This window comes from Phocoena sinus, chromosome X, assembly GCF_008692025.1.
Source record: "Phocoena sinus isolate mPhoSin1 chromosome X, mPhoSin1.pri, whole genome shotgun sequence".
NCBI classification, from domain to species: Eukaryota; Metazoa; Chordata; class Mammalia; order Artiodactyla; family Phocoenidae; genus Phocoena; species Phocoena sinus.
Genome location: NC_045784.1, coordinates 79,876,727 through 79,948,815, shown reverse-complemented (window position 1 = coordinate 79,948,815; position 72,089 = coordinate 79,876,727). Strand labels below are relative to the sequence as shown.

General features: G+C 36.0%; 1 pseudogene; it reads left to right on the top strand.

Moving 5' to 3' along the window:
• The first annotated feature begins 49,795 nt into the window (after positions 1-49,795).
• On the top strand, positions 49,796-58,786 carry LOC116748049 (annotated as a pseudogene).
• The last annotated feature ends 13,303 nt before the right edge of the window (positions 58,787-72,089 follow it).

Genomic DNA, 72,089 nt, shown 5'->3' with positions numbered 1-72,089 from the left:
TCCTTTTTAAATAGATAATTTCATTTTGGGACCCTGTATCTTCCTCCTGTCTACTGAATCAGTTGATAACTAAGCCTGCAGCACTTTCCTGGATTAAATATACTAATTTCTGAATTCTTATATACTCCTTTCTTGGTTTACTTCCTTGATTTACTTTCTTGATAGTTCAGAAACATCCTGAAGTCTCTTGTCAAGAAGTTTGCAAGTGGTAAGTCTTCTAGTTCTGACATGACTTTATTCTGCTATTTTCATTGATATTTTGAGTTATAGCAATGTAAGATAAAAAATAAGAATTCCTCAGATCTTTGAAGGAACTCCTTCACATTCTTCTAACATCCAGTGTTGCTTATGCAAAGTAGAAAAATAAACCTCTTTGGAGGTGAGTTTTTCTCTCTTCTCTTTTTCTCCCTATCTCTTCTGTCATTTTAGAATGATATGTCTAATTATGCATATTGTTTATGGAGGAGAAAGTGAAGGGCACTGAGTGGAAAGCTATTCAAAAATTAGATTGCTGGAAAAAAAGGAATATGCTTTTTTAAAATTAAATTTTATTAGAGTACAGTTGATTCACAGTGTTGTGCTAGTTTCTGCTGTACAGCAAAGTGAATCAGTTATACATGTACATATATCCACCTTTTATAGATTCTGTTCCCATATAGGATATTGCAGTATACCGAGTAGAGTTCCCTGTGCTGCTATACAGTAGGTTCTTATTAGTTATCTATTTTATATATTAGTAGTGTGTATATGTCAATACCCATCTCCCAATTTATCTCTCACCCTCCTTTCCCCCTTGGTAACCAAAAGATTGTTTCTACATCTGTAACTCTATTTCTGTTTTGTAAATAAGTTCATTTGTACCAGTACTTTAGATTCAACATGTAAGTGATATCACATGATATTTGTCTTTCTATGTCTGACTTACTTCACTCAGTATGACAGTCTCTAGGTCCATCCATGTCACTACAAATGACATTATTTCATTTGTTTTTATGGCTGAGTAATATTCCATTGTATATATATACTACATATTCTTTAACCATTTCTCTGTTGATAGACATTTAGGTTGCTTTCATGACATGGCTATTGTAAATAGTGCTGCAATGAATATTGCGGTGCATATATTTTTTTGAATTATGGTTTTCTCTGGATATATGCCCAGGAGTGGGATCGCAGGGTCATATGGTAGTTTTATTTTTAGTCTTTTTCAGGAAACTCCATATGGTTCTTCACACTGGCTGTACCAATTTACATTCCCACCAACAGTGTAGGAGGGTTCCCTTTTCTCCACACCTTCTCCAGCATTTATTGTTTGTAGATTTTTTGATCATGACCATTCTGACCAGTGTGAGGTAATACTTCACTGTAGTTTTGACTTGTATTTCTCTAGTAATTAGTGATGAGCATCTTTTCATATGTTTGTTGGCCATCTGTATGTCTTCTTTGGAGAAATGTCTATTTAGAAATTTCACCCATTTTTTAATTGGGTTGTTTGCTTTTTTGATATTCAGCTGCATGAGTTGTTTGTATATTTTGGAGATTAATCATTTGTTGATTGCTTTGTTTGCAAATATTCCCTCCCATTCTGTGGGTTGTCTTTTCATTTTGTTTATGGTTTCCTTTGCCGAGCAAAAGCTTTTAAGTTTAATTTGGTCCCATTTGTTTATTTTTGTTTTTGTTTTCATTACTCTAGGTGGTGAATCAAAAAAGATCTGGCTGTGATATATGTCAGAAAGTGTTCTGCTTATGTTTTCCTCTAAACGTTTTATAGTATCTGGACTTCCATTTAGGTCTTTAATCCTTTTTGAATTTACTTTTGTGTATGGTGTTAGAGAATGTTCTAATTTCATCTTTTTTACATGTTTTCCCAGGATGACTTATTGAAAAGGCTGTCTTTTCTTCATTGTAAATTCTTGCCTCCTTTGTCATAGATTAGATGACCACAGGTGCATGGGTTTATCTCTGGACTTTCTATCCTGTTTCACTGATCTATACTTCTGTTTCTGTGCCAGTACAATAGAGTTTTGATGACTGTCACTTTCTGGTATAGTCTGAAGTCAGGGAGCCTGATTCCTGCACCTCTGTTTTTTTTTCTCAAGATTGCTTTTGCTATTCGGGGTCTTTTCTGTTTCCATACAGATTGTAAACGTTTTGTTCTAATTCTGTGAAAAATGCGATTGGTAATTTTATGGGGATTGCATTGAATCTGTAGATTGCTTTGGATAATATAATCATTTTGACAATATTGATTCTTCCAATCCAAGAACATGGTATACCTCTCCATCTGTTTGTGTCTTCTATGATTTCTTTCATTAGTATCATATAGTTATCTGAATACAGTTCTTTCGCCTCCTTAGGTAGGTTTATTCCTAGGTATTTTATTGTTTCTCATGCAATGGTAAATGAAATTGTTTCCTTAATTTCTCTTTCTGACCTTTCATTGTTAGTGTATAGGAAAGCAAGAGATTTCTGTGTATTAATTTTGTATCCTGCAATATTACCAAATTCATTGATGAGCTCTAGTAGTTTTCTGGTAGCATCCTTAGGATTTTCTGTGTATAGAATCATGGCATCTGCAAACAGTGATCACTTTATTACTTCTTTTCCAAATTGGATTCATTTTATTTCTTTTTCTTCTCTGATTGCCATGGCTAGGACTTCCAAAACTATGTTGAATAATAGTGCCGAGAGTGGTCATCCTTGTCTTGTTCCTGATCTTAGAGGAAATGCCGTCAGTTTTTCACCATTTAGAATAATGTTTGCTGTGGGTTTCTCATATATGACCTTTATTATATTGAGGTCTGTTCCCTCTATGCCCACATTCTAGAGAGTTTTTATCATAAATAGGTGTTGAATTTTGTCAAAAGCTTTTTCTGCATCTATTGAGATGATCATACAGTTTTTATTCTTCAGTTTGATAATGTGGTGTATCACATTGATTGATTTGAGTCTATTGAAGAAACCTTGCATCTCTGGGATAAATCCCACTTGATCATGGTGTATGATCCTTTTAATGTGCTGTTGGATTCGGTTTGCTAGTATTCTGTTGTGGATTTTGGCATCTATGTTCATCGGTAATATTGGCCTGTAATTTTCCTTTTTGTGATATCTTTGTCTGGTTTTGGTATCAGGGTGATGGTGGCCTCATAGAATGAGCTTGGGAGTGTTCCTCCCTCTGCAAATTTTTGGAAGTATTTGAGAAAGATAGGTGTTAATTCTTCTTTAAAGGTTGAACAGAATTTGCCTCTGAAGCCATCTGGTCCTGGACTTTTGCTTGTTGGAAGATTTTTAATCACAGTTTTGATTTCATTCCTTGCAATAGGTCTGTTCATATTTCTTCCTGGTTCAATCTTGGAATATTGTAATTTTCCATAAATTTCTCCATTTCTTCCAAGTTGTCCATTTTATTGGCATATAATTGCTTGCAGTAGTCTCTTATGATCCTTTGTATTTCTGCAGTATCAGTTGTAACTTCCCCTTTTTCATTTTTTGTTTTTTTTTTTCACTGCTGGTGTTGAGATCTTTAACAGTGGAGAACTCCATTTTCTTTCTTTTTTTATTTTAACATCTTTATTGCAGTATAATTTCTTTACAATGGTGTGTTAGTTTCTGCTTTATAACAAAGTGAATCAGTTATACATGTACATATGTTCCCATATCTATTCCCTCTTCGTATCCCTCCCTCCCACCCTCCCTATCCCACCCCTCTAGGTGGTCACAAACCACAGAGCAGTCCTCCCTGAGCTATGTGGCTGCTTTGCACTAGCTATCTATTTTATATTTGGTAGTGTATATAAGTCCAGGCCACTCTCTAACTTTGTCACAACTTACCCTTCCCCCTCCCCATATCCTCATGTCCATTCTCTAGTAGGTCTGTGTCTTTATTCCCATCTTGCCTAAGGTTATTCATGATCTTTTCAAAATATTTTTCTTAGATTCCATATATATGTGTTAGCATATGGTATTTGTTTTTCTTTTTCTGACTTACTTCACTCTGTATGACACAGCCTAGGTCCATCTACCTCACTACAAATAACTCAATTTTGCTTCTTTTTATGGCTGAGTAATATTACATTGTATATATGTGCCATATCTTCTTTATCCATTCATCTGTTGGTGGACACGTAGGTTGCTTCCATGTTCTGGCTATTGTAAATAGAGCTGCAATGAACATTATGGTACATGACTCTTTCTGAGTTATGGTTTTCTCAGGGTAAATGTCCAGTAGTGGGATTGCTGTGTCATATGGTAGTTCCATTTTTAGTTTTTTAAGGAACTTCCATAATGTTCTCCATAGTGGCTGTATCAATTTACATTCCCACCAACAGTGCAAGAATGTTACATTTTCTCCACACCCTCTCCAGCATTTATGGTTTCCAGATTTTTTGATGATGACCATTCTGACTGGTCTGAGATGGTATCTCATTGTAGTTTTGACTTGCATTTCTCTAATGATTACTGATGTTGAGCAATCTTTCATGTGTTTGTTGGCAATCTGTTTATCTTCTTTGAACAAATGTCTATTTAGGTCTTCTACCCATTTTTGGATTAGGTTGTTTTTTTGTTATTGAGCTGCATGAGCTGCTTGTAAATTTTGGAGATTAATCCTTTGTCAGTTGCTTCATTTGCAAATATTTTCTCTCATTCTGAAGGTTGTCCTTGGGCCTTGTTTATGGTTTCCCATGCTGTGCAAAAGCTTTTAAGTTCATTAGGTGCCATTTGTTTAATTTTGTTTTTATTTCCTTTTCTCTAGAAGGTAGGTCTCAAAGGATCTTGCTGTGATTTATGTCATACAGTGTTCTGCCTATGTTTTCCTCTAAGAGTTTGATAGTGACTGACCTTACATTTAGGTCTTTAATCCATTTTGAGTTTATTTTTGTGTATGGTGTTACGGAGTGTCCTAATTTCATACCTTTACATGTACCTGTCCAGTTTTCCCAGCACCACTTATTGAAGAGGCTTTCCTTTCTCCACTGTGCATTCCTGCCTACTTTATCAAAGATAAGGTGACCATATGTGCATGGGTTTATCTCGGGGCTTTCTATCCTGTTCCATTGATCTATATTTCTGTTTTTGTTCCAGTACCATACTGTGTTGATTCCTGTAGCTTTGTAGTATAGTCTGAAGTCAGGGAGCCTGGTTCCTCCAGCTCCATTTTTCGTTCTCAAGATTGCTTTGGCTATTTGGGGTCTTTTGCGTTTCTATACAAATTGTGAAATTTTTTGTTCTACTTCTGTGAAAAATGCCAGTGGTAGTTTGATAGAGATTGCATTGAATCTGTAGATTGCTTTGGGTAGTAGAGTCATTTTCACAATCTTGATTCTTCCAGTCCAAGAACATGGTATATCTCTCCATCTATTTGTATCATCTTTAATTTCTTTCATCAGTGTGTTATAATTTTCTGCAAACAGGTCTTTTGTCTCCTTAGGTAGGTTTATTCCTAGATGTTTTATTCTTTTTGTTGCAATGGTAAATGGGAGTGTTTTCTTGATTTCAATTTCAGATTTTTCATCATTAGTGTATAGGAATGCCCGAGATTTCTGTGCATTAATTTTGTATCCTGCTACTTTACCAAATTCATTGATTAGCTCTAGTAGTTTTCTGATAGCATCTTTAGAATTCTCTATGTATAGTATCATGTCATCTGCAAACAGTGATGGCTTTACTTCTTCTTTTCTGATTTAGATTCCTTTTATTTCCTTTTCTTCTCTGATTGCTGTGGCTAAAACTTCCGAAATTATGTTGAATAAGAGTGGTGAGAGTGGGCAACCTTGTCTTGTTCCTGATCTTAGTGGAAATGCTTTCAGTTTTTCACACTGAGGACGATGTTGGCTGTGGGTTTGTCATATATGACCTTTATAATGTTGAGGAAAGTTCCCTCTATGCCTACTTTCTGCAGGGTTTTTATCATAAATGGGTGTTGAATTCTGTTGAAAGCTTTCTCTGCATCTATTGAGATGATCATATGGTTTTTCTCCTTCAATTTGTTAATATGGTTTATCACATTGATTGATTTGCGTATATTGAAGATTCCTTGCATTCCTGGAATAAACCCCACTTGATCATGGTGTATGATCCTTTTAATGTGCTGTTGGATTCTGTTTGCTAGTATTTTGTTGAGGATTTTTGCATCTATGTTCATCAGTGATATTGGCCTCTAGTTTTCTTTCTTTGTGACATACTTGTCTGGTTTTGTTATCGAGGTGACGGTAGCCTTGTAGAGTGAGTTTAGGAGTGTACCTCCCTCTGCTATATTTTGGAAGAGTTTGAGAAGGATAGGTGTTAACTTTTCTCTAAATATTTGATAGAATTCGCCTGTGAAGCCATCTGGTCCTGGGCTTTTGTTTGTTGGAAGATTTTAAATCACTGTTTCAGTTTCACTGCTTGTGACTGGTCTGTTCATATTTTCTATTTCTTCCTGATTCAGGCTTGGCAGGTTGTGCATTTCTAAGAATTTGTCCATTTCTTCCAGGTTGTCCATTTTATTGGCATAGAGTTGTTTGTAGTAATCTCTCATAATCTTTTGTATTTCTGAAGTGTCAGTTGTTACTTCTCCTTTTTCATTTCTAAATCTATTGATTTGAGTCTTCTCCCTTTTTTTCTTGATGAGTCTGGCTAATTGTTTATCAATTTTGTTTATCTTCTCAAAGAACCACCTTTCAGTTTTATTGATCTTTGCTATCGTTTCCTTCATTTATTTTTCATTTATTTCTGATCTGATTTTTACGTTTTCTTTCCTTCTGCTAACTTTGGTGTTTTTTGTCCTTCTTTCTCTAGTTGCTTTAGGTACAAGGTTAGGTTGTTTATTTGAGATGTTTCCTGTTCCTTAAGGTAGGATTGTATTGATATAAACTTCCCTCTTATAACTGCTTTTGTCGCATCCCATAGGTTTTGGATCATCGTGTCTCCATTGTCATTTTTTTCTAGGTATTTTTTAATTTCCCCTTTGGTTTCTTCAGTGATCTCTTTGTTATTGAATAGTGTACTGTTTAGCCTCCATTTGTTTGTATATTTTACAGATCTTTTCCTGTAATTGATATCTAGTCTCTTAGCCCTGTGTTCAGAAATGATACTTGATATGATTTCAATTGTCTTAAATTTCCCAAGGCTTGATTTGTGTCCCAAGGTTTGATCTACCTTGGAAAATGTTCCATGAGCACTTGAGAAGAATGTGTATTCTGTTGTTTTTGAATAGAATCTCCTAGAAATATCAGTTTAGTCCACCTTTTTTAATGTATCATTGCGAGCTTGTGTTTCCTTATTTATTTTCATTTTGGATGATCTGTCCTTTGGTGAAAGTGGGTTGTTAAAGTCCCCTACTATTTTTGTGTTACTGTCGATTTCCCCTTTTATGCCTGTTAGTATTTGCCTTATGTATTGAGGTGCTCCTATGTTGGGTGCATATATATTTACAATTGTTATATCTTCTTCTTGGATCGATCCCTTTATCATTGTGTAGTGTCCTTCTTTGTCTCTTCTAACAGTCTTTATTTTAAAGTCTATTTTGTCTGATATGAGAATTGCTACTCCAGCTTTCTTTTGGTTTCCATTTGCATGGAATATCTTTATCCATCCCCTTACTTTCAGTCTGTATGTGTCTCTAGGTCTGAAATAAGTCTCTTGTAGACAACATCTATACTGGTCTTGTTTTTGTATCCATTCAGTCAATCTGTGTCTTTTGGTGGGAGCATTTAGTCCATTTACATTTAAGGTAATTATTGATATGTATGTTCCTATTCCCATTTTCTTAGTTGTTTTGGGTTCATTATTGTAGGTCTTTTCCTTCTCTTGTGTTTCCTGCCTAGAGAAGTTCCTTTTGCATTTGTTGTAAAGCTGGTTTGGTGGTGCTGAATTCTCTCAGATTTTGCTTGTCTGTCAAGGTTTTAATTTCTCCATCAAATCTGAATGAGATCCTTGCTGGGTAGAGTAATCTTGGTTGTAGATTTTTCTCCTTCATCACTTTAAATATGTCCTGGCATTCCTTTCTGGCTTGAAGAGATTCTGCTGAAATATCAGCTGTTATCCTTCTGGGGATTCCCTTGTTTGTTATTTTTCCCTTGCTACTTTTAATATGTTTTCTTTAATTTTTGACAGTTTGTTTAATATGTGTCTTCTGATGTTTCTCTTTGGATTTTTCCTGTATGGGACTTTGTGTGCTTCCTGGGCTTGATTAACTATTTCCTTTCCCATATTTGGGATGTTTACAACTATAATCTCTTCAAATATTTTCTCAGTCCCTTTCTTTTTCTCTTCTTCTTCTGGGGCCCCTATAATTTGAATGTTGGTTTGTTTAATGTTGCCCCAGAGGTCTCTGAGACAGTCCTCAGTTCTTTTCATTCTTTTTTCTTTATTCGGCTGTGCAGTAGTTATTTCCACTGTTTTATCTTCCAGGTCACTAATCTGTTTTTCTCCCTCAGTTATTCTGCTATTGATCCCTTCTAGATAATTTTTAATTTCATTTATTGTGTTCTTCATCATTGTTTGTTTGCTGTTTAACTCTTCTAGGTCCTTGTTAAACATTTCTTTTATTTCCTCTATTTTATTTCCAAGATTTTGGATCATCTTTACTCTGAATTCTTTTTCAGGTAGACTGCCTATTTCCTCTTCATTTGTTAGGTTTGGTGGATATTTACCTTGCTCCTTCATCTGCTGTGTGATTTTCTGTCTTCTCATTTTGCTTAACTTAGTGTGTTTGGGGTCTCCTTTTTGTAGGCTGCAGGTTTGTAGTTCCCGTTGTTTTGGGTGTCTGTCACTAGTGGCTAAGGTTGGTTCAGTGGGTTGTGTAGGCTTCCTGGTGGAGGAGACTAGTGCCTGTGTTCTGGTGGATGAGGCTGGATCTTGTCTTTCTGTTGGGCAGGTCCACATCTGTGGTGTGTTTTGAGGTGTCTGTGAGCTTATTATGATTTTAGGCAGCCTCTCTGCTAATGGACGGGGCTGTGTTCTTGTCTTGTTAGTTGTTTGGCATAGGGTGTCTAACACTGTAGCTTGCTCATTGTTGAGTGAAGATGGGTCTTGACGTTGAGATGGAGATCTCTGGGAGATTTTTGCCATTTGATGTTACGTGGAGCTGGGAGGTCTCTTGTGTGCCAGTGTCCTGAAGTTGGCTCTCCCACCTCAGAGGCACAGCACTGACTCCTGGCTGGAGCACCAAGAACCTTTCATCCACATGGCTCAGAATAAAATGGAGAAAAACTAGAAAGAAAGGAAGGAAGAAAGAAAGATAGATAGAGGTTAAAATTAAATAAAGTTATTAAAATAAAAATAATTATTAAGAAAAATAATTTAAAAAGTAAAAAAAAAAAATACAATGGACCGACAGAACTCTAGGACAAATGGTGAAAGCAAATCTATACAGACAAATTCACACACAGAAGAATACACATACACACTCACAAAAGGAGAAAAAGGGGAAAAAATAATATATGTTTGCTCCCAAAGTCCACCTCCTCAATTTGGGATTTCTCTTTGTCTATTCAGGTATTCCACAGATGCAGAGTATATCAAGTTGATTGTGGAGCTTTAATCCACTGCTTCTGAGGCTGCTGGGAGAAATTTTCCTTTCTCTTTGTTCACATAGCTCCCGGGGTATAGCTTTGGATTTGGCCCCATGTTTGTGTGTAGGTCGCCTGAGGCCCTCTGTTCTTCGCTCAGAGAAGACGGGGTTACAGCAGCAGCTGATTCAGGGATCTGGCTCACTCAGGCCTGGGGGAGGCAGGGGTATGGATGCGGGACATGCCTGCAGTGGCAGAGGCCTGCGTGACATTGCACCAGCCTGAGGCATGGCGTGCGTTCTCCCGGGGAAGTTTTCTCTTGATCACGTGACACTGGCAGTGGTGGTCTGCAGAGGCTCCTGGGAGGGGCGGTGTGCATAGTGACCTATGCTTGTTCACAGGCTTCTTGATGGCTGCAGCAGCAGCCTTAGCATCTCATGCCCGTCTCTTGAGTCCACGCTGATAGCCGTGGCATGCGCCCGTCTCTGGAGCTCCTTTAAGCAGCGCTCTTAACCCCCTCTCCTCACGCACCAGGAAACAAAGAGGGAAGAAAAAGTCTCTTGCCCCTTCGGTGGATCAAGAATTTTTCCTGGACTCCCTCCCAGCTAGCCGTGGTTCACTAGCCCCTTAGTTTTTGTTCATGCTGTCAACCTCAGTCCTCTCCCTGTGATCCGACCGAAGGCCCAGCTTCAGCTCCCCTCCTTTTTCATTTTATTGATTTGAGTCCTCTTCCTTTTTTTTTTTTTTTTTTTTTTTTATTAGTCTGGCTAAAGGTTTATCAATTTTCTTTATGTTCTCCAAGAACCATCTTTTAGTTTCATTGATCTTTGCTATTGTATTTTTCGTTTCTATTTCATTTATTTCTGCTCTGATCTTCATGATTTCTTTCCTTCTGCTAAGTTTGGGTTTTGTTTGTTCTTCTTTCTCTAGTTGATTTAGGTGTAAGATTAGGTTGTTCCTTTGACATTTATCTTATTTCTTGAGATGGGATTTTATTGCTATAAACCTCTGTCTTAGAACTGCTTTTGCTGTTTCCCATAGGTTTTGGATAATCAGGTTTTCATTGTCATTTGCCTCTAATTATGTTCTGATTTCCTCTTTGATTTCTCCAGTGATGCATTGGTTTGTATAGCAACATACTGTTTAACCTCCACTTTTTGTGCTTTTTAAAGTTTAGTTTTTCCTGTAATTGATTTCTAATCTCAGAGTTGTGGTTGGATAAGATGCTTAATATAATTTCAATTTTCTTAAATTTACCAAGGCTTGATTTGTAGCCCAGTATGTCATCTATCATGGAGAATGTTCCATGTGTACTTGAGAAGAAAATGTATTCTGCTACTTTCAGGTGGAATGTCCTATAGGTATTGATTAAGTCTATCTTGTCTAGTCTGTCATTAGGCTTGCATTTCCATATTAATTTTCTGTCTGGATGATCTCTCCATTGGTTTCAGTGGGCTGCTAAACTCCCCAACTATTATTGTGTTATTGTCTATTTCCCTTTTATGGCTGTTAGCATTTGTCTTTTATATTGAGGTGCTCCTACGTTGGGTGCATATATATTTATAACTGCTATATCTTCTTCTTAGATTGCTCCCTTGATCATTATGTAGTGTCCTTCCTTGTCTCTTATAACAGTCTTTATTTTAAAGTCTATTTTGTCTGATATGAGTATTGCTACTCCAGCTTTATTTTGATTCCCATTTGCATGGGATATCTTTTTCTATCCCTTCACTTTCAGTCTGTATGTGTCCCTAGGTCTGAAGTGGGTCTCTTGTAGACAGCATATATATGGGTCTTGTTTCAGTATCCATTCAGCCAGTCTGTGTCTTTTGGTTGGTGTATTTAATCCATTTATATTTAAGATAATTATTGATATATATGTTCCTTTTGCCATTATCTTAATTGTTTTATAAGTCTTTTTTCTTTCCTTCCTCTTTTGTTCTTTTCTCTTGTGGTTTGATGACCATCTTTAGTGTTTTGTTTGTGTTGCTTTTTCTTTTTTATATGTGTATCTATTGTGGTTTTTGGGTTTGTTGTTCCCATGAGGTTTTGATATAGCAGTCTATATATAAACAAGATTGTTTTAAGTTGCTCAAAGGAATATGCATTTTAGCTGGTTTATTGAATAAGTGAACCTTCATGGAGTAAGACTAAAAGACAAGTTCATCTTTCTTGCACTAGTTCTTTCAAACACACTGAATCCAGTATCTCTTAGTTGCTTTTTGATGGCAAATTGTAAAGGCACACAATATTTCAGCTTGCATTCAGATATTAATAGTCTGTTTTTCAAAGTTTAAAGAAAGTGGAGTACAGTATAAGATCAAAATTTTTATCTTATATATAATTTACAGTTTACTCACACCAATCCCTCTCACTTGATGCTCAGTGTCAAATTTGTAGGATAGAAGAGCATGTTCTGTTATTTTCTTCCCACTCTTCACAACTTCTGCTGCTTCAGCACTGAGAGTGGTGAGTGGTAAAGTAGCAATTACCTTTTGATTTAGCTAATGCTGTTTGTAATTCTTCTTTGCCTATTAAGTGCTCTCTATTATATTAGGTGACCAAATGTTTACTCTCTTTTTCTTGGGTTCCTTTTGTGGATTCTATGGAGATATCTTTGCCAGAGAACTGCATATTGCACAATTCCTTGATGCATAAGGTGGATAGATTTTGTATCCCTGTATATTTGGTAGATTCTGTATCCTTGTATGAATCCCTTATACTATCTACTATAGCACAGGCATGACATCAGGTACCATAAACATAGATCAAACAAACTATTCTTAATTTTTGCCTTATATATGAAAAAGGTACATTTTGTGATGAAATGATTTAATTTATATCTCAACATTCCACATTCATTTGGTGAATTTTTAAACATTTTATTTTACACTTGTCAATGATTATAACTTCTTATAAATACATGATAGCCATGGGCCAATGTGAAAACAGAACTCAGAAGCTTCAATCTCAAAATCAATATTTAGGTGTTACTACTTCTGCTAAAATAGTTAAATTTATACACATATGCATGCAGGTTAACTATGAAACTGGTTTAAGAATGTTGAAAATACCAACTCTCATAAGATAAACTAATAAGTCATTAATCAGAAGAAGAAGAGGACAATTTAAATGATATAAAACAAGGGTCAGTAAACTAGCCTGAAGGCCAAATCCAGCCCACTGCTTATTTTTGTTAATAAAGTTTAATTGGAACATAATCAAATCCATGTGTTTCTTTATTGCCTTTGACTGCTTTTGGGCTATGACACCAGAGTTAAGAGGTTATGACAGAGAGATAATAGTCTGCAAAGCATAAAATATTTACAATCTGGCATTTTACAGAAAAAGTTTACTGAACTCTGATCTAGAAGAATAGACAAATGTTTCACTTCTTAAGATATATGCATTACTGGACAGAAATATTTAGACATCAGAATGTAATATAAGGTTAGTGCTGCCAGCAATCCCATGACTGACAGCAGAGAGAAGCTCCTGAGTTATCAGAAAGTATTCTTGCTCTGACGTTTCAAAAGTCAGTAAGTCCTGGTTTACATGAATGTATCATTACACTAATACTGAGGGTGAAGTCATTGATGGTATTAATATCAATGTTAAAAGTATACCTAAAACAATTACGTTTCCAGTATTACTAAGTATACTATTAATTACTTGCATGCCAAGAAATCCCAAATCAATGGGTAGGATAGTCAATGTCATTAACATGACAAATACTGAAGTGTTATGAAAGTTATCAGTAGAATAAATTACAGTGGCACACATGACAACTGTGGGAATTAGCAGAGCAACACAGAACTTCTTATTCTGATTCACAGCTGTATATAAGAATATTTTCCTCTAGGGGTACCTTCAAGATGGCAGAGGAGTAAGATGTGGAGATCACCTTCCTCCCCACAAATACATCAAAATACATCTACATGTGGAACAACTCCTACAGAACACCTACTGAACACTGGCAGAAGACCTCAGACTTCCCAAAAGGCAAGAAGCTCCCCACGTACTTGGGTAGGGCAAAAGAAAACAGGAAATCAGAGACAAAAGAATAGGGATGGAAGCTACACCTCAGGGAGGGAGCTGTGAAGGAGGAAAAGTTTCCACACACTAGGAAGCCACTTCACTGGTGGGGACAGGTGGTGGGCAGGGGGGAAGCTTCAGAGCCATAGAGGAGAGCACAGCAACAGGGGTGCAGAGGGCAAAGCAGAGAGATTCCCACACAGAGGATCATTGCCAACCAGCACTCACCAGCCTGAGAGGCTTTTCTGCTCACCTGCTGGGACGGGTCGGGGCTGGGAGATGAAGCTCGGACTTTCGAGGTCAGATCCCTGGGAGAGGACTGGGGTTGGCTGCATGAAGACAGCTGGAGGGGGCTAGTGCACCACAGCTAGCCAGGAGGGAGTCCAGGAAAAACTCTGGACCTGCCTAAGAGGCCAGAGACAATTGTTTCTGGGTGAGCAAAGAGAGGGAATTCGAGCACCACGTAAACGAGCTCTAGAGAAGGGCACAAGCCGTGGTTATCAGCGTGGACACCAGAGACGAGCATGAACCACTAAGGCTGCTGCTACAGCCACCAAGAAGCCTGTGTTCAAGCATGGGTCACTACCCACAACTACTCTCCTGGGAGCCTTTGCAGCCCCAAACTGCCAGGGTACCCCTCACCAGGGAGAACACATAGCATGCTTCAGGCTCTTGCAATGTCACACCAGCCTCTGCTGCCACAGGCTCAACCCGCATTCCGTACACCTCCCTCTCCCCAGCCTGAGTTAGCCAGAGCCCCCTAAGCAGCTGCTACTTTAACTCCGTCCTGTCCAATCTGAGCAGAGAACAGATGCCCTCAGGCAACCTACATGCAGAGGCAGCACCAAATACAAAGCTGAGCCCCAGAAACTGTGCAAACAAAAAAGAGAAAGGGAAATCTCTCCCAGCAGCCTCAAAAGCAGCAGATTAAAGCTCCACAATCAACTTGACGTACTCTGCATCTGTGCAATACCAGAATAGACAATGAATCAACCCAAAATTGAGGCAGTGGATTCTGGGAGCAACTGTAGACTTGGGGTTTGCTTTCTGCATCTAATCTGTTTCTGGTTTTATGTTTATCATAATTGAGTATTTAGAGCTTATTATCATTGGTAGATTTGTTTATTGACTTGGTGGCTCTCTTCCTTTTTTATATTTTATACATATATATAAGTATTTTTTTCCGTTTTCTCTTTGTGTTAGTATGTGTATGCCTCTTTCTGTAATTTTGTCTGTATAGCTTTGCTTTTGCCATTTTTCCTAGGGTTCTGACAGTCCTTTTCTGTTTTTGTGTTTTTTAGTGTAGTTTTTAACACATGTTATCGTTGGTGAATTTGGTTTTTGGTTTGGTTGCTCTCTTTCTTTTTTTTAAAATTACTTTGTTATTCTTTTTTTTTTTTTTAAACATCTTTATTGGGGTATAATTGCTTTACAATGGTGTGTTAGTTTCTGCTTTATAACAAAGTGAACCAGCTATACATATACATATGTTCCCATATGTCTTCCCTCTTGCGTCTCCCTCCCTCCCACTCTCCCTATCCCACCCCTCCAGGCTGTCACAAAGCACCAAGCTAATATCCCTGTGCCTTGCGGCTGCTTCCCCCTAGCTACCTACCTTAATACGTTTGTTAGTGTGTATATATCCATGACTCTCTCTCGCCCTGTCAAAACTCACCCTTCCCCCTCCCCACATCCTCAAGTCCGTTCTCCAGTAGGTCTGCATCTTTATTCCTGTCTTACCCCTAGATTCTTCATGACATTTTATTTCCTTAAATTCCATATATATGTGTTAGCATACGGTATTTGTCTTTTTCTTTCTGACTTACTGCACTCTGTATGACAGACTCTAGGTCTATCCATCTCATTACAAATAGCTCAATTTCATTTCTTTTTAAGGCTGAGTAATATTCCATTGTGTATATGTGCCACATCTTCTTTATCCATTCATCCAATGATGGGCGCTTAGGTTGTTTCCATCTCCGGGCTATTGTAAAGAGAGCTGCAATGAACATTTTGGTACATGACTCTTTTTGAATTTTGGTTTTCTCAGGGTATATGCCCAGTAGTGGGATTGCTGGGTCATATGGTAATTCTATTTGTAGTTTTCTAAGGAACCTCCATACTGTTCTCCATAGTGGCTGAACCAATTCACATTCCCACCAGCAGTGCAAGAGTGTCCCCTTTTCTCCACACCCTCTCCAGCATTTATTGTTTCTAGATTTTTTGATGATGGCCATTCTGACTGGTGTGAGATGATATCTCATTGTAGTTTTGATTTGCATTTCTCTAATGATTAATGATGTTGAGCATTCTTTCATGTGTTTGTTGGCATTCTGTATATCTTCTTTGGAGAAATGTCTAATTAGGTCTTCTGCCCATTTTTGGATGGGGTTGTTTGTTTTTATGTAATTGAGCTGCATGAGCTGCTTGTAAATTTTGGAGATTAATCCTTTGTCAGTTGCTTCATTTGCAAATGTTTTCTCCCATTCTGAGGGTTATCTTTTGGTCGTGGTTATGGTTTCCTTTGCTGTGCAAAAGCTTTGAAGTTTCATTAGGTCCCATTTGTTTATTTTTGATTTTATTTCCATTACTATAGGAGGTGGGTCAGAAGGGATCTTGCTGTGATTTATGTCATACAGTGTTCTGCCTATGTTTTCCTCTAAGAGTTTGATAGTGACTGACCTTACATTTAGGTCTTTAATCCATTTTGAGCTTATTTTTGTGTATGGTGTTAGGGAGTGATCTAATCTCATACTTTTACATGTACCTGTCCAGTTTTCCCAGCACCATTTATTGAAGAGGCTGTCCTTTCTCCACTGTACATTCCTGCCTCCTTTATCAAAGATAAGGTGTCCATATGTGCGTGGGTTTATCTCTGGGATTTCTATCCTGTTCCACTGATCTATCTTTCTGTTTTTGTGCCAGTACCATACTGTCTTGATTACTGTTGCTTTGTAATATAGTCTGAAGTCAGGGAGCCTTATTCCTCCAGCTCCTTTTTTCGTTCTCAAGATTGCTTTGGCTATTCGGGGTCATTTGTGTTTCCATACAAATTGCGAAATTTTTTGTTCTAGTTCTGTGAAAAATGCCAGTGGTAGTTTGATAGGGATTGCATTGAATCTGTAGATTGCTTTGGGTAGTAGAGTCATTTTCACAATGTTGATTCTTCCCATCCAAGAACATGGTATATCTCTCCATCTATTTGTATCATCTTTAATTTCTTTCATCAGTTTCTTATAATTTTCTGCATACAGGTCTTTCATCTCCTTAGGTAGGTTTATTCCTAGATATTTTATTCTTTATGTTGCAATGGTAAATGGGAGTGTTTTCTTGATTTCACTTTCAGATTTTTCATCATTAGTATATAGGAATGCCAGAGATTTCTGTGCATTAACTTTGTATCCTGCTACTTTACCAAATTCATTGATTAGCTCTAGTAGTTTTCTGGTAGCATCTTTAGGATTCTCTATGTATAGTATCATGTCATCTGCAAACAGTGACAGCTTTACTTCTTCTTTTCCGATTTGGATTCCTTTTATTTCCTTTTCTTCTCTGATTGCTGTGGCTAAAACGTCCAAAACTATGTTGAATAAGAGTGGTGAGAGTGGGCAACCTTGTCTTGTTCCTGATCTTAGTGGAAATGCTTTCAGTTTTTCACCATTGAGGATGATGTTTGCTGTGGGCTTGTCATATATGGCCTTTATTATGTTGAGGAAATTTCCCTCTATGCCTACTTTCTGCAGGGTTTTTATCATAAATGGGTGTTGAATTTTGTCGAAAGCTTTCTCTGCATCTATTGAGATGATCATATGGTTTTTCTCCTTCAATTTGTTAATATGGTTTATCACATTGATAGGTTTGCGTATATTGAAGAATCCTTGCATTCCTGGAATAAACCCCACTTGATCGTGGTGTATGATCCTTTTAATGTGCTGTTGGATTCTGTTTGCTAGTATTTTGTTGAGGATTTTTGCATCTATGTTCATCAGTGATATTGGCCTGTAGTTTTCTTTCTTTGTGACATCCTTGTCTGGTTTTGGTATCAAGGTGATGGTGGCCTCGTAGAAGGAATTTGGGAGTGTTCCTCCCTCTGCTATATTTTGGAAGAGTTCGAGAAGGATAGGTGTTAGCTCTTCTCTAAACGTTTGATAGAATTCACCTGTGAAGCCATCTGGTCCTGGGCTTTTGTTTGTTGGAAGATTTTTAATCACAGTTTCAATTTCAGTGCTTGTGATTGGTCTGTTCATATTTTCTATTTCTTCCTGATTCAGTCTTGGCAGGTTGTGCATTTCTAAGAATTTGTCCATTTCTTCCAGATTGTCCATTTTATTGGCATAGAGTTGCTTGTAGTAATCTCTCATGATTTTTTTTAATTTCTGCAGTGTCAGTTGTTACTTCTCCTTTCTCATTTCTAATTCTATTGATTTGAGTCTTCTCCCTTTTTTTCTTGATGAGTCTGGCTAGTGGTTTATCTATTTTGTTTATCTTCTCAAAGAACCAGCTTTTAGTTTTATTGATCTTTGCTATCATTTCCTTCATTTCTTTTTCATTTATTTCTGATCTGATTTTTATGATTTCTTTCCTTCTGCTAGCTTTTGGGTTTTTTTGTTCTTCTTTCTCTAATTGCTTGAGGTGCAAGGTTAGGTTGTTTATTCGAGATGTTTCCTGCTTCTTAAGGTGGGCTTGTATTGCTATAAACTTCCCCCTTAGAACTGCTTTTGCTGCATCCCATAGATTTTGGGTCGTTGTGTCTCCATTGTCATTTGTTTCTAGGTACTTTTTTATTTCCTCTTTGATTTCTTCAGTGATCACTTCATTATAAAGTAGTGTATTGTTTTGCCTCCATGTGTTTGTATTTTTTACAGATCTTTTCCTGTAATTGATATCTAGTCTCATGGCGTTGTGGTCAGAAAAGATACTTGATACAATTTCAGTTTTCTTAAATTTACCAAGGCTTGATTTGTGACCCAAGATATGATCTATCCTGGAGAATGTTCCATGGGCACTAGAGAAAAATGTGTATTCTGTTGTTTTTGGATGGAGTGTCCTATAAATATCAATTAAGTCCATCTTGTTTAATGTATCATTTAAAGCTTATGTTTCCTTATTTATTTTCATTGTGGATGATCTGTCCATGGGTGAAAGTGGGGTATTAAAGTCCCCTACTATGAATGTGTTACTGTCGATCTCCCCTTTTATGGCTGTTAGTATTTGCCTTATGTATTGAGGTTCTCCTATGTTGGGTGCATAAATATTTACAATTGTTATATCTTCTTCTTGGATCGATCCCTTGATCATTATGTAGTGTCCTTCTTTGTCTCTTTTAATAGTATTTATTTTAAAGTCTATTTTGTCTGATATGGGAATTGCTACTCCAGCTTTCTTTTGGTTTCCATTTGCATGGAATATCTTTTTCCATCCCCTTACTTTCAGTCTGTATGTGTCTCTAGGTCTGAAGTGGGTCTCTTGTAGACAGCATATATAAGGGTCTTGTTTTTGGATCCATTCAGCCAATCTGTGTCTTTTGGTGGGAGCATTTAGTCCATTTACATTTAAGGTAATTATCGATATGTATGTTCCTATTCCCATTTTCTATATTGTTTTGGGTTCGTTATTATAGGTCGTTTCCTTCTCTTGTGTTTCTTGTCTAGAGAAGTTCCTTTAGCATTTGTTGTAAAGCTGGTTTGGTGGTGCTGAACTCTCTCAGCTTTTGCTTGTCTGTAAAGGTTTTAATTTCTCCATCAAATCTGAATGAGATCCTTGCTGGGTAGAGTAGTCTTGGTTGCAGGTTTTTCTCCTTCATCACTTTCAGTATGTCCTGCCACTCCCTTCTGGCTTGTAGGGTTTCTGCTGAGAGATCAGCTGTTAAGCTTATGGGGATTCCCTTGTGTGTTATTTGTTGTTTTTCCCTTGCTGCCTTTAATATGATTTCTTTGTATTTAATTTTTGAAAGTTTGATTAATATGTGTCTTGGCGTATTTCTCCTTGTATTTATCCTGTATGGGACTCTCTGTGCTTCCTGGACTTGATTAACTATTTCCTTTCCCATATTAGGGAAGTTTTCAACTATAATCTCTTCAAATATTTTCTCAGTCCCTTTCTTTTTTTCTTCTTCTTCTGGAACCCCTATAATTCGAATGTTGGTGTGTTTAATGTTTTCCCAGAGGTCTCTGAGACTGTCCTCAGTTCTTTTCATTCTTTTTTCTTTATTCTGCTCTGCAGTAGTTATTTCCACTACTTTATCTTCCAGGTCAATTATCCGTTCTTCTGCCTCAGTTATTCTGCTATTGATCCTATCTAGAGTACTTTTAATTTCATTTATTGCGTTGCTCATCGTTGCTTGTTTCATCTTTATTTCTTCTAGGTCCTTGTTAACTGTTTCTTGCATTTTGTCCATTCTACTTCCAAGATTTTGGATCATCCTTACTATCATTATTCTGAATTCTTTTTCAGGTAGATTGTCTATTTCCTCTTCATTTGTTAGGTCTGGTACATTTTTATCTTGCTCCTTCATCTGCTGTGTGTTTTTCTGTCTTCTCATTTTGCTTATCTTACTGTGTTTGGGATCTCCTTTTTGCAGGTTGCACATTCGTTGTTCCCGTTGTTTTTGATGTCTGTCTCCAGTGGCTAAGGTTGTTTCAGTGGGTTGTGTAGGCTTCCTGGTGGAGGGGACTAGTGCCTGTGTTGTGGTGGCTGAGGCTGGATCTTGTCTCTCTAGTGGGCAGGTTCACGTCTGGTGGTGTGTTTTGGGGTGTCTGTGGCCTTGTTATGATTTTAGGCAGCCTCTCTGCTAATGGGTGAGGTTGTGTTCCTGTTTTGCTAGTTGTTTGGCATAGGTTGTCCAGCACTGTGGCTTGCTGGTCGTTGAGTGAAGCTGGGTGCTGGTGTTAAGATGGAGGTCTCTGGGAGATTTCCACCGTTTAATATTATGTGGAGCTGGGAGGTCTCTTGTTGACCAGTGTCCTGAAGTTGGCTCTCCTACCTCAGAGGCAGAGCCCTGACTCCTGGGCTGGAGCACCAAGAGCCTTTCATCCACATGGCTCAGAATAAAAGGGAGAAAAAGTAGAGAGAATTAGTAGAAGTATGAGGAAAGAAAGAAGGAAAGGAGGAAAGGAAGGAAGGAAGAAAGAATCAAAGAAGGAAAGAAAGGTGGGAGGGAGGGAGGGAGGAAGGAAGGAAGGAAGCAGAGAAAGAAGGAAAAAAGACAGAAAGAAAGAAGATACAGTAAAAATAAAATAAATTATAATATAGCTATTGAATTAAAAAGTATTTAGAAAAAAAATAAAAATGGACGGATAGAACCTTAGGACAAATGTTGGAAGCAAAGCTATGCAGAGAAAGTCTTACACAGAAGCATACACATACACCTTCACAAAAAGAAGTAAAGGGGGAAAAATCATAAATGTTGCTCTCAGAGACCACCTCCTCAATTTGGGGTGATTCATTGTCTAAAGGAGGGAAGGAAGGAAGGAAAGAAAGAAAGAAAGAATGAAGGTAAAGTATAATAAAGTTATTACAATTAAAATTAATTATTAAGAAAAGAAATTTTTAAAAAACCATGGACGGATAGAGCCCTAGGACTAATGGTGGAAACAAGAGTATACAGACAAGATCTCACACAGAAGCATACACGTACACATTCACAAAAAGAGGAAAAGGGAAAAAAATCATAGATCTCGCTGCTAAATTCCACCTCTTCAATTTGGGATCATTCCTTGTCTATTCAGGTATTCCACAGATGCAGGGTATATCAAGTTGATTGTGGAGCTTTAATCCGCTGCTTCTGTGGCTGCTGGGAGAGATTTCCCTTTCTCTTCTTTGTTCTCACAGCTCACAGGAGCTCAGCTTTGGATTTGGCCCTGCCTCTACGTGTAGGTCGCTGGAGGGCGTCTGTTTTTTGCTCAGACAGGACTGGGTTAAAGGTGCTGCTGATTCGGGGGCTTCGGCTCACTGAGGCCGGGGGTTGGGGGATGGGGTAAGGAGGGGCACTGAGTGCGGGGCGGGCCTGCGGCGGCAGAGGCGGCGTGACGTTGCGGCAGAGGCCGGCGTGACGTTGCACCAGCCTGAGGCCCGCTGTGCGTACTCCTGGGGAAGTTGTCCCTGGATCCTGGGAACCTGGCAGTGGCGGGCTGCACAGGCTCCGCGGAAGAGGGGTGTGGAGAGTGACCTGTGCTCGCACACAGGCCCCTTGGTGGCGGCAGCAGCAGCCTTAGCATCTCCCGCCCGACTCTGGGGTCCGCGGTTTTAGCTGCGGCTCGCGCCCGTCTCTGGGGTTCGCGCTTTTAGCCGCGGCTCGCGCCCGTCTCTGGAGCTCCTTTAAGCAGTGCTCTTAAACCCCTCTCCTCGCGCACCAGGAAACAAAGAGGGAAGAAAAAGTCTCTTGCTTCTTCGGCAGGTGCAGGCTTTTCCCCGAACTCCCTACCGGCTAGTCGTGGCGCACCAACCCCTTCAGGCTATGTTCAAGCCGCCAACCTCAGTCCTCTCCCTGCACTCCATCCAAAACCGAAACCCGAGCCTCAGCTCGCAGCCTCGCCCGCTCCGGGTGGTGAGCAGACAAGCCTCTCGGGTTGGTGAGTACCTGTCGGCACCGATCGTCTGTGCAGGAATCTCCCCGCTTTGCCCTCCGCACCCGTCGCTGTGCACTCCTCCGCGGTCCTGAAGCGCCCCCCTCTGCCTCCCGCAGTCTCCGCCCGCGGAGGGGCTTCCTAGTGTGTGGAAACTTTTCCTCCTTCACAGCTCCCTCCCACTGGTGCAGGTGCCGTCCTTATTCTTTTGTCTCTGTTTTTTCTTTTGCCCTACCCGGGTACGTGGGGAGTTTCTTGCCTTTTGGGAGCTCTGAGGTCTTCTGCCAGCCTTCAGTAGGTGTTCTGTAGGAGTTGTTCCGCGTGTAGATGTATTTCTGGTGTATCCGTGGGGAGGAAGGCGATCTCCGCATCTTACTCTTCCGCCATCTTCAAGGTCCCCTGTTATTCTTTTATTTATTTATTTATTTATCTTTCTTCCTTTCTTCCATGTGGCTGACAGGGTCTTGGAGGCTCTGGCCGGATGTCAGGCCTGAGCCTCTGAGGTGGGAGAGCTGAGTTCAGAACATTGGTCCACCAGAGACCTCCCAGCCCCATGCAACATCAAATGGCAAAAGCTCTCCCAGAGCTTTCCATCTCAATGCTAAGACCCATCTCTGCTACATGACCAGCAAGTTACAGTGCTGGACACTCTATGCCGAACAACTAGCAAGACAAGAACACAACCTCACCCATTAGCAGAGAGGCTGCCTAAAATCATAATATGGTCACAGACACCACAAAACACAGCACCGGATGTTGTCCTGCCCACCAGAAAGGCAAGATCCAGCCTCATCCACCAGAATACAAGCACCAGTTCCCTCCACCAGGAAGCCTACACAATGCACTAAACTATACTTACTCACTGGAGGCAGACAGCAGAAACAATGGGAACTATGTATCTGCAGCCTGCAGAAAGGAGACCTCAAACACAGTAAGTTAAGCAAAATGAGTAGACAGAGAAACACACAACAGATGAAGGAGCAAGGTAAAAACCCACCAGACCAAACAAATGAAGAGGAAATAGGCAGTCTGCCTGAAAAATAATTCAGAGTAATGATAGTAAAGATGTTCCAAAATCTTGGAAATAGAATGGATAAAATACAAGAAATGTTTAACAAGGACTTAGAAGAACTAAAGAGCAAACAAACAATGATGAGCAACAAAATATATGAAATTAAAAATTATCTAGAAGGAATCAGTAGCAGGATAACTGAGGCAGAAGAAAGGATAAGTGACCTAGAAGACAAAATAGTGGAAATAACTATCGCAGAGCAGTAAAAAAAAAAAAAGAAAGAATGGGGCTTCCCTGATGGTGCAGTGGTTGGGAGTCCACCTGCCGATGCAGGGGACACAGGATCGTGCCCCGGTCCGGGAAGATTCCACATGCCACAGAGCGGCTGGGCCCGTGAGCCATGGCCACTGAGCCTGTGTGTCCAGCGCCTGTGCCACACAATGGAAAAGGCCACAGCAGTGAGAGGTCAGCGTACCACAAAAACAAACAAACAAACAAAAAAGAATGAAAATAATTTAGGGCAATCTCAGAGACCACTGGGACAACATTAAATGCACCAACGTTCAAATTATAGGGGTCTCAGAAGAAGAAGAGAAAAAAATAGACTGAGAAAATATTTGAATAGTTTACAGTTGAAAACTTCTCTAATATGGGTAAGGAAATAGTGAAACAAGTCCAGGAAGTGCAGAGAGTCCCATACAGGATAAATGAAAGGAGAAACACGCCAAGACACATATTAATCAAACTTTCTAAAATTAACTATAAAGAAAAAATATTAAATGCAGCAAGGGAAAAACAATAACATACAAGGGAATCCCCATAAAGTTAACAGCTGATCTTTCAGCAGAAAGTCTGCAAGCCAGAAGGGAGTGGCAAGACATATTTAAAGTGATGAAAGGGAGGAACCTATAACCAAGTTTACTCTAGCCAGGAAGGATCTCATTCAGATTTGATGGAGAAATTAAAACCCTGACAGACAAGCAAAAGCTAAGAGAATTCAGCTCCACCAGACAAGATTTTCAACAAATGTTAAAGGAGCTTTTCTAGGCAGGAAACACAAGAGGAGGAAAATACCTACAATAACAAACCCAAAATAATTAAGAAAATGGGAATAGGAACATACATATTGATAACTATCTTAAATGTAAATGGATTAAATGCTTCAACCAAAAGACATAGACTGGCTGAATGGATACACAAACAAGACCCGTATATATGCTGTATACAAGAGACTCACTTCAGGCCTAAGGACGCATACAGACTGAAAGTGAGAGGATGGAAAAAGATATTCCATGCAAATGGAAATCAAAAGAAAGCTGGAGTAGCAATTCTCATATCAGACAAAATAGAATTTAAATTAAATGCTATTATAAGAGACAAAGAAGGACACTATATAATGATCAAGGGATCAATCCAAGAAGAAGATATAACAATTGTGAATATTTTTGCACCCGACATAGGAGCACCTCAATATATAAGGCAAATGCTAACAGCCATAAAAGGGGAAAACAACAGTAACACAAAAATAGTAGGGGACTTTAAAACCTCACTTTCTCCAATGGATAGATCAAACAAAATGAAAATAAATAAGGAAACACAAGTTTTAAATGACACATTAAACAAGATGGACTTAATTGATATTTATAGGACATTCCATACAAAAACAAGTGAATACACTTTCTTCTCAAGTGCTCATGAAACATTCTCCAGGATAGATCATATCTTGAGTCACAAATCAAGCCTTGGTAAATTTAAGAAAATTGAAATCATATCAAGTATCTTTTCTGACCACAACTCTATAAGACTAGATATGAATTACAGGAAAGAAACTGTAAAAAATGCAAAGACATGGAGGCTAAACATACACTCCTAAATAACAAAGAGATCACTGAAGAAATCAAAGAGGACATAAAAAAATACCTAGAAACAAATGACAATGAAACCATGACAACACAAAAGCTGTGGGATGCAGCAAAAGCAGTTCTAAGAGGGAAGTTTATAGCAATGCAATCCTACCTTCAAGGAACAAGAAACATCTCAAATAAACAAACAAACCTTATACCTAAAGCAATCAGAGAAAGAAGAACAAAAACCCCCAAAGTTAGCAGAAGGAAAGAAATCATAAAGATCAGATCAGAAATAATTTAAAGAGGAATGAAAGAAATGATATCAAAGATCAATAAAACTAAAAGGTGGTTATTTGAGAAGATAAACAAAATTGATATTCCATTAGCCAGCCTAATCTAAAAAAAAAAGTGAGAAGACTCAAATCAATAGAATTAGAAACGAAAAAGAAGTAACAACTGACAATGCTGAAATACAAAGGATCATGAGAGATTACTACAAGCAACTCTATGCTAATAAAATGGACAACATGGAAGAAATGGACAAATTCTTAGGAAAGCACAACCTTCCAAGACTGAACCAGGAAGAAATAGAAAATATGAACAGACCAATCACAAGCACTGAAATTGAAACTGTGATTAAAAATCTTCTAACAAACAAAAGCCCAGGGCCAGATGGCTTCACAGGTGAATTCTATGAAACACTTAGAGATGAGCAGGCACCTGTGCTTCTCAAACCCTTTCAAAATATAGCAGAGCAACGAACACTCCCAAACTCATTCTATGAGACCACCATCACCCTGATACCAAAACCAGACAATTATATCACAAAGAAAGAAAACTACAGGCCAATATCACTAATGAACATAGATGCAAAAATCCTCAACAAAATACTAGCAAACAGTATCCAACAGCACATTAAAATGATCACACACTATGATCAAGTGGGGTTTATCCCAGAGCTATTTTCCTCCAACTTGCATATAGTTCAGTTATATAGTCACCTTCCCTGGGCTTACAGCTATGCTTTAAGATTAAAATTAGATAAGTTAATAAAGGTGATATTTGATGCCAGTTGAATTTAAGATTCCGGTGATGATTTTGTTGGATTTATCAGAGCCTGAAACATTTAAAATTCTTTCTACCTTGGCTAATTATGTACTACAGGAGGAAGTTCTAGGCACCCCACTCTTGTTTGTTTGGAAGGATCAAAAAACTGAGCCAGACTTGTTTCACATTAAACCTCAAGCCAGGTGCATATCACCTGCTTTTGGTGTTTTTCCTTTTCTTCAAAAACACACAAAACTGTGGATTGATTATGCTCTCTGCTTGTGATTGCAATTGCAAGGAGGGTATTGGGTATAATTTGATCCAATTGGAACAACAATATAAAGGACTATAAGTCTGTTTCAATGTGAAACAAACATATTCAGAAATCTGTTTCCTTTTAATAAATATTTCCTTCCATGTTATTTTTTTGCATGGATTTGGAGGTTATATGCTAATAAAATCTAAGGCAGAGTGGGATCTAATTCTTACAGACAAAGGCTACTTGCCCAGGACAATTTCTTTCATCATGGAAAACCTATAGTTTTGAAACAGAGCTCTAAATATATATAGGGAAGTTATGAAAATGATTTGAGGACTGAGATATTCTTGTTTATGTTTTTATGTGCTAATTAATTCTCTTCTTCAACAAAAGTTTTAAGTCTGTTTAATCTGATTAAATTAATAGGTAATGATGCACACATACACACACACACACACTTTTTAGAATAAGAACAAAATATACTATGAAAGCTATATACATTTAGAAGTTTAGATCATTGATTCATTCAGCAATTATTTCATGAGTCCATATCAGACCAGCCTAACTCTACCTCTCATTAGCTGTGTGTACTGAGCTAAGTAATCTTGTCTCTCTAATTCTTGGTTTCCTCATCCATTAATTGGGGAAAAATAATAATTAATCAAACAAATTTTGTAGGAACTCCAATGAGATAACATGGCACATAGTAGGAACTATCAGTTTAGTGGGTAAGGAATATATCTAAATACATAATTATAATGTAAAATAGCTATCATTTCTTGATGGTATTGTTATGATATTTGTATACAGGTCCTAACATCTTGGTATACAGGTCCTGACAACTTCATAGATAGTCTTAGTGACCATTTGGATAGCTCTCACAAGAACCTTGCTTCACAATTGCTTTATATCTTAAATTATATTCCACTTCAGCCTTTCATACTCATGGCCCCACTTCAGACCTCTTAACACTCAAAATCATTCTGCTTTTAAAACATTAAATTCTAATATTCAAACATGTGATAGCAAATTCATTTTTTCTAGGTCTTTCATCTTGCTTCTGTTACACACCTTTTTTTATTTACCTCATTGACACTTCCTTGGACACTGGAGCTTTTCTCCAGTGAATATATTATCTCATTCTTTTCTTTGAGGATTGAACTTTGGAAACATGCAGGCTTGTACCAGGAGCAGGGTAAGCTGTGTTAAGGTGGTGGAAGTGGTCTATCCTGGGTGCACACAATAATAAAGCTCACTGAAAGTGTGTTTGCTTTTTGTTATCACCATGCACCCAGCAATTCCAAACAATGTCAGTGATAAAATAATCTTTGAACAAATTTGTGTTGATGTAATTTCCAAACTATGGTGGCAGTTGCTACTGAGTTCTGATAACAAATATGTAAGTGCTGCTTCAAAAAATAAATCCCTCTACAGGAAGGTCTCCAGTGTCAAAATCTAAATAACACCAAGAAAACAGGGATAAAACCTGAGGAAGCTTTGGGCCATTGGTATTTTAAATTGAAATAGAGTTTCATTTGAAGATTTCCTGAGTTCCCTTTTTACTCAGGGACGAAAATATCCCAACATCCTTTGAGAGACTTGCCTTTAAGCAGGACCTGTTGATCTCCAAACTCTCTGTCATATAGAGTAGGTGTCATATGAACTCCAGTGTTTTTAGTTTTACTTGACATACTGCCTCAGATACTCCACTGGAAAATAGTTTAATGAGTGTACAAAGGAAGACTACTAAGACAGCTCAACTCCATCATTCACTATTTGTGCGGTTCTCACTACTCATTACTTTTTCTTCCTTTCCATCTATTCACTCTTATATCCACATCAATCGCTTTTCTGCTTCAACAGCTCCACTGAATCTGACTTTTCCACAGTCATCAATGAATGCTCTCTTAGTTGATAAATTATTAGAGTCTATTATCAGAGGTCGATGGCAATTACTATTTACAATTTTCCTTTATTTCTTAAGTGTAGGATGATTCTCTTTCCAATGTCCTGATCTTTTACAATGTCACAAGTGTTTTGAGATGAATAGGGAATTGTTGGGGATTGATAAGAATACGTGGACTTTGAGTTGCTTCTAGAGCCATGTTTCTGGTTTGGTAAAGACTCAAATTGAATAAGACAAAAAAAGTTGTTTTTAATTTCTGAAAGAATTAGATTTCAGCCTGAATGATATTCAGGGGTTGATCTCTGCATTCACACACATTATTTTCAGTTTACTTGTTTATATCAGAGAGAAGATTTCCAACTAAGATGGAAATCAAAAGATTCCTATGTTCTAGATTTAGAGCTGCATATCTTTGGAATATCTTAATAAATCTTTCCACAAACGTGTCAGTATGTTTTCTTTCCCTCTTATTACCTAGCTTCATTTTAGCTTAGGAGAGAAGGTAACAAAAAAAAATCCTATCAGGCTCTGAATATCAGCTTACAATTTGTCCAACTTCTGACCATAAAGCTCTCTTAAAAAAACATTTCAAGTATTTAAATGAAAGTTATACCTATCAAATGAGTCAAAACCAAAAGCAAAACTTAACCATGGATGCAAGAAGCATCCCCGAAGAGGACACAAATATGCAGCCCTCCCAAGTTCCAGAAACACCCCCAAAGATAGGTAAAAGAAAGAGAATTAGGCCATTCTACTTGAAAGCTGGCAGTGATTGGTAGGATATTAATTGAAATGGGACACCATACATGTTTCTGTCTAGCTACATTTTGGGGGCTACCAGTATAACAATTGGCCACCTGCACACACAATCACGGATAAACTGTGCACATTGACAGGTGGAAACCTAAGTCCTCAAAACACAAAACAAGAAGTAATTAGGAAAGCAAGAGCTGTCCCTGGAAGAGACAATAACCAAATAAGCATGTCCCCAAAACAAATTTTAACCAGAGTCACAGTCCAAAGAACTTATTTTATGAAATGTTTTTCATTTGGTAAACTGAATTTGGAAAGAAAAACATTCTTAATACCTTTGCTCAATTGGACTCCACAGGCAGAGCTCCAAGAGACTGATGTGATACAAATTGTCCAATTTGGCAGAGTGGAAGAAGAGGGTAAGTGTGGAAAATAACTAAATCCTCATATTTTATAATTAGAAATTAATAGCTGAGTCCTACATCTGAAACATAAAGTGATAGCAATAAAAATGTGTTATTTAAATAAATTATATGAAATAGTCAAAGTATGAAAAATAGGTGCTCTGAGTAGTAGGAAATGGAGTTGTGAATGAGGAAACTTGTTTTTCTTAATATGCTTGGTTAATCTCTTGATTTTAAAACTATGTGCTTGTAGATTTTTTGATGATGGCCATTCTGACCAGTGTGAGATGATATCTCATTGTAGTTTTGATTTGCATTTCTCTAATGATTAATGATGTTGAGCATTCTTTCATGTGTTTGTTGGCAATCTGTATATCTTCTTTGGAGAAATGTCTATTTAGGTTTTCTGTCCATTTTTGGATTGGGTTGTTTGTTTTTTTGATATTGAGGTGCATGAGCTGCTTGTACAAACAATAAATGCTGGAGGATGTGGAGAAAAGGGAACCCTCTTGCACTGTTGGTGGGAATGTAAATTGTTGCAGCCACTATGGAGAACTACCGTACAACCCAGCAATCCTGCTGCTGGGCATATATGCTGAGAAAACCAGAATTCAAAAAGAGTCATGTACCAGAATGTTCATTGCAGCTCTATTTACAATAGCCTGGACATGGAAACAACCTACGTGTCCATCATCGGATGAATGGATAAAGAAGATGTGGAACATATATACAATGGAATATTACTCAGCCATAAAAAGAAATGAAATTGAGTTATTTGTAGTGAGGTGGATGGACCTAGAGTCTGTCATACAAAGTGAATGAAGTAAGTCAGGAAGAGAAAAACAAACACCGTATGCTAACACATATATAGGGAATCTAAAAAAAAAATGGTCATGAAGAACCTAGGGGAAAGATGGGAATAAAGACGCAGACCTACTAGAGAATGGACTTGAGGACATGGGGAGGGGGAAGGGTAAGCTGGGAAAAAGTGAGAGGGTGGCATGGACATATATACACTACGAAATGTAAAATAGATAGCTAGTGGGAAGCAGAGGCATAGCACAGGGAGATCAGCTCTGTGGTTTGTAACCACCTAGAGGGGTGGGATAGGGAGGTATGGGAGGGAGGGAGACGCAAGAGGGAAGATATATGGGGACATATGTATATGTATAACTGATTCACTTTGTTATAAAGCAGAAACTAACACACCATTGTAAAGCAATTATGCTCCAATAAAGATGTTAAAAAATTAAATATAAAATACAAAAACAAAACTATGTGCACCTATAACTTTTATTGAAGAAGACCCCAATCATTTAAACTATAAATGAAATAGTTTAAATTGCAAACTGATATACACTTATAATAATAACTAAATATAGAAAGCACTTTCATCACTTAGAAATTATCCAGGCATCTTTTTATGCATATATGCAGTTTAAAAACACTTAGACACCTAAATAGAAATAATTTTAAATTTTCATTATTATGAAGCTAATTTTTTCCAAAATGATTTTATCTATTTTTATTAAAAACAACAATATCAGAAACCACATAAAATGAAGTGAAACTGAATAATTCAACTAATGTCATGTTATCATATCATATACTACTTCTTAAGATGACATCTAAATTCAAGGTAAATTATGAATAAATAAAATTATGTAATTGTTATTTTTCTTTTTAATTATTTATTTTAATTTTAGGAACGACAGACAATCAACTCTGAAAGGGTAAAAATTATCTAAAAAGCAGTATATTTTTTCGCAGTTGTATTCCTAAACTCTTTTTTGATTGATTGAGGCTCTTGAAAATAAGAGTCTAATGTTAGGAAACTTTCTTCTTTGCCCTGAAGCAAGCATGGACATTCTTGGCTCTACAAGGACTTTCAACTGCATTTGGTATAAAAATAATCCATTTTAGAGGTCAGTAAATAACACTGAAATTCTTTGAATGACAGTGTTGGAGGAGGAACAAGATGCAGGGCCACTCTATTTTATTAAAGATCCTTTAGTCTTCCTTTTCCACAAGATCTCCATTGATAAGCTCTTGTGAATGAGATTTTAAATATCCAACATTTTTAGGATAAGTTCTGCCTGACATCTCTTTGTTGCCTCTCAAACTGGCATAATTTTTCTATTACTCTCAGTGTGGTCTTAGCTACAGTAATCATGATCTTAAAAAATGACAGGTAGAGCTGTTCAGAGTTGCTTCTGCTTATTTAGAAAGAAAGTTCTTATGTTAGGTGACACCTTGACTTATAGTGAATTTCTTTTCCCTTGTATACATTTTTTCTCCATGCATTACTGAATTCTTAAAAGGGAATTGGAGGAAGAGATAATGGAGGATATCTGTTGATGGGACAGCATCTAGTTTTTTGAGCGTGATTAAAATATTCTGCTATTAGATAGTAGTGATTGTTGCACAATATTGTGAACATACTATAAACCACTCAACTGTACACTTTAAAAGGATTATAAATGAAACCAACTAGTCATGGAAGAACAATTACTACATGATTACACTAGTACGAAGTATCTAAAACAGTCAAACTGCTAGAAGCAGAGAGTATAATGGTGGTTGGCGGGGCTCGGGGGAGGGGGAAATGAAGAGTTGCTATAGAACAGTTATAAAACCTCAGTTATGCAAGATGAATAAGTTCTAGAGGTCTGCTGCACAACATCATGCCTATAGTTAACATACTGTATTATACATTTAAAATGTGTTAAGGAAGTAGATCTCATGTTAAAAATTCTTACCACAATAAAATAAGTAATGTTATGGTATGAAATATATATATATTAATTCAGGAAAAATATTTGAGAATTTTAGCCTAATATAATAACTTTACAGTGTGTTTTGCAGGTGCATTAGTCTAGTTACTTAAATTTAGAAAGATAATGGGTTCAAAAGTTCAAAAACTTCTCTTAAGAATTTCATCAGATATATCTGCATATATATGATGAAAACATATATATATATATGTTTGAAATTTTGGATATTATTCATATACACTAGTGATCAAGAAGAAATTGATGACTTTCATTCGATAAAACAATGTATATTTTTCTTTCTTTTGGGGGATTAACTTTTTACCAAATTTATTACTACTATTCATACATATTTTTTGCCATATTTATTAGTACTACATATAGATAAATTACCCCAACTTTTAGGAAAGCTCATTGTCCCCATCCCCTGTCAAGCCATCTCAAATGAGAAATGTTTTGACATACATCAAAGACAAAATGAAACACAAAATTATATACTGTAATACTGTGCAGACGGTTTTGCATGAGGAACAAGAGTCAGAATTTTGCATTATGGGTTACCTCATCTCTCTTCAATTTCACTCTAATAGATATTTTCCCAGTTTAATACCAGGGAATAAAACAAGGGATGAAAACAGAGCCAAAGAGAGCCACCTCCAATATCTAAAGCTTTACATCATCCTCTGATAGGGTTTCTGCCGACAAAATAAGTTGAGTCCTTGGGCATCAAGTTTAGCTCACTGGGATAATGGACAGCATGCGATTGGGTCTGAAGCTCATAGATCATTGGCCTGGAGTATCATCTATGGTTATATTACTTGAAAACCTTCTGAAGTGAGCAGAAGATATTTAAGCAGCTGCTCAGGATTTGCATATCTTAAATGCATTTAATATGGTTAACATTACTGGCTACATAAAAATAGATTCCTTCTCTCTCACCATAGATCCCATAGGACAGTAACACAGTGTTTTCTTACTGAGTTTGAAATTTTTTCTTTTCAAAAAAACACGATGAATTTTACTACATTGGTAACAACATTAAAATATATAATGAATTTTAAGTTGTATATGTGTATGTGTGTGTCTATATCTGTGTGTCTGTATTAAAAGTTGGGATATTCCTATTTTTCCAATACTCAAACATGATCTCTTGTGGAGAAATCAGAATAAGAAGTAGCACTTCACTTTTATCTTTGGTACAGGCAACTTTTCTAAAGTTTGGAGCTTAATGTTACTTTAATTTTGTCAAGTATGTTAGATATTCTTTATGGTATTTTATCTCAATAGCAAATCATTACCAATCAAAAGAGGTAAGGCACAAATATGCATTACCAGTTAAGCAATCTAAATATATTTTTACCCAAGTGATTTCAATTTTAAATCACTTCCAAAAAGAGGGAGAGACTAATACAAAAGGGTTGAGGCTAGAAATAGCTATAGATACAGGTCCCAGAGGAAACTGAACACAAGACCAGAAAGATGAGAAGGAGAAAACTATCAGGAAGTTTTAGTGCACAAATGGATTGATGCAGAACAGGGAAAGCTTTGGACAACTAAAGAAATTAGACTCAAAGGAAGTAAAGAAGGGAATATCAAACACGGAAGACAATTTTTTTTTTTTTTACTGAAGTTCTTCTTGGCTTACAGATTTGCCTGTGTTTAATTATTGAATATTCTAAGCATACTTTCTAGAGAATGTGAAGAATGACATTTAGAATATTAGTAGCAGTTTTCAAAATCAGGATACTCACTTGTTTTACGAGGGTTGTTTTTTTCTAGTCCTGATTTTAACATCCTTCATAAGTATGAGCTGCACTTTTACAGAGGTTTTTGCCTGTGAAAATATAGAGTAATTTCTATATTTGACAGCAGACATTTTTCTTTCCATTTCATTACCACATCATCCATAACCTGCAATATGTTTTATTTTTGTTGGCATAGTTCTTTTCACTGCCAATCACTTTCTATTCATAAACAACAGGAAACAAGTAAATATGTAAATTTGCTATGAAATATAGGAAAAAATGTTAGAATGTAACAAAGTAGAAGAAGCATATTATGATTGCATTTGAAGAGTATAACTCTATGAAAGGAAAGCCATGGCTAAGGCAGCAGGACAATTAACCTAATTGCAATCATAATAGCAAGATTTTTTTTCTAAATTATTTTTTTTACTGATGAAAAATGAAGAATATATAATTCCATTGATTTCATCACATTATGCATTATATTAGGACAGTTGCCTATTTAAGTATTCATAGTTTTTAAAAATGTACTTTGAAAGACATCTAAACCCTTCCAAAATCTAATTCTATCCATTTCTAGAGTAAATATGAAGCTTAAGCTTAATCTTCTGATGTTTAAAATATTTCATTAGATTTCAAGAATACATGCATAATGAATTTTACAAGTGCCATTGATTATAAACCAACAACAATCTTAAGGCAGCACCTTATGTATAATACTATTTTTATTCCTAAATATTAAAAAACATTCTACACATATTTTCACCAATACATATAATAATGAAGTCATTTATGGAAATCAAAAGAAAAATATAAACAAATAGTAAAGTAATGCTTTTAAATTTTTTCACTGAAGTTCTTTCTTGTGGGTAAGAAAATAATAGAACTTGTGTATTTCCAAGAGCCCCATGCTGCCTTTCTAGTGAAATTACATGATTTCATGAATATACACTTCATGATGATCAAAAGGAGAGACTGAGGCTTTTATTAAGAATGTACCATTAGCAGCCTGATTTATGTCAATGGATCCAAAAATAAAACATTGGGGAAAAGGGGAAGAACAAAGGAAAGAGAGGAATGAATACAGATGAATAGAATATCACAGGGCAAGGCAGAATCATGCAAGTGAAACATTGATCACATTACTCCTCATCAGAGACTTTTTAAAGTTGTTGTTTTTCTAAAAATGAACAAAACCCAATTTTTTTCCACTTAATTTGAATGCTTATCCTCCAAAAAAATAGTATTAGAGAGCCTTAAGTTTCAAGTAAAAACAAGACATTTAATCCTTTGAAAATTGCAATTTTTATATTTTAAATCAGGACTAAACAATATAAGATCAATAAATAGATTACATGGAAATTTCTGCTCCTTAGGAGATAACAGAATATTTTTTTTAATGTACATCTAGCTATGTATTTGGGAAAACACCACTCAGATGTGAATGTACCAGTCAATTCTTCTCTAAACTCTGAAGCTGTTCTTGAATAGATGACATAATTATCTTCATATTCTAATATCTAGAAAGACTATAACTCTTAAAAGGCATGTAGTTTTTTTCAGAATGATAGTTACACTAAGAACATGACTACTTCCGTTTTGTATTTAGAAAATAAACCTAGAAAGATAAACAAATGTTTTAGAAAGATTCCTGTAGTTTATAGTATACAGTGTTGAGATTTCAAATTAAGTAGTTATTAGAGACCAATAGAAAACTTCTTAAAACATTATGCACACAAAATTCTATAGTAATATATTTGTGTGTATGTTTGTGTTTGTGCGTGTGTGTAAAATCATAGAGACGAATCACACTATGTACTCCATAATATTGGATTTTACTACTTTAGCACTTACTCGTTATGATTATTTTAGGGACTTTCTATAATATATGCAACTTATTAGAGAAAGAGTGAATAAATCAAGGAAACTAAATATCTCTCTCTGCCTCAAATTTTACCATGCAGATGTCAGTTTAATAAATTTTATTATAAATATACATACTGAATATACTGGATACACATATTCCACTAATAAATTAATCATAAAGTTAATTACTGAATGTGTAAAAACACAAAGATTTTATTTTTTTATGACTAAGTGTATTCTTCCTCTAATATTTTCTTACTTGCTTAAACCTGTAACCTAGGAGTAGTATTGCTGAACCATAGGGTATGTGTGTGTTCAGCTTTACTAACGCCAAAATACTGTATAAAATAGTTGGCCAATTTACACTCCTACTAGCAGTGTTTGAGAATTCCCTTTTATCCACATTCTTTCCAAAGCTTTGTATTGTAAAATTTCTTTATTATTGTGAAATTAAATCATATAAAACATTACATCATTATAGTCTTATTTTGCTTCCTTTTCTGAGATTGAGTTTCTTATGTTCATTGGCAATTCATATTTTTCTTCTATAAAATGCTTGTTTATGCCCTTTTTATGGTAAATCAAGTGTCTTTTGATTGATTTTTTAGCAGGATTTTTAATTTGTTTTCTCTGTATTCTGGATACTAATACTACTTTTTTACACAGTTATAAATATCTTCTCTTTATATGCTGGTCATCTTTTCATATTTTTAGATTGTCTTTTGATGGTCAAAATATCTTAATTATGTAGCACCCAAATTTATTTCTCATTTCTTTTATAGTTAGTATTTTTTATTTGCTTAAGAAATTCTTCCCTATCCTGATAGCTTAAAAATATTCCTTTATATTTTATTTTAAGGGGCTTAAAATTTTGTTTCTTTTTAAACTTAGATCTTTAATGTTTCTGGAATTGATATTGTGAATTAGAGATGCATACCTTTTCCATATAGATAGCCAATAATCTTAGCATAATCTTTCGACTAGTTCCTTCTTTACCCACTATTATTTAATGTAACTTCTGTAATATATAAGAATCCATAAATTTGTTGTTTCTTTTTGTTCTCCATATCCTTTTTGATTTTTAAGTGTGTCTATCCTTACACAAGTAATATTCTGATTTAATCGTTATAGGTTTATAACAAGCCTTGACATTTGGTAGGATACATATCCCTATATAATTATTCTATTTCAGTAGTTTCACAGCAACTTTTGGCCCTTTGCACTTCCATGTACTTTGCATGATCAACTTATGAAATTCCAGAAAATTACTGCAGTGATTTATTGAGGTATAATTGGTATACAAAAATGTATATAATTAATGAATAGAATTTGATGAGTTTGTACATTTGTAAACATTCATATTACCATCACCGGTAATAAGGATAATAAACATATCCTTCATCCTCAAAAGTAGAAGGGTTCCAATTTCTCCACAACATTGCCAACACTTGCCATCTTTAGTGTTTTTTGTTTTTTTTTAATAAAAATCATCCTAGCAAGTGGGACGTGACATCTTATTGTGGTTTTGATTTGCATTTCTCCAATAATTAGTGATGTTGAGCAACTTATTCATATAACTGTAGGCCACTTGTATGTCTTCTTTGGAGAAATGTTTATTCAGGTCCTTTGCTCATTTGTTAATTGGGTTATTTTTTTATTTTTCTGTTAAGAAGTTCCTTACATATTTTGGAAATCAACCCCTTATCAGGTATATTGTTTGCAAATATTTTTTTCCCATTCTGTAGGTTACCGTTTCACTTTGTTCATCATTTCCTTTGCTGTGAGGAAGCTTTTTAGTTTGCTGTAATCCCACTTATATATTTTTGCTTTTGTTGCTTGTTCTTATGATGTTGTATCCAAGAAATCACTGCCAAGGTCAATGTCAAAAAGCTTTTCCCCTATATTTTCTTATAGGAGTTTACAATTTCAGATACTGTGTTCAAATCTTTAATATATTTAAAATTATTTTGTATATAATAGAATATAACAATTCAATTTCATTCTTTTGCATATAAATATCCACTTTTTCAAACACTATTTGTTGATGAGACTATTCTTTCTCCATTGTGTATTCTTGGCACCTTTGCAAAAGACCAAGTGTTCATGGGTTTATTTTCATGCCAGTAATATATTGTTTTGGTAACTGTAGCTTTGTAATACATTTTGAAACCAGAAAGTGTGATGCCTCCAGCTTTGTTCTTCTTGCTTAAAATTGCTTTGGTTATTTGGTGTCTTTTGGAGTCCATATTAATTTTAGAATTATTTATTATATTTCTTTAAAAATGTCTTTGGAATTTTGATAGGGATTGTACTGAATCTGTAGATCACTTTGAGTAGTATGAACATTTTCACAATATTAAGTCTTCCAATCCATGACCACAGGATATCTTTCCATTTATTTGTGTCTTTTAATTTCTTTCATCAATGTTTTATAGTTTTCAGTGTATAAGATTTTTACCTCTTGGATCAGGCTTATTCTTCAGAATTTTATTCTTTTTGATGCTACTGTAAATGAGAGTGTTTTCTTATATTTCTTTTTGGATAGTTTGTTGCTGGTGTATAGAAATGCAACTGATTTGGGCATGTTGATTTTGTATCCTGCAACTCTACTGGATTTGTTTATTCTAACATGTTTTTCTCTGGAGTCTTTAGGGTTTTCTAGATGTAAGATCATGTCATCTGCAAACAGAGATTATTTTAATTACTCCTTTCTTATTTGGCTGCCTTTCATTTCTTTTTCTTGCCCCATTACTTTAGCTAGGAATTTCAATACTATGTTGAATAGAAGTGGTGGGGTAGGCATCCTTGCCTTGCTCCAGATTATAGAGAAAAATCTTTAAGTGTTTAAATATTGAGTAATATATTAGCTGAGGGTTTATTTTAGATTTTGTTTAATTAATTAATTAATTTATTTTTGTGGTACGTGGGCCTCTCACTGTTGTGGCCTCTCCCATTGTGGAGCACAGGCTCCGGACGCACAGGCCTAGCAGTCATGGCTTACAGGCCCAGCCGCTCCGTGGCATGTGGGATCTTCCCGGACCAGGGCACGAACCTGTGTCCCCTGCATCAGCAGGCGGACTCTCAACCACTGTGCCACCAGGGAAGCCCTAGATTTTATTTTTACAGCAGTTTTAGGTTTATAACAAAATTGAGAGGCACGTACAGAGATTTCCCATATACTATCCTGCTTCCACATGTGCAAAGCCTCCCATATTTCACATCACCCACCAAAATGGTACATTATTTAGAAGGAGAAACTATTGACACGTCATAAGCACTCAAAATCCATAGTTTCCCTTAAAGTTCACTCTTGCGTTATACATTCTATAAGTTTGACAAATATATAGTGACATTTATCCATCATAACATCATACAGAGTATTTTCACTGCCCTAAAAATCCTCTCTTCTCTCCCCATTCATCTCTCCCCTCACATATACCCCTGGCAACCTTTGATCATTTTATTTTCTCCATAGTTTACCTTTTCCAGAATGTCACATGGTTAGAAATATACAATATGTAGCCTTTTCAGATTGACTTTTTTTACTGAGTGATACACATTTAAAATCCCTCCTCATTTTTCATAGCTTGAGAGTTCATTTATTCTTAGTGCTGAATAATATGCCGTTGTCTGGTTATACCACAGTTTATCCATTCACCTATTGAAATACTTATTGGTTGCCTCCAAGTTTTGACAATTATAAATAAAGCTGGCATTCAAGAAGAGTTGCTGATTTTTTGGTCTGTTCAGCTTTTTATTTATTGTTAGAATGAAGTGGTGACTTTCAAGCTCCTCTTGTGTGGAACCAGAAACCAAAGTTCTCACTGTGCACTTTTCCTATATGGCCTTTATTGTGTTTTGGTAAGCTCCTTGTATGATTAATCTGTTGAGAGTTTTTATCATGCATGTGTTTTAAATTTTATCAAATGCTTTCTCTGCATCTATTGACATGATCATGCGATATTTTTCCTTCATTCCATTAATGCAGTGTATCACATTGATTGATTTATGTATATTGAACCAGCCTTGCATCTTAGGGATAAATTTCACTTGGTCATGGTGTTTGATCCTCTTAATTGGTTGTTGAATTCTGCTTGCTTATATTTTATTAAGAAATTTTGCATCCATATTTATAGATATACTATTTTGTAGTTTTATTTTCTTGTGGTGTCTTTGTATTTAGAATCAGGGTGATGATGGTCTCAGTGAATGAGTTTGGATGTATTCCTTTTTCTTCTGTTTTTTGGAAGAATTTAAAATTAGTATACTGTAAATGTTTTGTACAATTCACTTGTAAAGCCTTCTGTTCCTGGGCTGTACTTGGGAGGTTTTTGATTAATGATTAAATATTCTTGCTATTCATCTGTCCAGACTTTCTATTTCTTCTTGATTCAGTCTTGGTAGGTTTATATTTCTAGAAAATTAATTTCTAGTAAGTTTTGAATTTGTTGCTGTATAATTGTTCATAATAGTTTCTTATGGCCTTTTTAATTTCTGTGGCAGCAGTTTTAATGTCTTCTCTTTCATTACTGATTTTATTTATTTATTTATTTGTTTATTTATTTATTCTCTTTTCTCTTGGTTTGTCTAGTTTGTCAATTTTGTCTGTCTTTTAAAAAAACTTTAGTTGTCAATATTTTTCTATCATTTTATATTCATTTTTAATTTTTTACACAATTTTAAAGATTATACTCCATTTATAGTTATTACGAAATACTGGCTATATTCTCCATATTGTACAATACATACATGTAGCCTATCTTACACCCAACTGTTTGTACATCCCACTCTCCCACCCCTATATTGCCCCTCCCTCCTTACCTCTCCTCACTGGTAACCACTAGTTTGTTCTCTATATCTGAGAGTCTGCTTCTTTGTTGTTATATTCACTAGTTTGTTGTATTTTTTAGAGTCCACATACAAGTGATATCACACAGTATTTGTCTTTCTCTCTCTGACTTATTTCACTTAATAGATCAATTCATGTTGCTGCAAATGGCAAAATTTCCTTATTTTTTATGGCTGAGTAGTATTCTATTATATATATTCATTCATCTGTTGATGGACACTTAGGTTGCTTCCATATCTTGACAACTGTAAATAATGCTGTTATGAACATTGTGGGGCATGTATCTTTTCGGACGTGTACCCAGGAGTGGAATTGCTGGGTCATACTGTAGTTTTATTTTTAGTTTTTTAAGAATCCTCCATATTATTTTCCACAGTGGCTGCATCAATTTACATTCCCACCAACATTGTACAAGTGTTTCCTGTTCTCCACATCTGTGCCAACATTTGTTATTTGTGTTCTTTTTGATGATAGCCATTCTGACTGGTGTGAGGTGATATCTCATTGTGGTTTTGATTTGCATTTCCCTGATGATTAGTGATGTTGAACATCTTTTTATGTGCCTATTGACCATCTGAATTTCCTTTTGGAAAAATGACTATTCAGTTCTTCTGCCCATTTTCAAATTCTTTATTTCATTTCTATTCTTTATTTCATTTCTTCCTGTTCTTATATTAATTATTTGTATCTATTGCAGGATTTTTCATTGTATTTACCAAGATGTTTCCTTTGAAATGCTCATTGTTATAATAGTCTATTTTAATCTGGTAAGAACTTAACTTCAATAACATGTGAAAGCTCTGTAATTTACTCCCCCTCACACACTTTATATTATTAATTTCTGAATTTATTTTTACATTGTCTATTGTCAAGTATTTTGTGATAATAGTTATTCTTAATACTTTTTACTTTTTTTTTTTTTTTGCGGTACATGGGCCTCTCACTGTTGTGGCCTCTCTCATTGTGGAGCACAGGCTCTGGACATGCAGGCTCAGCAGCGATGGCTCATGGGCCCAGCTGCTCCATGGCATGTGGAATCTTCCCGGACCGGGGCATGAACCCATGTCCCCTGCATTGGCAGGTGGACTCTCAACCACTGTGTCACCAGGGAAGCCCGACTTTTAACTTTTATATTAGGGTTAAAATGATTTATGTGCCACCATTGGAGTATTACAATATTCTGTGTTTGTATATTTACAGGAATACTTTGTTTTATTGTGTCTCACTTTATTGAGATTTGCAGATACTGCATTTTTAATGAATAAGGGCTTTTGGCAACCTTGTGTTGTCAAATGATGGTTAGCATTTTTAGCAATAAACTTTAAAAAATCAATATGTATACATTGTTTTATAGACATAATGCTATTGCATACTTAATAGACTACAGTATTGTGTAAGCAGAAATTTTATATGCATTGGGGAACCAAAAGTTTCTGTGACTTGCTTTCTTGTGATATTTGCTTTATTGCAGTGGTGTGAAACCAAACCTGTAATATCTCTGAGGTATGACTGTACCTTTCTTAGTAAGACTTGTTTTTCATATGCTTTCATGTTGCTGCTTAATATTTATTCATTTCAACTCAAAGAACTCCCTTTAGCACTTCTTTTAATGAAGATCAAGTGATGACAAACTCCCAGAATTTTTGTTTATTTTGGAAAGTCTTCAGGTCTCCCTTTCATAGGAAGGACAATTTTTTTCTGAAATACTGTTCTCAGTTGGCAAGTTTTGGTTTTCACAATTGTGAATACACCACTTCACTCTCTCCTAGCCTACATGGTTTTAGCTGAGAAATCTGCTCAGAATCTTATTGTAATTACCTTGTATGCAACAAGTTATTTTTCTCTTGCAGCATTCAAACGTCTCTCTTTTCCTTTGATTTTGACAATTTAATTGTAATATATCTTAGTTTAACTCTCTTCTGTTTCAACATATTTGTGGTCCTTTGGACTTCATGAATCTGGATGCCCATTTCCCTCCCCAAATTTGAGATTATTCAACTATCATTTCTTTAAATATGGTTTCTGCCTCTCTCTCTTTTCCCCTTCTAGGACTCCCATAATGTATATATTGTTCCTTTTGATGTTGTCCCATAAATCCCACAGACTTTCTTTACTCATCTTCATTCATTTTCTCTTTGTTCCTCTGACTGGAAATTTCAAATGACCTTTCTTTGAGTTCACTAATTCTTTCTTCTGCGTGGTTGATGATGCTGAAGCTCTTTATTGAAAAAAATTAATTTAATTGGATTCTTGTTTTAAAAAAATACATGTTATTTACTTTACTACCTGGTTTTTGGAAAGAGTTAGACAAAAGAAAATAATCATGAGGGAAAGAAGAGAGCAAACTTTGACTACTCATGAAGATGACCTCACCTTCTATTTTACAAATAGAAATTAATCACCTCAAATTCCTATTATAGACACAAACAATCTACCTTCATGCACTCAATTCTTGCCTCCCATATATATGAATCGGACTTCATCCTCTTGTTGAAAATTAATCCTTTTATGTTCTAGTTCCAAATAATTTTCATCTGAAAGGAATTCTTTAATTATTTCCCTATTTATTTTATCTCTGTCTTCTCCTTCTGGTGACATTTCCCCCCTTGTACACAAAAATTCTCAAGTCTAATTGCCTAAGGGGGAAAAATCCTCTTCATTTACTGTGTCCCTTTTTTTTAACAGCTTTACTGGCGTATAATTGCTTTACAATGGTATGTTAGTTTCTGTGTTATAACAAAGTGAATCAGATATATATATATATATCCGCATCTCTTCCCTCTTCCATCTCCCTCCCTCCCACCCTCCCTATCCCACCCCTCTACATGGTCATAAAGCACCGAGCTGATTGCTCTGTGCTATGTGGCTGCTTCCCACTAGCAATATATTTTATGTTTGGTAGTGTATATTTGTCCATGCCACTCTCTCACTTTGCTCCAACTTACCCTTCCCCCTCCCCATATCCTCAAGTCCATTCTCTAGTAGGTCTGTGTCTTTATTCCCACCTTGCCTGTATGTTCTTCATGACCATTTTATTTATTTTTTGATTCCATATATATGTGTTAGCATATGGTAATTTTTTTTCTCTTTCTGACTTACTTCACTCTCTATGACAGACTCTAGGCCCATCCACCTCACTACAAATAACTCAGTTTCGTTTCTTTTTATGGCTGAGTAATATTCCATTGTATATATGTGCCACATCTTCTTTATCCATTCATCTATTGATGGACACTTAGGTTGCTTCCATGTCTTGGCTATTGTAAATAGAACTGCAATGACCATCGTGGTACATGACTCTTTTTGAACTATGGTTTTCTCAGGGTATATGCCCAGTGGTGGGGTTGCTGGGTAGTATGGTGGTTCTATTTTTGAGGAACCTCTGTACTGTCCTCCATAGTGGCTGTATCAAATTACATTCCCACCAACAGTGCAAGAGAGTTCCCTTTCCTCCACACCCTATCCAGCATTTATTGTTTCTAGATTTTTGGATGATGTCCATTCTGACTGGTGTGAGATGATATCTCATTGTAGTTTTGATTTGCATTTCTCTAATGATTAACGAGTTTGAGCATTCTTTCATCTGTTTGCTGGCAATCTGTATATCTTCTTTGGAGAAATGTCTATTTAGGTCTTCTGCCCATTTTTGAATTGGGTTGTTTGTTTTTTTGATATTGAGCTTCATGACCTGCTTATAAATTTTGGAGATTAATCCTTTGTGAGTTGCTTCATTTGCAAATATATTCTCCCATTCTGAGGGTTGTCTTTTGGTCTTGTTTATGGTTTCCTTTGCTGTGCAAAAACTTTTAAGTTTCATAAGGTCCCATTTGTTTATTTTTGTTTTTATTTCCATTTCTCTAGGATGTGAGTCAAAAAGGATCTTGCTGTGATTTATGTCATAGAGTGTTCTGCCTATGTTTTCCTCTAAGAGTTTGATAGTGTCTGGCCTTACATTTAGGTCTTTAATCCATTTTGAGTTTATTTTTGTGTATGGTGTTAGGGAGTGATCTAATTTTATACTTTTACATGTACCTGTCCAGTTTTCCCAGCACCACTTATTGAAGAGGCTGTCCTTTCTTCACTGTACATTCTTGACTCCTTTATCAAAGATAAGGTGACCATATGTGCATGGGTTTATCTCTGGGCTTTCTATCCTGTTCCATTGATCTATATTTCGGTTTTTGTGCCAGTACCATATTTTCTTGATTACTGTAGCTTTGTAGTATAGTCTGAAGTCAGGGAGACTGATTCCTCCAGCTTCATGTTACGTTCTCAAGATTGCTTTGGCTATTCAGGGTCTTTTGTATTTCCATACAAACTGTGAAATTTTGCTCTAGTTCTGTGAAAAATGCCAGTGGTAGTTTGATAGGGATTGCATTGAATCTGTAGATTGCTTTGGGTAGTAGAGTCATTTTCACAAAGTTGATTCTTCCAATCCAAGAACAAGGTATATCTCTCCATCTATTTGGATCATCTTTAATTTCTTTCATCAGTGTCTTATAATTTTCTGCATAGAGGTTTTTGTCTCCTTAGGTAGGTTTATTCCTAGATATTTTATTCTTTTTGTTGCAATGGTAATTGGGAGTGTTTTCTTAATTTCACTTTCAGATTTTTCATCATTAGTGTGTAGGAATGCCAGAGATTTCTGTGCATTAATTTTGTATCCTGCTACTTTACCAAATTCATTGATTAGCTCTAGTAGTTTTCTGGTAGCATCTTTAGGATTCTCTATGTATAGTATTATGTCATCTGAAAAGAGTGACAGCTTTACTTCTACATTTCCAATTTGGATTCCTTTTATTTCTTTTTCTTCTCTGGTTGCTGTGGCTAAAACTTCCGAATCTATGTTGAATAAGAGTGGTGAGAGTGGGCAACCTTGTCTTGTTCCTGATCTTAGTGGAAATGTTTTCAGTTTCTCACCATTGAGGACATGTTGGCTGTGGGTTTGGCTTATATTGTGTCTATTATGTTGAGAATGGCCACATTATGCCTACTTTCTGTAGGATATTTATCATAAATGGGTGTTGGATTTTGTCGAAAGCTTTTTCTGACTCTATTGAGATGATTATATGGTTTTCCTACTTCAGTTTGTTATTTTGGTGTATCACATTGATTAATTTGCATATATTGAAGAATTCTTGCATTCCTGTGATAAACCCCACTTGATCATAGTGTACGATGCTTTTAATGTGCTGTTGGATTCTGTTTGCTTGTATTTTGTTGAGTAATTTTGCATCTGTGTTAATTTATGATATTGGCCTGTAGTTTTCTTTCTTTGTGACATCTTTGTCTGGTTTTGGTATCAGGGTGATGGTGGCCTCGTAAAATTAGTTTGGGTGTGTTCCTCCCTCTGCTATATTTTGGAAGAGTTTAAGAAGGATAGGTGTTAGCTCTTCTCTAAATGTTTGATACAATTCGCCTGTGAAGCCATCTGGTCCTGGGCTTTTGTTGTTTGGAAGATTTTTAATCACTGTTTCAATTTCAGTGCTTGTGATTGTTCTGTTGATATTTTCTATTTCTTCCTGGTTAAGTCACAGAAGGTTGTGCATTTCTAAGAATTTGTCCATTTTTTCCAAGTTGTGCATTTTTTTTGGCATATATTTGCTCATAGTAATCTCTCATGGTCCTTTGTATTTCTGTAGTGTCAGTTGTTACTTCTCCTTTTCCATTTCTAATTCTATTGACTTGAGTCTTCTCCCTTTTTTTCTTGATGAGTCTGGCTAATGGTTTATCAATTTTGTTTATTTTCTCAAAGAACCAGCTTTTAGTTTTATTGATCTTTGCTATCATTTACTTCATTTCTTTTTCATTTGTTTCTGATCTCATTTTATGATTTCTTTCCTTCTGCTAACTTTGGGCTGTTTCTGTTCTTCTTTCTCTAATTGCTTTAGGTGTGATTTTAGGTTGTTTATTTCAGATGTTTCTTGTTTCTTGAGATAGGATTGTACTACCATTAAATTCCCTCATAGAACTGATTTTGCTGCATCCCGTTGGTTTTGGATCATCGCGTTTTCATTGTCATTTTTTTCTACATATTTTTTGATTTCCTTTTTGATTTCTTCAGTGATCTCTTGGGTATTAAGTAGTGTATTGTTTAGCCTCCATGTGTTGGTATTTTTTACAAACATTTTCCCATAATTGATATCTAGTCTCATAGCACTGCGGTCAGAAAAGATACTTATAAGATCAATTTTCTTAAATTTAACCAGGCTTGATTTGTTACCCAAGATATGATGTATTCTGGAGATTTTCCAGGAGCACTTGAGAATAACATGTATTCTGTTGTTTTTGGATAGAATGTCCTATAAATATCAATTAAGTCCATCTTGTTTATTGTATCATTTAAAGCTTGCATTTCATTATTCATTTTCATTTGTATGATCTGTCCATTCGTGAAAGTGGGGTATTAAAGTCCCCTACTACTATTGTGTTACTGTCAATTTCCCCTTTTATGGCTTTTAGTGTTTGCCTTATGTATTGAGGTGCTCCTATGTTGGGTGCATAAATATTTACAATTGTTGTATCTTCTTCTTGGATTGATCCCTTGATCATTATGTAGTGCTCTACTTTGTCTTTTGTCATAGTCTTTGTTTTAAAGTCTATTTTGTCTGATATGGTAATTGCTACTCCAGCTTTCTTTTGATTTCCATTTTCATGGAATATCTTTTCCCATCCCCTCACTTTCAGTCTGTGTGTGTCCCTAGGTCTGAAGTGTGTCTCCTGTAAATAGCATATATACGGGTCTTGTTTTTGTATCCATTCAGCCAGTCTGTGTCTTTTGTTGGGAGCATTTAATCCATTTACATTTAAGGTAATTATTGATATGTATGTTCCTATTCCCATTTTCTTAATTGTTTTGAGTTTGTTATTGTAGTTCTTTTCCTTCTCTCTTGTTTCCTGCCTAGAGAAGTTCTTTTAGCATTTGTTTTAAAGCTGGTTTGGTTGTACTGAATTCTCTTAGCTTTTGTTTGCCTGTAAAGTTTTAATTTCTCTGTCAAATCTGAATGAAATCTTTGCTGGGTAGAGTAATCTTGGTTGCAGGTTTTTCCCTTTCATCACTTTAAATATGTCCCCCACTTCCTTCTCACTTGTAGAGTTTCTGCTGAGATATCAGCAGTTAACCTTATGGGGATTCCATTGTATGGTATTTGTTGTTTTTCCCTTGCTGCTTTTAATATTTTTTCTTTGTATTTAATTTTTGATAGTTTGCTTAATATGTGTCTTGGCATGTTTCTCCTTGGATTTATCTTGTATGGGACTCTCTGTGCTTCCTTGACTTGATTAACTATTTCCTTTCCCATATTTAGGAAGTTTTCATGTATAATCTCTTCAAATATGTTCTCAGTCCCTTTCATTTTCTCTTCTTCTTCTGGGATCCCTAAAATTCAAATGTTGGTTCATTTAATGTTGTCTCAGAGGTCTCCGAGACTGCCCTGAATTCTTTTCATTTTTTTTCTTTATTCTGCTCTGCAGTAGTTATTTCCACTGTTTTATCTTCCAGGTCACTTATCCGTTCTTCTGCCTCAGTTATTCTGCTATTGATCCCTGCTAGAGAGTTTTCAATTTCATTTATTTTGCTGTTCATTACTGTTTGTTTGCTGTTTGGTTCTTCTAGGCCCTTGTGAAATGTTTCTTGCATTTTCTCCAGTCTATTTCCAAATTTTGGATCATCTTTACTATCATTATTCTGAATTCTTTTTCAGGTAGACTGCTTATTTCCTCTTCATTTGTTAGGTCTGGTGGGTTTTTACCTTACTCCTTCATCTTCTGTGTGTTTCTGTGTCTTCTCATTTTGCCTAACTTCGTGTGTTTGGGCTCTACTTTTCCCAGGGTGCTCTTACATAGTTCCCATTGTTTTTGGTGTCTGTCCCCAGTGGCTATGTTGGTTCAGTGGGTTGTGTAGGCTTCCTGCTGGAGGGGACAAGTGCCTGTGTTCTGGTGGATGAGGCTGGATCTTGTCTTTCTGGTAGGCAGTCCATGTCTGGTGGTGTGTTTTGAGGTGTCTGTAGCCTTATTATGATTTTAAGCAGCCTCTCTGCCAATTGGTGGTGTTGTGTTCCTGTCTTGCTAGTTGTTTGGCATAGGGTGGCCAGCACTGGAGCTTGTTGGTCTGAGCGGAGCTGGGTCTTGGCGTTGAGATGGAGATCTCTGGGAGATTTTCCCCGTTTGATATTATGTGGAGCTGGGAGGTCTCTGGTGGACCAATATCCTGAACTTGGCTCTCCCACCCCAGAGGCACAGCCCTGACGCCTGGCTGGAGCATGAAGAGACTGTCATCTGCACAGCTTAGAATAAAAGGGAGAAAATGAAATAAAGAAACAAAGAAGAAGATAAAATAAGAGCTTCCCTGGTGGTGCAGTGGTTGAGAATCTACCTGATAATGCAGGGGACACGGGTTCGAGCCCTGGTCTGGGAGAATCCCACATGCTGCGGAGCAACTAGGCCCATGAGCCACAACTCCTGAGCCTGTGTGTCTGGAGCCTGTGCTCCACAACAAGAGAGGCTGTGGTAGTGAGAGGCCCGTGCACTGCGATGAAGAGTGGTCCCCGCCTGCCACAGCTAGAGAAAGCCCTCGCACAGAAATGAAGACCCAACACAGCAAAAATATATAAATAAATTAATAAACTCCTACCCCCAACATCTTCTAGAAATAAAATAATTTTTAAAATAAAAAATAGGAAATAATTATTTTTAAAAAAAGAAAGTAATAAAAAAGAAAGAAAGAAAGGAAGAAAGAAGAGAGCAACCAAAGCAGAAAACAAATGTACCAATGATAACAAGAGCCAAAAACCATACGAAAAAAAAAAGGAAAAGAATAAAAAAGAAAAACGGGCAAACAGAACCCTAAGATAAATGGTAAAAGCAAAGCTGTACACACAAAAATCACACAGAAGTATACACATACACACTCACAAATAGAGAAAAAGGGGAAAAAATATATTTATATTGTTGCTCCCAAAATCCACCTCCTCATTTTGGGATGATATATTGTCTATTCATGTATTCCACAGATGCAAGATACATCACGTTGATTGTGGAGATTTAATCTGCTGCTCCTGAGGCTGCTGGGAGAGATTTCCTTTTCTCTTCTTTGTTAGCAGAGCTCCTGTGGTTAAGCTTTGGATTTGGTCCCGCTTCTGTGTGTATGTCACCTGAGGACGTCTGTTTTTCGCTCAGAGAAGATGGGGTTAAAGGAGCAGCTGATTTGTGGGCTCTGGATCAGTCAGGCCAGGGGGAGGGTAGGTTATGGAGCTCTGCATGAGCCTGTGGTGGCAGAGGCTGGCGTGATGTTGCAATAGCCTGAGACGCACCATGTGTTCTCCTGGGGAAGTTCTGTCTGGATCACGGGACCCTGGCACTGGTGGGCTGCACAGGATCCCAGGATGGGAGGCATGGATAGTGATCTGTGCTTGCACACAGGCTTCTTCATGGATGCAGCAGCAGCCTTAGCGTCTCAAACCCGTCTCTGCAGTCCATGCTGATAGCCATGGTTCGCGCCCATCTCTGGAGCTCCTTTAAGCAGCACTCTTAATCTCCTCTCCTTGCACACCAGGAAACAAAGAGGCAAGAAAAAGTCTCTTGCCTCTTCGGTAGCTCCTGACTTTTTCCCGGACTCCCTCCTGGCTAGCTGTGGTGCACTAACCCCCTTCAGGCTGTTTTCACGCAGCCAACCCCAGTCCTCTCCTGGAATCTGACCTCCAAAGACTGAGCCTCAGCTCCCAGACCCCACTCATCCCAGCAGGTGAGCAGACAATCGTCTCAGGCTGGTGAGTGCTGGTTGGTGCCGACCCTCTGTGTGGGAATCTCTCCACTTTGTCCTCCACAACACTGTTGCTGTGCTCTCCTTCATGGCTCTGAAGTTTCCCCCTCTGTCACCCGCAGTCTCTGCTCGCGAAGGGGCTTCCTAGTGTGTGGAAACCTTTCCTCCTTCACAGCTCCCTCCCACTGGTACTGGTCCCATCCATATTCTTTTGTCTCCTTTTTTTCCTTTTTCTCTTGTGCTACCCAGGTACGTGTGGAGTTTCTTGCCTTTTGGGAAGTCTGAGGTCTTCTGCCAGTGTTCAGTAGGTGTTCTGTAGGAGTTGTTCCTCATGTAGATGTATTTCTGATGTATTTGTGGGGAGGATGGCAATCTCCATGTCTTACTCTTCCACCGTCTTGAAGCTCCTCCTCTACTTGCATTCTTAAGCTCCAGTGTTTTGGGGTTTTTTTTGTTTGTTTTTCTTCTTGTAATGCTTTCTATTTCTTTGTTGAACTTATTTTGTTAATGTATTGCTTACTGGTTTTGTTTGCTGTCAATCTATGTTCTCTTGTAGCTCATTGGGCTTCATTAAGACAATTATTATGAATTTTTGTCACCTAGTTCTTAGATCTCTATTTCTTTAAAGTCAACTTCTGGAACTTTATTAGTTTCTTTTCATGTTGTCATGTTTCCCCAATTCTTCATTATTTTTGTAACCTTGTATCATTTGCTTGTACATTTGAGGAAGATATCATCTCTTCCATTCTCTAGAGATTGTCTTCAGTAAAGAAATAACTTCACCAGTCAGCCCGACCTTGGGTTCTGCGCCAGCCAGCTGGTAGCATCTGCATGTTGGTAGAACCCAATGCCAGTGGTCTTCTGTCAGTCATTTCTGGCTGGCTGTGCTCTGCATTCTGGTAGGGCTGGCTGGATGATATCTGCAGTCAGTTGGGGCAGCTGGAAGTCTCCACAGCTTGGTAGGGCCAACTGGCTGGGCTTCATGATCTGGTAGGGTCATAGGCTCTGCTGCTGGTTGGGACTGCTAGCAAGGTTAACTGGTTGAGCAGGACTGTTGACTAAGCTTTCTGGTCAGACAGGGCTACTGGCTAGACTCACTAGTCAGTGGGGCCACTGATGAGATTCCCTGCTTGGGAAGGACCTGTCACTTGCCTCGTGTTAGGTGGTGATTTTGGCTGATCTCTGGAGTAGGACAGAACTCCTGACTATGTTCCTTGGTTAGGTAAGCCTACTGACTGAAATCCCTGGTCAGATGGGGCTCCTGAGTAAGCTCTCTGGTCAGATGGGTCCATTAGTTGGGCTCCTTGGTGAGGAAGGGATACTGATTGGACTCCCCAGTATTGTGGGACTAATTGGAGGAGTTCTGCAGCCAGGTTGGCTGTTTGGGACGGCTCCTCAGTTGGGTAAAGTCATTGCTAAGGTCTCGATCAGGAGTGGCAGCTCCTGGGGGCATAGAGCGATGGGCCTAATATCAAGATCTGTGCATCAGTTACTGAGATCTCCCTTTTACTTTGTTCCAGGTGGTCTAACCATACTAATTCCCCCCATATTCTTTGTGAGGGAAATCAGAAAGAGGCCTCTCAGGCAGCACCCTGGAACAGTGGAGAATCTGAATATTCACCTGAGTGTCTCTTTCCTCCACTGGAGAAATCACAGGCCAAGGGGACTGCACTCAGCACGTACTGAGACAACCTGGGAGACTGGCATGTGAATAAACTGAAACCATTCCTCTTATTCTTTCCAATGCACTTTTTCTTGTTTTCTTTTCTTTTTTTTTTTTTTTCATGGTCTACTCTCTTGAAGACATTCTCATCTGTGGATAGTTGCTAATTCAGTGGTTCTGGGAGGGAAACAGGACTGGGGACCCTGTACTGTGCCATCTTTCTGATATCACTCCTTTTGGGCAGTCATTTTCATTGAAATTGCATTGACACTTCAAATCAAGTTGGGAAGATTCAGTATCTATAGTATTGAATCTTCCTTTCAATGAAAATGGCATTTGCCTTTATTTATTTAGGTAGTATTAGTGTCTTCCAAAAACTTATTAATTACATATATAGATGTGTGTGTGTGTGTGTGCGTGTGTGTGTGTGTGTGTATGAATCAGTCATAGCAAAACTTTTGTTACATTTTTTAAATGATTCATAATTTAAAATTAGATTCTATAGCTCTTGCTAGTTTGTGCAACTAAATCTTGTATATTAATATTCATCTTCTAGTCTTTTATACTGATACATTTTTAAATTATTTATTTTATTTTCAAATCCTTCTACATTTAGTGTATTTTCCTAGTCTTACCACACTGACTAGCACTTTTAGAGCTATGTTGAATAACTGCAGTATAGTAGATATCATGTTTTTTAACTTATTTTAAAAAGGATATTTCACCATTTCATTACTAAGAATACTGTTTACTAAATTTTGTTAAATAATCTGTTATGATAAGAAGTGTTTTCTATACTTTCTTTTCTGACAGTGTTAACATTAATGGTGTTACATTAAATATCTCTTCTGCTTTTACTGAGATGGTTTATTGATTTTTTTGATTTATTAGAAGAATGAAACGCATTTGCACACTTTTATCAATATATAATTGACGTATGATAAAATTTAACCTTTTGAAGTATATAATTCTGTGGGCTTTAGAAACCCCATACCCAAATTCTTCAATACTGTCAGGCTCAAGCCCTGGATACCACAAATTTACTTTCAATCTGTATTGGTTTGCCTATTGTTGGCATTGCATATAAATTAAATCATAAAATATGTGGCCTTTTGGGACTGACTTCTGTCATGTGATATTTCTTCTTTCATTCTTTTCTATTATAGCCATCCTAGTGAGTATAAAGTGTTATATCATTGTGTTTTTTATTTGCATCCCCCTAAAGACTAATGATACTGAGCATCTTTTCATTTGCTTATGGCTCATTTGTATATCTTTTTTTAGAGATGTATTGTATGGTTTAACCTTGAAAATATTCAATGTGAACTTCAGAAAAATGTGTATTCTGCTTTTGGTAAGTAGAGTATTTCACAGGAATCATATTTTCTCCCCTCTGAGTATTTGTTATTGTGCTGTAGTTGTTATTCTCTGTTTAGTGATTTTTTTCTGAACTAATTCTGTAATGTCTGTATTCTTTCTCATATGTGACCACTTCCTTAGCTTAATTGTCAACAAATATTTGGACAGAAATTTTCTTAACTTCCTAGGAACAATAAGTCCCCAATCTTTGTCAAGCATCTCTGTGCATGTTGGGACAAAACTTCACACTCATATAAACTTATAAATAAGTTTATAGCTACTCTCGAAAATAGTCAAAGGTCTAGAGAAACCAAGTGAATTCCCAATTAACAAAAAGCCACATTCAGAGCAGTAGGAAATTTCGTGGGGTATTTATTTACCCTTGCTCCGACTCCTCTTTTCCATGATACAGCATGGTCAGGAGGAAGCAATGGCCTAATTCCCAATGGCCTCCCTTGAACCACTGGGTAATGAGAAAATCGTATTTGTAATGTTTACCTGTCTGGGGAATACCTGAGGAACTGTTTTGCTTTCGTTTCTGCCGGACTCAGGGCTCAGATAGGAAAAGCGGCACAGCTCAGTTCTTAAGTTATAAAAAGCTGCTGTAAATAGTAAGGGATTGCCCATAAAAGTTGAGGGGGGATACAGAGTTTCAGATGCCCGTGACAAGAAATTACATGTAGAGGAATATGATAGAACATTTAAGCCACTGAGAAATAGCTAAGGTCATACTCTTCAGTTAATTAAGACATTCAAAAGCAGGCATGTATAAGAAAAAGAGAACATATACACAGAAAAGACAGACAAGATACGTGAACATAAAAGACCTGAGAATACCTTAAGCTTTCACCATGGGCTGATCCCAAGTCTCATAATATTTCTTGATAATTAATGAAGGCATTTCACAGCAATGATCCAGTCTGCAAAGACAGGAAGAGGTGGCTGTTTTTTCAAATGCCCAGTTTTCAACAAAACATCACAAGACATTCAAAGATAAAGGAAAATATGGTAAATTAAAAGGAAGAAAATAAAATGACAGAAAGCATCCACGAGGAAACAAAGGCATCAGACATACTACACAAAGACTTAAAAACATGTATCTTAGATACATTCAAAGAGCTGAAGAAAAACATAGACAAAGAACTAAAGTAAAATAAATAGAGAAATTATACATGAACAAAATTAGAATGTTTACAAAGAGATAGGAATGATAAAAAGAATCAAACATAAATTGTGGAGATATAAATTAAATAACTGAATTAAAAAAATCATTAGAAGGGTTCAAAAAGTCAGTGTTTTCTGACCTGAGCAGGCAGAAACAGATTAAGTTAACTTAAAGATGTGACATTTGAAATTTTCAAGTCTGAGGAAAAGAAAGAAAAAATTGAAGAAAAGTAAGCAGAACCTAAGTACTTATAGGCCACAATCAAGTGGATTGATATATACGCTATGGAAGTCCCGAGAATAAAAAGGAAAGGAAAGGTGCAGAGATTATTTGCAGAAATAATTGGCCAAAAATTTAAAAAATCTGAGTAAAAGACATACAAATCCAAGTTGCTCCAAAAACTTCACATAAGAAGCACCCAAAGAGACACACAACCAGACACATTACTATCAAACTGTCAAACTCTAACACCAGACAGAATCCTGAAAATAGCAAGAGACTTATCATGTACAAGGAATCTCTAGTAAGATTATTAAAGTATTCTTCAGCAGAAACCTTGTAAGCCAGAAGCATTGGGATCATATATTAAAATGCTGAAAGGAAAAAAGAAAACTGTCAATCAAAAATTCTATATCTGGCAAAAATATACTTCAAAAATGAGAGAGAAATTAAATCATTCTCAGCAAAACACAATCTAAGGGTGTACATTACCACTAGACTTATTCTACTAGAAATGTTAATCAGAATAGTTCAAGCTGAAATGAAAGGACACAAGACAGTAACTCATAGCCATTGAAAATATAAATATCCTCAGTAAAGGTAAATGTATAGACAAGTATGAAAATGTGATTATTGGTTAGCCAAATACATTTTAAAATTTTTCTACAGGATTTAAAAAACATGTAGAGAAAAATAATTATAAATCTAGCTACTGTGCACAAAATACATAAATATGTTATAAAGTAGGGGTGATGAGCTATAAAGGAGTAGAACTTTGTATGCTATTGAAGTTAAGTTGGTATCAATTTAAAACAGATTATTATAATTTTAGGATATTATATTAAATTCACATGGTAATCACAAAAATAATATCTATAGAGTATACTCAGAAGGAAATGAGAAGGGAATTAAAAGGTGTCACTACCAAAAATGGCTGAAAAATTAAGAAGGCAGTGATGGAGTAAATGAGGGGGAAATGCTGTAAGAGCTACAGAAAATAACAAAATGGCAAAAGTAAGTCCTTCCCTTTCAGTACTTATTTTAAATGTAAATGGATTAAATTCCCATATCAAAATGTAAAAATAAGTAGAATGGATATAAAACAGGATCCACTATGGGCTACCAGAACCCAATTTAGATCTACAAACACATATAGGTTGAAAGTGAAAGTATGGAAAAAGGAGATTCCGTGCAAATATTAACAAAAAGAGAGCTGGAGTGATTATACTAATATCAGAAAAAATATACTTTGTCAAAAATTGATACAAGGGACAAAGAAGAACTTTATATATTGATACAAGAGTCAACTCTCCAACAATATATAGCAATTATAAACATATAGTCAGCCCTTCGTATCTGCAGGTTTTGCATCAGTGGATTCAGCTAACAATATACAGAAAATATTTTAAAAATAAAAATTTCAGAAAGTTGTAAAAAATAAAACTTGAATTGACAGCATGCCAGACTATTTACATAACATTTACATTTTTTTAGATATTATAAGTAATCTAGAGATGATTTAAAGTATATGGGAGAATGTGTGTAAGTTATGTGCAGATACTACACCATTTTGTATGAGAGACTTGAGCATCCACAGATTTTGGTATCCATAGGGGATCCTGGAACCAATCCCACATGGATAGGAGGGAAGACTGTATATACATGAAAGATCAGAGCTCCAACAAAAAGTAGTGCTAAGAGGAAATTTTATAGCTATAAATTTCAACTATTAAAAATAAGGAAGATATCAAATCAACACCCTAACTTTACATCTTAAGAACTCGGACAAAGGAGACCATCTTTTAAAGGATTCAGAGAGCCCTGGGAGACAGGCTTGCAGGAAATGCTTCATTACCTATAGTGCACTGGCACTGACTAACGAGATTTGAACTGTCACTAAGAAGTATGGTCCAGTTGCCAACAGCCAACATAGTGAAAGGGTGACATATTTCACTATGAGTATGCTAAGGACACCTCTAAACTTCCTCCATGTCAGGCAGATGAAGTTACTACTTTATTTCACCACCTTGCAGGTAACTGAAATTGTATTATCCCTGCAGCTCACTCAGTTCTATCTCTCTGCATTTAGATAGCTCCAGTGACCCTCAGAACTCCCCCGTCTGTTCTCTTTGTTCTACTCTAGAGGTGAGCCTGCCAGAGCCAGCCAACTGTGTCTTCTTTCCATAATTCACTTAACTGAACAATTCAGCTCTATTTGAAGACTTTCTGCCTTGGTCTCTGGAGCCCCCATGCTTAGGATTGTAATGAGGAACGGGCCTGAAGCAGTCCCATACCTTGGAGTTTATTTGAATATGGTTAACTCTCTCATTTTAGGGCGCTGTAAAAGATATAGTGAAATTTCTCTTGAAATGAATTACTGTAGGAGAAAAATTGCATACATATATATTTTAAAATAAAACACCTCTATATAGGCCTAGTTGAACAATTATGTAAATGAAATTTGTTTTTTTAAAGTAATAAACTGGAACTTTTTTCTAGAAAAGGCAAAGAAACAACAAAAAGAGGCGCAGGGTGGACCTGATGCCCACCCTCCAGACACGTGTCCTAGAAAGGGGTGTATTGGTTCCTTCGGAGCCAAACAGCCTCTCACTATTTCTCCCCCAGATTGCTTGGTAGTTTGTCAGTGGGTGATCCTTGTTGCTGTCCCCTTGCATCATCCAGCCCTGCAGAGCCCTACAAATCCCAGTCATGTGTGAATCCATCTCCATCTAAGTTGGCTGGACTGGAGTCCAGTTTGGCAATGACTGCTGAGATCTCTACCTCCTGAAAAATAGTGTCCAGCCCAGTGACCAGATGTCACATGACAAGATCATTAGGGGAGGAGATGACTCTTTTAACACTCTCTTCATTGAGATGGATGCTGCCAAACATGGGCTCAGGGTAGTGTTTCTAGAGCTGGAACTCATAGCCATTATGAAGTTCACACTGGCACCTACCACCAGCTCTTCCATTCTGAGCGGCTCATCATGGGCAAAGAAGATTCTAACAATAACTATGCCCATGGGTACTACAACATTGACAAAGAGATCACTGACCTTGCCTTGGACCAAATTTGAAAGTGGCTGAACAGTGCATAAGTCTTCAGGGCTTCTTGGTTTTCCACAACTTTGGTGGGAGAACTGGTTTTTGGTTCACCTTCCACCTGATGGAATGGTCTCTCTGTTGATGATGGCATGAGGTCCAAGGTGGAGTTCTCCATTTATCCACCACCTAGATTTCCACAGCTATAGTTGAACCCTACAATTCCATTCTCACCACCCTGGAACACTGTGATTGTGCCTTGATGATAGACAATGAGGTCATCTATGACACCAGTTGTAGAAATCTTGATATTGAGCACTCAACTCAACTAACTAGTTGAGTTAGCACTCAACTAACCTTAACCATCCTATACATAACCTTATTAGCCCGATTGTGTCCTCCATCACTGGTTCCCTTAGATTTGATGGAGCACTGAATGTTGATCTGACAGAATTACAGACCATCCTGGTTCCCTATCTCCACATGTACTTAACTCTAGCTACATTTGCCCCCATCATCTCTGCTGAGAAAGCCTACCAAAAACATCTTACTATAACAGAGACCACCAAGGCATGGCTTGAGCCAGCCAACCAGATGGTGAAATGTAACATTCACCGTGGCATATACATGGCTTGCTGCCTGTTGTACTGTGGTGATGTGGTTTCCAAAGATGTCAATGCTTCCATTGCCACTATCAAGACCAAGTGCACCATCCAATTTGTGGATTGGTGCCCCACTGGCTTCAATGTTGACCCTAATTACCAGCATCCCATTGCAGTATCTAGTGGAAACCTGGCCAAAGTACCATGAGCTGTGAGCAACACAATAGCCATTACTGAGGCCTGGATTTGCCTAGACAAGTTTGACCTGATGTATGCCAAGTGCGTCTTTGTTCACTGGTATATTGGTGAGGGTATGGAGGAAAGAGAGTTTTCTGAGGACTAGGAGGACATGGTTGCACTTGAGAAAGATTATGAGAAGGTTGGAGTGGATAGTGCTGAGGGATAGGATGAGGGTGAAAAGTATTAACCTTCTGTTGCAAATTTACACTACATTTTCTTGAGACTGTCTTATTTATGTTGCTCTGTGAAGCTGTCTATTGTGGCCCTAACTTGTCAACAAAAGTGACGTTTCCATTAACAAAAGGAATAAGAACAAACTAAACCCAAGACTTAAAGAAGGAAAAAAATAATAAAGGTTGGAGTGGATATAAATAAAGTAGCAAGTAGAAAAATAAGAGAGAAAATCAATGAAACCGAGATTGGTCCTTTAAAATGATCAACAAAATTTACACACCTTTACTTAAATTGACTAAGAAAAAGAAGCCACAAGTAGCCAAAAATCAGAAATGAAAGTGGAAATATGACTACTGATTTTGCAAAAATATATAGGATTATAAGAGTTGTGAACAATTGTTAAGTCAACAAATTAAATAACTTGAATGGACAACTTCCTAGAAAAACATAAGATTGAATCATAAAGAGATAAAAAAAATCCTGAATATACTTATACTTAGTGAAAAGACTGAATTGTCAAAGAGAAAGATAGGCATGTGTTAAAGTTGGCAAGACACCTTTTACTCAGGCTACTGTAGGATGGAAGAGAGATGTTAGTATTAACTGAATTCAACTCCACTGAAACAAAAAATGAGGCTTTTTAAATGCTGAGATGGACCAAAGGAAAACTACTGAAGGACATAGAAGGGGGTTTGAGTTGAAGAGGGAGATATTGGTCAATATGATTAGGCCCTCTGTGTTTGCTAATTGGCACTTATTGAAGTGAGGCTCCTACCCTCTACAGAGACTGCGAGATAGGAACCCTATTTTTCTTAATGATTCCATTTCAAAGGGATGGCTCCTATATCCTTGAAGAAAGCATTTCTGGATTATAGTAGATTTACATCTTAAAGGGACAGAGAAAGAATTTACAATTGCAAGTTTTCTAAAGTAAATGCTTTAATAAAGGGGAAGTCAGGGGCCTATAGTCATGTTCCGGTTGGAAAAACAGTAAATTATTTTTGCAGCATTGAGCTCTCTCAGGCAGACTTTTTAAGGGACCTAGAGTCAAGCTAGGGACATGAGCTTGGGCTGATATAAGCCATTTTACAATTTGGTCAAGTCTTTCAGTGTGTGGGAGGTAGAATGAGGGTTGGATGGAGCTGTTTCTGCCAAGAGTTTTGCAGTACTCATAGGCAAAGTTTTAGGCTTAGTAAAGAAAAGGTCTCAGAGGAACCTGACTAAAATTTGGTCAAGGAGAGAGTCTTTTTTTCTGAATAAGTATTCAAAAATTTCTCAACAACAAAAAAAACAGGAACAGAAAGCTTCACTATTGAATTCTACTAAACATTTAAAGAATTAACAACCATATTTCTTATAGTCATCCAAAAAATCAAAGGAGAAAAAAGAACACTTCCTAACTCATTCTATTAATTCAGCATTACGCTGATACCAAATCCAGACAAATAAACGAAAGAAAAGAAAATAACAGATCAATATCCCTTATAAATATTCATGCAAAAACCCTGAACAAAATGCAAGCCAAATTCCAAAGCATGTTAAAAAAATTATATACCATAATCAAATGGGATTTAGTTCCAGAAGGCAAGAATGTTTCAACATATGAAAATCAAAGTAATACACCACATTCACAGAATGAAAGAAAACAACCACATGATCATCTCAATCGAAGCAGAAGAAATATTTTTACAAAATCCAACACTCTTTCATGATAAAAACACTCAACAAACTAAGAATAGAAAGTAACTATATCAACATAATAAAAAGTCATATGTAAAAAACCCACAGCAGGCTTCCCTGGTGGCACAGTGGTTGGGAATCTGCCTGCCAATGCAGGGAACATGGGTTCGAGCACTGGCCCAGGAAGATCCCACATGCTGTAGAGTAACTAAGCCTGTGCACCACAACTGTTGAGCCTGCAAGCCACAACTACTGAAGCCTCCTCACCTAGAGCCCGTGCTCCGCAACAAGAGAAGCTACCACAGTGAGAAGCCTGTGCAGTGCAATGAAGAGTAGCCCTCACTTGCTGCAACTAGAGAAAGTCCGAATGCAGTAACAAAGACCCAACACAGCCAAAAATTAATTAATTAAGCAAAAATAAGATTAAAAACCCACAGCTAACATTGTACTCAATGGCAAAAGACAAAGCTTTCCCTCTAAAAACAAGACAAGGATGATGTTTTTACCTTTTCTATTCAACATAACAGAATTTGTAGCAAGAACAATTGGGCAAGAAAAAGAAATAAAACTCCCCCAAATTGAAATGGAAGGAATAAAAGTATTTCCATTCAGAGATGCCATGAATTTATATGTACAAAACACTAGTGATTCCATAAATTAAATGGTTAGACATAATGGAGGAACTAAGTAAAACTGCAAGAACTTTAACACAAAAAGATCAGTTGCATTTCTATATACTAAAAATGAACAATTCAAAATGAAATGAAGAAAACAATTCCATTTAATATCATCAAAAAGAATAATATATTTGGGAATAAACTTAACCAAAGAGGTGAAACTTGTACAATGAAAACTAAAAAAAAATATTGCTGAAAGAAATTAAAGAAGACACAAATAGAAAGACATTCCATGTTCCTGAATGGAAGTTTTAATACCTACAGATATTAATCTATAGGAATCAACAGATTCAATTCCTATCAAAACACCAATGATATGTTTTACACAAATAGAAAAAAATCAACCTAAAATTCATATGGAAACTCAAGGGACTCTGAACTGCCTAAACAAGTTTGAAAATGAAGAATAAAGTTGGACATCTCACACTTTCTGATATCAAAATTTACTACAAAGCCACAGTAATCAACATAGTATTTTACTTGCATGAATATACACTTATAAACCAATGGAGTAGAATAGAAATCCCAGAAATAAACACAGATACAGGGTCAAATGATTTTTGACAATGGTGCCATGAACACTCAACAGGTAAACGGCGTGTTTTTAAGAAATTGTGTTGGGAAAAATGGATATCCACAAACAAAAGAATGATGTCAGACCCTTACCTTACACCATATAAAAAGATTGACTCAAATGGATCAAAGACACAAACATATGACCAAAACTATAACACTCAGAAGAAAACATTGGGGAAGAGCTTCTTGACATTGATTTGGCAATGATTTATTGGATATGACACAAAAAGTACAGGCATCAAAGAAAAATAGATCAAAATTTAAAACTTTTGTGCTTTTGGAAACACTAATAACAGAATAAAAGGACAGCCCATGGAATGAGAAAAATATTTGCAAATCATATATCTGCTAAAGGATTAATAACCAGAATATAGAAAATAACTTTTAAAACTCAACTCAGCTCGGTGCTTTGTGACCACCTAGAGGAGTGGGATAGGGAGGGTGGGAGGGAGGGAGATGCAAGAGAGAAGAGATATGGGAACATATGTGTATGTATAACTGATTCACTTTGTTATAAAGCAGAAACTAACACACCATTGTAAAGCAATTATACTCCAATAAAGATGTTTAAAAAAAGACCAAAAAAAAAACACCTCAACAACAAAAATCAAACAACCTTATTAAAAAGTGAACAAAGAATTTGAATAGACATTCCAAAGAAGATATACAAATAATAAGCTCATGAAAAGATTCCCAACATCACTAATCATCAGAAGAAATCAGGGAAATAGAAATCAAAAAGTCAATGAGGTACCAGTTTATTCCAGTTAGAACGGCTATTATATGAAAAAACAAACAAAAAACCCAGAACATCACAGGCATTGGTGAGAATGTGGAGAAATTAGAATCTTTGAGCATTGTTAGTTGTAATATAAAATGGCACAGTTGCTGTGGAAAATATTAATAGCAGTTCCTCAAATAATTAAGCATAGAATTACCACATGACCCAATCCTTTCACTTCTGGTTATACACACCCAAAAATTGAAAGCAGGGACTTAAAGAGATAGGTGTACATGCATATTCATAGCAGCATTATTTGCAATAGCACAAAACCTGAAACCACCCAAATGTCCATTGATGGATGAATAAATAAAATGTGATACATACATACAATGGAATATTATTCAGCTTTAAAATAGAAATAAATTTTGACATATGCTTCAACATGGATGAAACTTGAAGGCACTATGCTAAGTGAAATAAGACAGACACAAAACAATATTTTATGATTCCATTTATATGAGGTACCTAGAATAGTCAAATCATAGAGACAGAGACTAGAGTGGTGGTTGTCAATGTCTGGAGAGAGTAGAACTGAGTTATTTTCCAAAAGGCACAGAGTTTCAATTTGGGAAGATGAAAATGTTCTGGAGTTGGATGGTGGTAATTTTTGCACAAAAATGCAAATATATTAATGCCACTGCCCCGAACATATAAGATGATTAAAATGGTAAATTTTATGTTATGTATGTTTTAACACACACACACACACACACACACACACACACACACACACACACCAGAATTGGAAAAGAAATACACACAGATATTTCTCCATATCAAAGGTGTACCAGATCCATATTCCAGGTAAAAGAAGGTATTTTTTTTTAAATGGCTGCTCCAATGAACAGTCTTGCAGCAATTATTGGAAATACCCTTCTTATATTCTCAACAACTGTAATATAATTTGCAACAAAAAATGCTATACAAACACTTTTCACAACTTGAAGAGTAAAAATATTATATTTTCTGTGATTTTCATGTTTTTGAGTTACACTTTTCAATGTGTATTTTCAGAATGATACAGGCACATTTGTGGGTCATTTGAATCTTTTCTTTTACTAATTTTCTAGTAATACAATTTAACCACGTTTTTGGGGATGAATTCATACTTCTGTTTAATTTTTAAAATATATCATAAATATTATCTCTTTGACATGTTATTAATTTTCCCCTTGCTATTTTTTTCGTTTAATTTCTCTATGGTTTCCCTTTTCCATCATAGTTTTGCCTATAGTATAATGATCCAAATATTCTTCCTTTACCCTAATATTATAGACCTGTGTTCCTCATTCTTCATCTAGGTGTTTTATGAGTTCAATTTAGTTTTTAAATTCACATCACTAAACATTCCAGAAATTAATTTGGTGAATGCAAGCATAATTAAACATTAAAACAATTAAAAAATAATGCATAGGAACTGATCAATCAGAACTGCCCCTGACTGCTGTTTCAGCTGAATGTAAATCCTAGGTGTATAGGGTGAAATAGGAAATTAATTGTATATTTTTCTTAATGGTTAAGCCAGCTAACCTAATGCTTTGTGTTGAAAACATTCTTTCTCCATTAGTTTTGAGTGCCAGGTTTCATATATTTAAATTAGCAGACATGTTGGTCTGCTTCTGTATTTTCCAATCCATTTCATGTTATTATATTTTAATGTTGGATAGGGATAACCTTCTTATATATCTTCTGTCTTCTCTTTTTCCGATTTTATTTTTGGTCCTGAGTGATTCTTACAGATTGACTTCAGAGTCATTTTCTTGAGTTCTAAAATCTTATCAAGGCTCTTATTGGACTTATACTAAATTTATAGATTTATTTTCAGAGAATTTGTCATCTTTGTGATATCAGGTCTTTGCAACTATAAATGTGGTATACCTCTCCAATTATTAAACTCTTTTTTGACGTTCCTCAGTAAAAATATATTGCTGTTATTATGCACAAGATATGCACATTCTTTCTTAAAATACTCATGAAAAAATTCACATTGTATTGTTATTATGAATTGCATCACTTATAATTAAAATGTGCAATTTGTTATTGCTGAAAAGTAGTTTTAACTAATTTGTTCATTCACTAATTTATTTTTTGTTCTCCCCATTTAAATTTAACAAGAGATATGATATATTTATATATATATATATATGTAACAAGGGAGGTATTAATTTATATATCTGAATCAATCTATCTAAATTCATTTTACCTACAATATTAATTACTTGATATCTTTGATGTGACCTATTTAGTTGCTCTTTTCCAGCAGTAGAATTTTTTCTCATTTAAATTCTAATATTCTTACCTATTTAGTTGCTCTTTTCCAGCAGTAGAATTTTTTCTCATTTAAATTCTAATATTCTTACAGGATATGTCTAATGACGGATCTCTTTATTATTTAGACCCAGAATATGATAAATTGTGATAATCTACAGTCTAGGACTTTTTTTAGCTCATACAAATTTTCTTTTATTATAACTTCAATATTATTTCTGATCTGTTCTTCCCAATTCTGCATATGTTGGATTTACATTCTTCCAGAATATCTATCTTCTTCTCTTGAGATATTTGTGCTTTCATGTTCAATCGAATTTAGAGAATGTTCATGTTTATTCTCCACATTAATATTTCCTTTCTTGGCAGTTTGTTTCTGCTCTTTTCTCCTTCTAATGTTGCTTTTATTTTTTCTATGTAATTTTATTTTCCTGATCATCTTTCTTCATGTCATTACCATCATTCTCTCACTTATTACTTGGCTAGCTCACTATTTATCAAAATCTATTGCTTTATCTTTTACTTTACCATTATATCCTACAGTGTATATTCCTATACTTTCTTGAAATTCATAATGAATGCAAACTAAATGTTTTATAACTCTCAGAAAATATGTCATGAATTATATTTATATCAAAATGTTTCAATAGTATGCTCTCCCTCTCTAATATGCTATATTCTCCTGTTTTAAAAATTTGCTCCTCGATTTATGTACATGCCTTATATAGATTATTTTCTGTTTAATTTATCTTGAGTGAGCAAAATTCACTTTTCAAATCTTAAGTTGGAGGCATAGAGTATATTTAAATGAAATATTGCATTGTTTTCACTCTTTTATTTAACATAAATGGGCTCTAGTGAGAAAAAGTCTCACAGTCTTTTCTCCTACTCAAGTAATTATGAATAATAGAATTGTTCAGAAAAAATATCAAGGCTTCTGTAGTTCTTATCCTATCAAAAGACATAAATGAACAGATAAAACAGTCGGAGTGCATCTTTACTATAATTGTTAAAGATTAAGTTATTGACTACTGTCAAAATCACATCTCCAGGGATAAAGTGTAACCTACTTTTCCTCTTTCCCTAGGTAAACTAAAGTGAAAGGTGATAACTAAAGGTGAATGATAACTAAACTAAAGGTGAATGATGATAGCCTGGGACACTTTATAAATTTGGTTCTTGTAATGGGAGAGTGTCTTCCCTCCTATTACAAAGAAAATGTCTCTATCTCTGAGATAGTTATGCAGTTGGAACGTGTTTATGGGCATGCACTATTTTTCCCCCGTGTGATCCTGTCACTAACTCCACTCTATGATTCTAGTCTCTAGACTTTCTTAAACTTTGGTAGACAATAAATTATTTCAATTATTATCATAGCATTGGTCAATGTTCCTTATTTCTAGTGCTACTGTTGCACTGTGTCTTTTCCTTTTTATATGTATTTTTAGATTTGACAAGGATAGTCTGCTCCAATTATCATCCACATGTTCATATTTTCCTATTTTCAAAAAAATTGGTATAATTTCCAGAAAAGTTACAATAATACAAAAAACTGTCATGAGCACTTTATCCAGATTCATGATCTTTTTTTTTTTTTTTTTTGTGGTAAACGGACCTCTCACTGTCGCTGCCTCTCCCGTTGTGGAGCACAGGCTCTTGACGCGCAGGCTCAGCAGCCATGGCTCACGACGGGCCCAGCCGCTCCGCGGTATGTGGTATCCTCCCGGACCAGGGCACGAACCCGTGTCCCCTGCATGGGCAGGCGGACTCCCAACCACTGCGCCACCAGGGAAGCCCATTCATGATCTTTTAAAATATTTTGTCCCATTTTCTTTATCATTATTATTCCTCTCTCCTCCTTCTCTCTCTCTTTTAGAATCATTTGAGAGTAAGTTGTAATCACCATGCTTCTTTACCTTTAAGTAAATCATAAATATCTTAAGCAAAAAGATATAGTCACAGTAAAATTATAAATATCAAGGAATTTAATTTTTGTATAATAATATTATCTATTCACATCCCACATTCAAATGTCATCAATTTTTGCAATAATGTCCTTTACATCTGTTTTCCTTTCATTCTGAGATCCAATCTAAAATCGTACCTCATGTTTAATTGTGATGTCCGCTTTGTACTCTACAATCTGGAATAGTTATTTAGCCTTTTTTAGTGTTTCTTGACCTCAAAATTAAATACAGAGGGTAGACATTTTGTAGAATATTCCTCAATTTGGTGTTGTCTGATGTTGTTCATTGTAGGATTTAGATTATTCATTTTAGGGCAAGAATGGCCCAGAAATGATATGTTCTCTTTAGTGCATTTTATCAAGATGCATGTATTATGGATGCTGATGATGTTAACTTTGATCACCTAGCTAAGTGGTCCTGTCAGATTTCTCCACTGTAAAGATACTATGTTTCTCTTTGTAAGTAATAAGTAATATTGGGGGGATACTTAGAGACTATGTAAATATCTTTTCCACATGAATGTTTCCATCCACTATTTTTAACATTCTTTTATAATTTTCTAACTCCGTCATTCCTTCTACATTTATTAGTTAGCATTCAAATGTAAAGAAGAGCTTTCTGTCCTCCCCATATATTTATTTAACTATTTATTCATTTATATCAGTATAAACTCATGGATTCTATAATATTCAAATGATTATTATCCATTATTATAATAATTTAATTTGATCTTAGGTTGCCTCAATTTTGGCCAGTGGGAATTCATTAAAACTACCTCTTGTGTCCCTTAGACATGTCCTCATCATCTGTTTGAGTATTTCCTATCTTTCTGGCACAAAAAGCTATTCCATGATCATCTTGTATTCTTCCTGATCCAGACTTGGAATTGCCCATTCCTCCAACGATTTCTGGAGTCTTTTAGTGGAGAATGGTATACATAAGTGAAAATCTGATTGTTGGTTTTGTTCATTCCTACTGGGGAGTCATTGATTCTAAGTCCCCTCAGTAAAAGTTTATACTGACATGTCCAAAACCAATCTGATATTACACAATTAAAATTACACAATTAAATTACACAATTAAAATTTGCATTCTAGTTTTCACTCTTTCAATATTTGTTATTCTCACCTCTAAAAGTGAGAAAAAGTGACTTCAACTATACAGCCCTTGATGTAAGCAATGATGTTAGTAATGGGAGTGCCTTAGGCACATAAATGATAAAAAGGTAGAAAAAAATATGCCTGTTTCTCTTCAGTTTTTTGATGCTCTACAGAAGTATGAAGCCAGCTCAACTATTCCATGTGTTTAGCTTATATATTTTTCATCAGTTATATTTTCTAAAAACTTGAAATTGTATTTATAATCTGAAAACATTTCCAGTGTATGTCTAGATGTAGATCTCATTTTTTTAATATGGAGACTGTCAATCTGCACATACATGATTGTTTTCAACTTAAGGGAAAAAACTCTTCAGTTTAACTTTGAATATTTATTGTCAATTGTTATGATTTGTTGTTAAGAAATACCTATAATTGTTAAACTGAATATCCACTTTCTGATCTCCATATAAATTGCTCACTGTTTTCATTTTCATTTCTTTGCAGTTTAAGAATGTTAATCTTACCTTTATGGGTTTCTGTTGCTGTTTCATGGAGAACATGTTTTCTAACATATCACTGGTAATGCCAATCAGATTTATTTTTATTCAGTTTCCTTCTGTGTATGAAATAATTTTTGGAGGATATATTTTCTGAGCCTTCAGGAGTAGGTTTTATTTCCCTAGATCTACAATACATTTCAGAGAGTTTCTGTAAGACTTTTTTATTCTGGTTAAACATGCTGAGATGGTAAGAGAGATGTAAATATGATATTTGCTATGAGACAGAATGTGGTTTGGATAGGCCCCAGTAAGTCTTATAATTTCAATAGAAATGGAAATATCATCACTTTTATATGATATAATTGTCTGCATTGAGAAGGAATATTTGTTTACATGTTTTCATGGCACATACATTTTTTTCCTGCATGCAGTGCTTAAATACTTGGCTGTTCAGTTAAAAATATAGACAGCTTACTCTCTGATACAGACTGCATCATTTTTACCCCAAACAACAGATAGAGAAGGTTGATGTATCTAGATCACATTCCAATTTTTACTATGTCAAAATTATTTATCTACTACAACTACTTAAACATTCTATAATACTCTAAACCTATAAACTACCTGGGAAAACTTAATTCCCAGCATACACTCCAGATGTTCCATTGGCCAGTACCTGCACACCAACACACAATTTTTTTGTTTATTTATTTAACTGCACTTTTTTTTGTGCAGTATACTTCTGTATCCACCCAGATACAGAAGCTTCAACTCCTTTTTGGAGGTAGAGGAGGGATGCTTATAGTCCTTGAATGTAAATGAAAAGTAGTCTAAGGGCAAGTAATACTCTGGCACTTTCACAAAAATAATATCCATGCCAATGAGGGCTGGCTGGTCAGTTTTTTGGATAATAACACCCTTAATATCTATCTGACTGGCACAATTGTTCTATGTCTTGCACATTGTAGAACTTATATCACCTCTGTTTCTCTTTTTATGACTGGACATTCCCTTCCAATTCTGACAATAGGCAGTACCTTAGCATTACTTTGGAGGAGAGGGGGAGTTATTATTTTTAATCTATATTTGTGTCCATAAAAATTATAAGGTAGTTGAGCAAGGCCTTGCAAGAAACCTTATTAAAACTCAGAAAATCATGATTGGTTATTGAATAAAATATCACATTTTTCCCCCTTCTTTTTACAACAATTATAGCATTTTTTCTTTAAATCTTCACTAGTAGCTTTATTGAAAATCTTAATGTTTTCATTTTTTGAAATGTACCATAAGAGTCTAAGTCATTTCTCTATTTTCTGAAACCTGTCACACATTTGCTATATTTTTTCAAATTAAATTGATATAAATATATCCTAACGTTTTGAAGGAAAATGGATTCAGGAAATGAGTCTTAAAAAGTGGGGTGTCTATAGAAAGTTCCTTACTTTGACTTAAAAGTTTACTTCCCTGATATGTTTCTTTCCTAAGAACATAAATATTCTCATCAGTTAATCATATCTTTATTGAACCCTTAAGATATGCTAAGAATCATTCCAGGCACTATTATGAAATAGAAGATTAGTACAGAATACTTATCAGTTAGGGGCCCTATGATCTTATTGATACTGTTTTAATTTTTTCACTTCATCTGAAGTATGTGATTTTATAGACTATATTAGCTTAACTGAATTTATGAGAAAGTAAGCTAATGTGCTTCTCTTATGTATTTGTCATCAATCATTATTCATTAATGTAATAGTTCTTTACACGAATGCCATTATGGTAGCACTTCAAAAGCCAATGTGGTAGGAATCCAAAGAAGAATAATGCCTTTCTCTGACTTGGCTAGGAGGCTCACATACTAGTGGAAGAGATAGAAACAAATACCAATTATGAATCTAAAAAAGAGTAGATATATGTATATGTATAACTTATTTACTTTGCTGTACAGCAGAATCTAACACAACATTGTAAAGCAACTATACTTCAATAAAAAATTAATTTAAAAAAGAAAACCAGATATCTCAAGTTAAGGAAAAAAAAACACCAATGATGGTTATATCCATTATTAACATGAACAAAACCTTATGGGAATAAAAAAGAAGTGGTTAATTTCATCTTATATACATACTCCTTGTATTTCTTTTCACGGAGAATCCCCAGTGAACAAGTGCCTGTCATATGGTAAGTGCTCAATAAATGTTTGTTGAATAAATTAATAAGATTAAAGGAGTATTCAAAGAAAGCTTTATAGCTTCCCTGGTGGCGCAGTGGTTGAGAGTCCGCCTGCCGATGCAGGGGACACAGGTTCGTGCCCCGGTCCGGGAGGATCCCACATGCCGCGGAGCGGCTGGGCCCGTGAGCCATGGCCGCTGGACTTGTGCGTCCGGAGCCTGTGCTCCACAACGGGAGAGGCCACAACAGTGAGAGGCCCGCGCACAGCAAAAAAAAAAAAAAAAAAAAAAAAAAGCAAAGAAAGCTTTATAAAAGAAGTGATATTTGGGTGAGTCTTATGAGATAGAGGGTATATTTCCAGGAGAAAAGGGAGAGGAAACACTTTCCAGGCAGAAAGAAAAACATGAGCAAAATGACACAGAGACAAAGATGAATGACTTGTGTGAGGAGCAGCAATTAGCCAATTTTTGTAAAATAATGTCATGCATATTAAAGGTTTATTCTAGAAAAGTTCTTTAGGTCAAGAATATGAATGGCAATGGATACAAAAAAAGAAAATTGGATTTTATTCCACAGGTAATCAGAAATCACTGATGACTTCTAAGCAACAGAATGAGAACCTGAGTTATTTGTAATAATGGAGAGGAAAAAATTAGAAAAGTCGGTCTCAGACTTTTGTAATTTTTTTAAAGTATTGTAAAATAAAAATTAAAAAGTCATCTCCATACATTGTAAGAAAAATTTCACCAAACTAAAGTGTGTTGTTTTCACACAGGTGATTTTCTCATAAAATTGGTATCTTATATATGCTGCCTAATAACCAGATGATCTCTTTGTTGCTGTACTTTTTCACCTCATGAAATCTTGTCATGTATCAATTCTGTATCAGATTCGTTCTTTTACAGGAGGTTTTGGGAATATGGACAGACGTTGTATTTTAACAACTGTAGTACAGGTTAGCCACTACCAACTTAGTAGAATCAAGACTTCTCTTTCACAATTGCATAAATTTTAGGTTTAAATTTTAGGTTTAAATACTACTTCTTTATGAGTGTTCTAGGACTTCTGGATAAGAATGCTTGTCATTGGCCTACCATTAAAGAAAGCAACCAATATCCATTACCTGATGCCTAATATATTTGCTGCAAACCTAATGGCTAGTGTAGGCAATTATAAGTTGTCTTTTCTCATTTAGGTGATCTTGAGACATTTTATTAACAGTAGCAAGTTGGATATTTTCCATGAGAATAGGAATTGTCTCTAACAAATGGTTTCTGAAAGTTTTCAAATAATTAGTCATGAGGTTTAAAAAAACCCCTATAAACTAATGATATAGAATGTGAGACTGATGCTATTGGCCTAGCCATGCTTCTTCCTCCACTGTTGCCATTGTAGTTTTAAAACATTCAGATTGAAAATTTTACATTTCCTGACGATATGCATGTAGTTTTAAGATGCCCTTTGTGACAGCTGCTTTACGATTTTTTTTTCAAAAGAACATATTACAAAAGAGCATGCCCTTATAACCTTTCCATGTATACTTTTCAACTGCCCATTATGTCTGTTGTAGTCCACAATGTTGTTGTATGTCT